The sequence below is a fragment of the Silene latifolia genome, chromosome 1 (genome assembly GCF_048544455.1).
Source record: "Silene latifolia isolate original U9 population chromosome 1, ASM4854445v1, whole genome shotgun sequence".
Taxonomy (NCBI): domain Eukaryota; kingdom Viridiplantae; phylum Streptophyta; class Magnoliopsida; order Caryophyllales; family Caryophyllaceae; genus Silene; species Silene latifolia.
In genome coordinates this window covers 88763086-88835174 of record NC_133526.1, presented here as the reverse complement: position 1 = coordinate 88835174, position 72089 = coordinate 88763086, and positions in this window count along the sequence as shown.

Here is a 72089-nt window from a genome sequence, read left to right as displayed (position 1 = left end):
TGTGACCCAGCCACAGACTACTACTTTGAACAAACCAGAGGGGGAGATGCCATTCACTCCTTTGTTTGGAGGGGTAACCTTTCACAACTCTGATCACCTTCCTGTGGTAACAAGTCCTATTATTCAAAGAGTGAGGCAAGAACATGCTCCTGTGTCTCATCTTAGACCTGGTACTTCCTATAAAGCAGCTGTTTCTCCTACTAAGGACACTACTAGTACTGATGAGACAAGGGTAGTACAAGAGGAAGGGGAGAGTAGTACTCATATTACTTGTGATAATGGATAGACTGGGATTTTGGAATGTTAGGGGTATGAAATACCCAAATAAACAATTAGATATTAAGCATTTTCTTTTTCAAAATAAAATTGGTTTATTTGGATTAGTGGAGACGGAAATAAAGGAGCAGGATTTTGTAGTTGTGCTCAATAATTTAGGAGTTCAGTGGAAAGGTATCAACAATAATGTACATCATCCTGGTGGCAGAGTATGGATTATTTGGCTTCCTCAAGTTTTTAATGTTCAGCTCCTTAATGACAGTGATCATCACATCACTGTTGAAATGTCTGATCTTACTTCAGGTGATAGTTTCTGGTACACTATAGTGTATGGGTCTAATTCTGATAGTGAGAGACTCAATCTCTGGGAGAAGCTTAACCAGACTAAGGATCAATGTGCCAAACCTTGGTGCATTTGTGGGGATTTCAACTCAGTTTTGGATTACAATGAAAGGCTGGGTAGAGAAGTTACTTGAAATGAAATAAGAGATTTCAGGCAGTGTGTTGAGTATTGTGAGGTTACTGACATTGTAGCTCATGGATCTTTCTTCACTTGGAACAACAAACAGGACCCTTCTACTCGTGTTTTTTCAAGGATTGACAGGTGTTTAATTAATATTGATTGGCTTCAGTGCTTCCCTGATAGCTCAGCTTTCGTCATGAATGAAGGAACCTTTGACCATTGTCCTTGCATTTGCTATAGAAGGAATGAGGCAACTACCAGAAAGAATTCATTTAAATACTTCAATATGTGGAGCTTAGATTCCAATTTTAAAGAAGTGGTGGCTACTGAATGGAATAAGACTATTTTAGGGGTAAAGATGTACCAAGTTGTTACTAAACTTAAGAATCTGAAGAAGCCTTTGAAGGAGCTAAATAAGAACAAATTCTCTGAGATTGAGAAGAGTGCTGAGGTTGCTAGAGTATTATTGGATAATTTGCAAACTACAATGCATCTACACCCCCAAGATCAGCAGTTGCTAGCTGCTGAACAGGCAGCTGCAGAGGAGTTCAAAATCTTAAATAAGGCTAGAACTACATTCTTACAACAGAGAGCCAAGGTGGAGTTGATTCTGGAAGGAGATGAGAATACTAGGTTTTATCACAGTAGGATCAAAGCCAGACAAATTCATAACAAGGTAACTCAAATTGTTGATAAGGAGGGGGTCACTCATCAGGATCCCGTGGGAATTGAGAATGCTTTCCTTTCTTATTACACTGATTTGCTGGGATCAAGTAATCATACAATTCCTGTGCATAAACCTACTGTGAGAACGGGCAAGCTTATTACTGATCATCATGTCCATCAGTTACTTAGACCAGTCTCTGACAGTGAAATCAGACAGTGTATATTTTCTATTCCAGCTGATAAAAGCCTTGGACCAGATGGATACACTAGTCAGTTTTACAAAGATTCTTGGGATATTGTGGGTCAGGAAGTGTGTGCTGCTGTGAAGGACTTTTTTCACTCTGGTCAGCTGTTGAAACAACTCAACACAACCAATATTACCCTAATTCCTAAAGGGAGTAATCCAAAAACTGTCCTTGAATTTCGGCCCATTGCCTGTTGCAACACTTTGTACAAGTGTATTGCAAAACTTCTTTGTAACAGGTTGGGAGATATTCTTCCTGATATTGTTAGTATTAATCAAGGGGGGTTCATCAAAGGGAGAAACATTGTAGAGAATGTTCTCATATGCCAAGATATTGTTAGACTCTATAACAGACAGACAGCCTCTCCTAGATGCCTGGTTAAGATTGACCTTAAGAAAGCATATGACAGTGTGGAGTGGAAATTTTTGGAGCAGATGTTGGGAGCCTTAAACTTTTCTGAACAGTTTACCAATTGGATAATGAAGTGTGTTACTACTCCTTCGTTTTCTTTATCTCTAAATGGAAGGTCTTTTGGGTTTTTCAAAGGCAAGAGAGGACTTAGACAAGGGGATCCTTTGTCCCCTCTCTTGTTTACTCTTTGTATGGATTACTTGTCTCGAATTTTGGCAGTTGTGGGACAACAGGATGGTTTTAGGTTCCATCCTCTCTGTGGTCATTTGAAACTTAACCATCTGTTGTTTGCAGACGACCTACTCATGTTTTCCAAAGGTAATGCAGTGTCTATCATGTGGATACTTAGGGCCTTTGCCACATTCTCTTCTGCTTCTAAGCTTTGCCTTAACAAGGACGATACTGAGATCTATTTCAATGGGCTGAGAGTTGATACTGTAAATGAGATTCTGCAAATATCTGGGTTCAAGAAGGGGGCACTTCCTTTCAAATATTTAGGGGTACCTATCTCCTCTAAGAAATTATATAAGAATGAAGGAAGGAAATTGACAGACAAGATTACAGCAAGAATAAGAGCTTGGGGGGCTAAACATCTTACCTACGCTGGAAGATTAACTTTGGTCACTTCTGTATTGCACACTCTGCATTCTTATTGGGATACTATCTTCCTCATTCCCTCTGGCATCATGAATAACATTGATAGAATTTGTAGAAATTACCTCTGGAGTGTGAAAGACTCATATCTACGTGCCCCTGCTGTAGCCTGGGATCAGTGTTGTAAACCAAAGGCTGAAGGTGGGCTGGGCATTAAGAATTCCAAGATGTGGAACAAAGCTTTGTTGGGTAAGTATGCTTGGTGGGTTGCTAATAAGAAGGATCATCTATGGGTGCGTATCATGTGTATCTTAGAGGTGGTCATTGGACCAACTACTCTCCCCCCTCTGATTGTAGTTGGTCTTGTAAAAAAATAGCCCACATAATGTTGTTGTTTAGGTCTGCTTATATAGATGATCAGTGGTTTGGTAACAGTACTGCATTCTCTTAATGTTCCCAAGTCTTCTTTTATTTACTGGGCGGTTATGTTAGGCAGACTGCTTACTCGAGATAGGTTGGCAAAGATGGGTGGTCCTACATCTATGGAGTGTTACCTTTGTCAGGGTGCTGATGAATCCCATGGGCACCTGTTTTTTGAGTGTGACTTTAGCAGAAAATGCTCTGATCTCCTGCAGCAAAAGCTTACTATCAGACTGAATCCACGAGCTATGGTTGAGTGGAACAAAAGAGGGAGAAGACTTAGTATTCTGAGAAGAAGGATGGTATGTGCGTGTTATGTGATGTTGGTGTATTTGATATGGCAGGCTAGAAACAAAGCTCGTACTATGTTTACTGTCATTCATCCTAAAGTTATTGTTCAGCAAGCTATTCAAGCTGTCTCTATCAGATTCTGGGCTCGAAACAAAGCACCTATCAAAGAGGAGGATATTACTTGGCTCAACAGTTTGCGTTCTAGTTAATTTGATTTATTTGCTGTTATTGTTGAAGCTATTTTTAGAGTGTTTTTTTGTAGTACTTTTGATCTTGTAAATCTCTACACGGATGATGTATTCTTTTGTTGATATTAATATACTTAACCTTTCCCAAAAAAAAAAAAAAAAAAACCTTCGGTCCTTGCAAAAACAGCCTAAGAACAATATCAAAGTTGATATTCGCCTATTAGTTGCACCCAAGACGATATGAGAAATGCCCTTAACTTGTTGCTAGAATCGATCCCCAAATTTTAGTAAATTTAATTAGGGTTTTGTCGTTTTTGTGTTTTTAGATGAGAGGCAAGAATGGGAAAATGAATTAGGTTAGAAAAATTCCCCTTCCTTCACCCTTTAACCGTGTAAAAATTAGTGAATAGGGTAGATTTTTCTACTTAATTCTCGGCCCATAATACCGAAATAATAAGGAGTATAATTTCCTTATTTTCGGTTATTCCAAAAATGTATAAAATGTGTTAAATATAAATTGTCATCTAGTGAGGATCGATCCCATAACCTCTTGGTTTTAGTACCCTCATTATTACCACTATGACACATTCATCTTGTTGATTAAATATAACCGATTACATTTAAGTACGAATTAACATATTAATTCGTCCAAGCTAACATTATATACATTAATTAAATATAACTTATTATATTCAATTTTACGAATTGACAGTTAATTCGTCTCAACTAATATTATTTAATCTTCATTAAATAATTGTCTCATCAACACATTAACTAACTGTTTAGTCATATAAGGCATCAATGTGATTACATTTCCATAACCACATCTCTCAAACACATCCTATAGGTGTGACCTTTAGGGACCAGTTGATCACCGCCATCTGTATGATAATAACGTCAAACTTTCTAGCAAGCCAACCGTTATTAGGTAATCGTTAATCAACTGATTAAATACGAAGTATACCCTTGTGAACCTGAAAGAGATTTATAAATGTTATCACACTAATTTGTGGAGGACACAAGCTCCAACAAATAAATATCCAGAGAATTCTAGAATAATCCGGAATATTCCGACTCGGCATTTAAACTGTTTTTAGAAAATGAAGCGGTTTTTGACCCAGACTCCAAATGAACTCAAATTACTGCCAAAACGACCGTATCAATGCGTAGATGACGACCAAGGGGTTGACTCGAGTGTTTGAGCTATCACTTGTCGATGAAATTATAAACTGTCATAAAATCATTACGCGTATCAAACATGCGGCCCAATCATCAATGGATGGTTGGCGGGAGGTGTAGAAATGAGGTATCTAAAGAGCCCCCACTTTGACTGAAGCTTGGATAAGGTGAAAGTCAAAGTATAGCCATCAGGTCAATCGAAGATTACAACCTGACGACTATGGCGACGCGAGGCGGCTCAAGGGGTCTGAACCAAGGACCTGTCATCGGGAACATTTTAGAGTCTGTCGACTATCGGGGAAGGTCGTTTAAAGTCCATTAGACTACGTAAGGAAGCTCGCCAGCCATAAGAAGAAACCATACCTGAGACAGTGAAACGAGACTGAAGGCGCTTCGGCAAAACTCTTTGGTTTGAAGATAACTTGTGTGAAAGCATTAGGGATTATATCTGAAGGTTACTGAAAGGATTATCCGAAGATTATCTGAACGTTTGGAACACATGAAGGTCAGCAGAATATTGGAAGAAACTGCTAGGGAATCTGCTTGCATTGGTCTCAAGCGAACTCTGTTTCTCAGAAGTACGTGGGCTATAAGCGACAACGAACTCTCGCTATGGAAGAATCATATGTTGAGTCGACAACGCACGCCCTTGTCACCGCTGAGGAGAAAAATATAAGACGGACAATGACGCGCCCTTAGCGTCATTGAAAAAAGGTGAGTAATCGATAACGGCACGCCCTTGGCACCGCTGAGGAGAAAATATAAGACCGACAATGACGCGCCCGTGGCATCATTGAGGAAAAGTGAGTAATCGACAACGGCGCGCCCTTAACACTGCTGAGGAGAAAATACGCTCGGGTCGTCACAAGCGAAATACCGATAAAAAGGGAGGAGCCAATGAACTATATTTGATGATCATGAACTCTCACGGGAGACAAAATGGCATGGTTGTCTGTAGTCTGCCGATTCGGACGAAGAGAACGCCAAAAAAGAGGGAGCCATATGTTGATGAAGAGGCGCATGAAGCTCGGGCCCACAAGTAAGGAACTCGTAACGAACTTTAGAGGAAACCTGCTGGGGAAGAGGCACAGCAAAAGCTGCAACCTTTGGAAGAGGCGCAACAAGTGTTACGTCCTTTCCCGAGCTCGTCCCTGTCTGGGTAAAAACCCGACTAAAGTGTTTTGTTTTTCATTTCAAAAACACAAACATTTCATTTCTTTACAAAAACTCAACCAAATTATGTCTAAACTTGATCAAATCTCGCCATAAATCATGACAAATCAAGTTATGTGTCTTGTACTTGCTTTATTTTGCATTTGAGCTTCGATTTTGGCTCGAAAATTAGGGTTTATATACCCTTTTATGTCGAAAATTTGGGGCTTTCGTCCTAAATGGATTTGTCTTATGAAATTGACATTAGAAATGAATAATTGACCATGTTAGGAACATAACCATGTATTTCTTTCGAATTTTCGTCGAGTATTAAGGATTTGAGGGCGAAATATGACGGTCTCTCTGCTAAATCGTAAAACCCTTCGAAAATGGCCCTATACTTGCAAACTTTTGATGAAACATAATGTTTTGGAACCCTTAAGTAATGGGTAAACTTTCTATCATTTCGGATTTTCAATTTGTGACAGCTTCTCCGGGACACTTTTATATGGCATATTGCCATTGTAGCGAAATGTTGCCGAATTTTCAACTCAAACCCGCAACTAGGCTTGAACTTAGACTTGCCTCGTCTTATACTACCACGTGTGTGGTTAGACTTTGGGAAACATGGCCAAAGATGGCTAGAAATGCCGCTTTTATTGCTTGAAAATGCTTAAAAATCCTTGAAAATGCGCTTAGCATCGCCTCCTTTACTTCAATTTTGCAGAGGACGTACCTTCTACGTCGGGGAGAGACCCCATGGAGACTGACGTCGAGCCTTCTACTGTCCGGGAGATGGAGGAGGACGTAGAGAGGGAGGCCGCGCCGAGGGCTAATCTAGGACGAGGCGGCCGTAAGCTCGCCCTTCACTTGTCATTTCCTTTATTTATTTCTTATCATTATTCATTTCTTATCATTTCTATGCTTAAGAAAGCTTTCTTTTGAATTAATGCAGGAGGCTGGGAATATGAGATCCTTCTCCGGTTACACGACGATGATAGATTCCTTTGAGAAGCTGACGGAGGAGGAGAAGGCTATCATCGAACAGGGAGATCAAGGAGAGGAAGATTCGGGCTAATCTCTGCCTGATTCGGGCCTTTCTTGATCGGTTCTGGGATACGACCTCGACTTTCCATATGCCTTTTGGAGAGATCGAGGTCACCTTGGAGGACTACGACATGATCTCGGGTCTACCATGCGGAGAGGAGTCATTAATGTGGCCGTCGGTGGCCATGAGGATAGACTCGGCCGAGGCGAGGAGTCTGGTTGGCTGGAACCTGGCTGCGGGTGCGGCCCAGATTTCTGGTTTGGTGTCGAGTACCTACATCAGAGACTACTTCGACGGTAGGATTTCGGCGAGAGTGAGGATGGATAGAGGCATGGTGCCTCCACCACCCAGTACTGCTAAGCAGCGGGCTCGTCTGTGGTTGTGGTTGTAATACCCCAAATATTTTTATGTTTATAACCTTTTATTTTGATTATTAGTTAAAATAGGATATTTAAAAAGAGAAAAAAAGGAAAATTATAAACCCTTATGCTTTCCTAGTCCGTTTTCACTTCCGTATAAGTCGCCCCTTATATTAATTCCCTTAATTATTTAACTTGCCCATCAGCCGCTTTCTTGTGTTCTTAATTCTCATGAAACTAGTCCTTTCCAATCATCATCATCATCATCATCATCATCATTATTTACATTATAATACATCTCCAATTTTGTCCTATACTCCAACTATCTTCTGTTCTCTTTTTTGCAAATTGTACCATTGGTCTTTGCTCAATTTTACCTATCCTACCTCCGATTTTCTAATTACGTGTGTGGACCGATTTCCAAACAACGCTAAAGTAAATATTGGATGAATCTCACATGTCGAGGTAACACGATTCTACCGATCCTATTATTATTACTATTGTTCGAGGTTGTGTGGTATATTTACTAATTGTTATTGGCTTAATTGATTTATGTGCTTAAATTTTAATAGAGATATATTATTGTTGTTTTTATTACTTACATATATTCTTATTTATATATTTTGTACTTTGTGAATTTGTCCTTCGGTGAGAATGGGTGTTTTTGGTCAATTTAAAGATAGTACGGTATAGTTGGTTAGTTTAGAGGTGTTGTATACACTGTGGAATAAGGGAACCTGAGGTATTTGGAAACTATGACAAAAGTGGGATTTGATTGTAGTGGTAGGTGACAACAATTGTTAAAGCTCTTGACGTATGTTATATGGTGCATAAGAGAAATTTGTTAGACTTAAATAGTTTGAGTTTAGTGTTTTTGTTTCGAGATTGTGTATGAGGAATTGGATTTTCGGAATTTGATTGTGGTTTTGTATTGTATTAAAAAGTCTTTACTTTGACCGAGATTCGTGGGTGAGTAGCTTTGAGTTTATACTCTAAGTGTTGAGCACGGTTCTTTGCACCTTGACAATATCGATATTGAAATTGAGATGGAAATTGATTACTGGTTTTGAGTGATGAGTTATGGGGCCTTTGAGCCGAGTTATCTTTACGGTCCAGCGTGACCATGGTTATTGAGTTATTTGAGTTTGAAATCGATAATGAGATGGAAATATTATTTTGCGGTTTTACCCGCCAGTTCACTCACCCCTTGTCCTTGGCTTAGGAGCGACGATAAAAATATTATACGTGGTTAATTGGGAGTATTATATTACGAGACAGAGTAATGAGTGAGACGGAGTAATGAGATGAAACTTGGTTAATTATTGGGACGAGAGAGTGTATTATATTATGGAGTAGGTTTGAGTATGAGATGAGTTAACAGGGAGTGTTTTTAATATTCTCTCTGTTTATTTTATTTTTACATGTCTGTGTTTCCACGCCATGACCAAAATTATTCTGCTTCTATTGAGGTATTATCTGTTACTCAGCTTTCCGGCTGACGTGTTTTCTTCCTTCTAGGCTACTCGTCATGGGGGTAGGTCCATTTTGTCTTCTTATTTTATTTCAGGTTACTTCCGCTGCGGTTTAAAAGAAGTTTATTTCAAGTGAAGATTTTATTAAAGACTTTGAGAAAGTTTTATTTCATCTTCTATCTTTGTATATTTTATTTTAAACATTTGTAAGAGGAGACTTTGTATATTAATTATAATATCCTATATTTTGGCCAGTTTTGTATGTAAAAGTAAGTTTTAAATTTGGCCAAAATTATGAGGTGTTACAGTGGTGGTTCTTGTCTTTGATTTACCTCGGAGACAAGGGGGAGAGGTTGTCGACAAAGCTTCTTCTGTTTCTTTCTGACTTGAGTAGCCTAGGTCGCTGGGACTGGGTTACTCCTAGTTTTGCGGTCCTCACACATTACATGAGGGCCATGGTTCATCCGGAGTTGATGGAGAAGGGGACTTCTCCTACCACTGTCGGTCCTGGACTACTCTTAGAGGTATGAACCTTTCTTGAAAATATGAATATCATTTTTTGAAAATATAAAAGATCATTTTCGTAATCATCATTATCATTTTGCCTGCAAGCGTGGGTGTACTCCTGTTGGGAAATGTGTCCTCAACAATAGTGCGATCACATGATTTAAATATCATTATTAAATCTCATTTTAAAGAATACAATTGGGAAGTATTTTTACTGTCAACTGGTCAACATATATCGGTAATGATTGGTCGACTAGAGTTTGACATTTCTTGTCGTGCGACGGTGGTGATCGATTGACCCCTAGGTCATACCTATAGGGCAACACTCTTAATTGATCATTTAATTAATCGTATAATGTTACGAGTTAATTAAATTACTTGAAAAATTGACGGACGATTTTGGATGTAATATTTACGTATCTCATTAAAATGAGATACGGTCTGAGTAATCGAACTGTATCATTACTCAGATGAAATTATTGTTTAAGGAAACAATTGAATTTGAATAAATTATTATAAATGCGATTTATAAATTGGTAAAATATTTTGGTACAAGTAATTATGAATTACTAAGTCGATTTTTGTATGTGACGTATTTTTAATAATACGTTGATTTTTAATATGTTAAAAATACATAACAATTTTATGTTACATTTGACATGTGACATATTGATAATTGACAAAAATAATATGGAATCCATGTTATCCTTTTGTGCCGAAATAAGGAGGAGAATTAGACTAAAAATTGTTTGATTATGTTAATGGAAAACATAATTATGAAAACCTATTGCTAGCCATGCACACCTACATATTCTTGTGAAGGTAACCATGGGCATGCATTGGCTCTCCTTTTCCCTCCACTCCCACCGGTTTTGGGGAAGACAAAATCCTAGTGATTTTTCATTATTTTGCCTATTATTCACTTTGACAATATTATGTGAATTATTATTCATTCATCTCAAAAAAAAAAAAATAAGAGTTTTTAGAAAGAGAAAATCCTCTATAATCCCTCTTCTCCCTCCCGGTTTTAGGAGCCAAGAACCAACCATTTTTGGTTCAATTTTTCACAAGATTAACATTATACTAGTTCATATAATATTAATCTTATTAAGAGTTAGCTTTGGGTATAATTCCTAAGGAGAGATCCTACACTTGGATCTTGTTTCTTCCATTAAAGGAAAACTTAAGAACAAAAGAAAAGGAGATTTCTTTTGTGCCCATAAAACCGAAATACCCATTGTAAGAATAATGTTTCTTCCTTATTTTATTTTAATGTTTGCATGCATAAAATCCACATTTAATTTTATGACAAATTAATTTTAACATATATGAGTATGTTAGTATGTATATAGATCTACATTTCTTTCAATCGGTATCAAGAGCCACGGTTGTTTGCATGCAAATCGGTTAAAAGTTTTTCCGAGTTATAAGAATAACAAATAAAACTTGTAAAATTTGTGTTATTATGAGATATCACGAAATTAATCCATGCATGTTAATATTTATGGTCCTAAAATGTTTTAGGATATTTTGGTTAATTTTACGGATTTTTATTGTTCATATTTTACAATAATGGCATTTAAATATGATTTTATGAGTAAAAATGTCATTTTTGGTCTAAAATTAGCTATACTTCGGATTTTCAGTTGATTTTTGGATATGTTGTCACATATATTATTTTGAGAAAACCTGTATATTTTCATAATTTTTGGACTTGTTATGCTCGAAAAATGAATTTTTCATTATTAAATTCGGATTTAGGTGAAAAATAGGTTAATATGAGTTAAATTTCGAATCTGGTCATAGAAAATTAATATGTTGTCACATGCAATTTTACAAGATGTGTGTAAAATAATTGGCTATAAAGAAGTCTTTTTGCATGATTTATGGATTTTTGAAGAAAAATAGCATAAATAGTGACATTATTAGTGAAAAATTAATAAAACATAATCTATGACTTAGGAAAAACGTCTAATGTTGCATTTTATTATCTTTTTCAGATCTAAAATTTAAAAGTTAATGAAAATAATTTTTCCATGTTTTTATGATTATTTTATTAAAAATCGATAAACCGCAACATTGTTTTTCCGGAAAAATTTCGAAATTTTTAACCTAAGATTTTGAACATTATGAGTGTCATGGTATTTTTCCAGAATGTTCATGAGTTAATAGCTTATTTTTGTAATTTTTGGTCCATTTATGAACAATTTTGTAAATATGGGTTAATTATGGTCAAATTATTAGTGAAGACTAAATTTTGAGTCCTAAGAGGTTAGGGTAATTAACTTATGCATAAATATGAGTTTATGTATTTTTGTGATTATAAAATGTTGAAATCACGCAAATCCGTAAAAACCGAGTAATATACGATATTGGCTAATTAAAGGCGATTTAGCATAAAATTGAGCATGTTCATACATATTATAATGCTGCATTTTCTTTATGATTGTCATAATTTTAATTTATGTAATTTTTGAAATGTAATTTTACTTAGTATGGCCTTAGATTTAATTGGTATTTCCCGAAATGTATGGGAATATCGATTCGGTTGTAATTTTTATTGTGATCTCGTATCACCGTTTTGTAATTTAATAGATTTATTTTATTTTAGTTACAAATGTATAATAGGAAATTATGTAATTTATTATGTAATTTAAATTCATCTCGGAGTTCCCAAAGACGGACTTCTTCAAGATGGCGATACATAAAGACGGTGTTACCTCGAGATGCGTGCCACAACCGAAGTTCAAGGGACCAATGGAGTTGGTTTCCGAATATGTAATAGTTAAATAGTTTTTCTATTTTAGGAAAGGCCATACTAGGATTTATTTATTTTTATGCTTGCATTTTATTTTATGTCACCTGCATCGCTAAATCGCCATAACTAAAACATGCATCCTTATTTTATCGAGTTTATCGACCGTGTCAATTAGAATTATCATAGTTCACCGCTTTAGTTCACTTAAAACGTGATAGATAATACATTGACATGACCTCTCGCTAAAACAATTAATTGAGACATAGCCTTACCAAATAGTAGAAACCATGAAAACCTATTTCGCGAGGGAGTGCGCTCGGCCCCACCGGGGTACAAACCTTGTTACGTAGGGGAAGTGGGTGATAAATGTCTATCCACCGAATTCATGTTGATAAGGGATGTATCGGCCACACCGTGCCCAAGTTAATGTGGGTTTGGATCATGGACACATTTATTCGAAATTTGGATTGAACTCAACAAAAGTTTTTGATAAGGGATGTATCGGCCCCACCGTGCCCTTGTCGAATGTGTTTTGGGCTAAAGATAAATGTTAATGTAATATTATCGACCAAGAGTTCTAAAAGTAAAATCGATTAAACGTTAATCCACCGAGTTATATTGATAAAGGATGTATCGGCCCCACCGTGCCTAAGTCAATAGGAATTTGGGTCTTGGAATCATTTATCATAGTTGGGTAGAGGTCACTATGTAAATGCTATACTTGTTTTTTCAAGTATTAATAAAACGATAAATATTAAGTTTTCCACTATTCCGTTTTTATATTGTTCTATTTCTTTACCACAATTCATATTCGATATCATTTCGATTTTGATACAAATCTCCATTAAAACATCGTAACTAAAGACAAAATTTGAATTTGCTTCAAAAACCTCAAACGAACCATTGCTAAGGATCTCTTGTAAAGAGTATAGATTAAAGTTATTCATGATCAAACAGGTTTTTGATTCTTGACTAACACATCTACTTACAATGGATTGTTTTTCATGTACTTAAATGAATTAAGTACCTTGAAGCGATAAATTGTTTTGGTAATTAGTTTTGTCAAGAATTCGTAATTGACCAAAATAACGCAACCACTTCAATGAATGTTTTAAGGCTAAAACGAACAAATGAAGAGTAATCTTCATGAATTCAATTTTGCTTCTCAAAGCAAAGACTCATTGAAATGAGTGGGAGCATTCTCTTAAACCGTTAAGATGAGGACGAGGTTAAAGAAGTAAAATTAGAATGGAATTGATACAAGGTTATGTTAAAGGTAAAGTTGTTTAGAATGACGATACTAAACCTATCAATCCCGACCGATAAAGTTTCCATTGTCTTAAATGTTAGACACGAGAAAGGAAACACACCCAAATTATTGAAGAATCAACAAGTTAGTTGTGGGACATCTAATGGGACCTTCTTCGTTAAATGTTTATTTGATTAAACATAAATTTTGCTAGTATTACTTCGTCAATATTAGAAACCGGTGGTGGTTTTCATCATTATGTTTGATACATAGGATGATTAGAATATGACGACTAGCAACAATAAAGTCGAGAGATAGAGTAATTGTGTACTCAATCTAGTTTTTGGATTTAAAGTGGTACTTAATTGTGACTATTAAGTGCATAAACTCTAAATAAGAATATAAACTTGTTAAGAGACAAAAGAGGTTTCACTTTTGTGACCCTTTACACCACGATTTGATGTATGGCTAGCCCATCATCAAGGTGATTATATTCTAAACCAAACTAGAATAATATATCATGAAGATGATGCAAGACTCAAATTGGTAACCCAAGATTAAACCTTAAAATTTTGGAATGATGAACGCAAAGAGTTAACGAGTACTCTTGAAACCATTAGATTGTTAATGGTATATGCGTATCTTGTATTCAAAGCAAAATGTCTCGTGCCTTTTGGTTGAAAAGGAGATCGAGGTTATAAATCATCAATCCAAAATAGGTTGATCATCATCTTTTACCAACGATTTAAGTTGACACTAGTGTGTTCACTTAATAAGGTAAATAGAGAAATCTTTGAAGAAGTTCAAGAGTTCAAGGAATCACGATTTAGTCGTGATGGGATTATCAAAGTGAAGACTTTGATATAAGCCAAATAAATTGTGACATAGTATCACAAATTAATCTCTCTTAACACGCATTATGGGATAATGAATGATTAGATAAGAATTCAAACGCTATTTGATAAGGTTTGGACTTCGATCAAGTTACTTTGAGTTACTTGATCCTTTTGGGGATTTTATCTTTTTGTCTAGATTATTTTTCCACTAAATAGAATCATATGAGATATGAAATGGTAAGGGTACCATGGTTGTAAGTTTTCACAAGAAACAAATGCTCATTTTTCCCTTTTCAATTATCATGAGTACGACGGGTTTGTGGCTCGTGAAGCTGCCTTTCTAAAATACAAGTTTATTTCTAGAAGACAGAGTGGGAGAAATTATTCAAAAGCCACAAAGAATGTTATGTCGCAAGAAACTGGTCTTTCTTGGCTACATGAGTTTTGTGTAAGACATTGTTTCTTCAAAACCTAGGAGGTTAAAATTCGTCACTTGTTAAAAAAATGATGAATTCATGATACTTTTAAGAAAGTAAAGAGCTTATAACTTACAAAAGAAATTGTTTGATTCAAGTTGATTACTTCTAGAAAGTAATGAACATATGACTTACATAAGAGTGTTTAAGTCACAACTCAATACAAGGCTTAGAGCCATGAAAATCCGAAACATAAGGGCTTGATTAGTGACAAAGGGTTTTGCACTAATAAAGAGATATTTCAAAGCAAGATTGGTTGCAAAGGGTTTTGCACTAATTAAAATGATTAAGTCTATTTGGATCTTCTTAGGGATTGTGTTTCATTATGAGGATATGCATACAGCAAGTGAATCTAAAACCCACTTCTTCAATAGAAGGAATGTATTCAATACATGTCATGAGTTTCATAGATTCTTGCAATCCTAAGATAATGTGAAACTTAAGAGAGGATCTTAAGTAGGACATCAATGAGTTGGAATCAACATTTTGATCATGTGATAAAACAATTCTCGATAAGTCGAGAAGTTGTGTTTATACATGGATTTTAGTGGGAGTTACGGAATTTTTAATTAGTCTTATATGTGGATGACATATTGATCATTGCGAATGATATAAGACTTTTGGAGTATTATAATACATCTTTATTATCCGGATTTATGAAGATAAATCCACATGATATTAGCGTCAATAAGAAGTCTTATGTTGATAAGATTCATGACTAGTTCAATTAATTTGAACATATTTGATTGATTCCATTTGCTTCCGCTGCCGGATCAATTAAATGAGTAATGATGTATAACACTTCATATGCTTTGAGTATGATGAATTGTTTTCAAAATCGAATTTAAGTAATCTTTACCAAGTAAGCTATAAAGATTACCCTTAAGTGCTTGCAGAAGCATTAAGGCTATGATGCAAAGTGTTTATGATGCAATATTGTGTAAAGGGTGTTACACAAGTGACAATTGACAATTGAGATTGCGCATGGTTTCCGACAAAACCATAATCAAAACACATTAGGATGGTTAAGATACCATTGTGGCAATGTTAATTAAGAAGTAGATTTTCTAGAATCGTTCTAGACAATAAAGAACAATGAGAGATATTTATAACGGAAATTGAGTACACTTGCGATCATGAGATGTGCAAGAAAGATGAGTCCTGCACACTGTGAAAACAGTGGGAGCTATTCTTAGGCTAAGAGGGCCTATATCTTGATTGGATCTCGACACGTACTCAGAAAGTTTTGTAATACAAATGTATACATTACAAAGGAAAACAAGTATGTAGTGAGGTTGAGTAAGGTACAAGAAATTGATAAAACCTACTAACCAAAGCCTTCTCAAAGGCTAAACATGATGAGTCATGTCATTTCAATTGAATTGAAATGAACAACTACGTACAAGATCAAATTAGATTATAGAACATGAAATAGTAATCAGGCATTGACTATTCATATGTGATAATCGCATTTGTCGTTTGAGTTTTTACTCTTAAAACTCTTTTATTATACTTTGTTACATCCAAACGGGTTGTAGAGACAATTGAACCCCGTTAAAGTGAACACGGATTAGCATAGTATTCGCCCATAGTCACTTGTATGAGGTGACGTCTTGAAGTGACTAGAGTGTGATGCGATTGATGGCAAGTTCAAGTGCCATACAGTCATGTGAGATGACTAGTCGATCACATAGGCAGATTGTTAGGAACACTTTGTCGGGCCTAATGACCGCTTATAGAGTTCTGGAAAATTTATATAGCCTGGTCGTGGCGAGAGCTGCTATAGTATTCTAATGAGTCGATTCTTTTGACTAAAGACTATTCACCTAAGATGGCACAGTTTCAGATTAACTTTGATTTGTGTTACTACGACCTTCGTAAATGGGGTCAAATGGGCATATTTTGGGTTATGATGGCTGTGGCTAGTCGAAGGGAATGAGTGCGATAGGAATTGTCCATCCCCTTGTCAGGGTTAAAACAATATCTCAGGGCCACTCGAGGAGTAATGAACTGGAAATGCGTGGCCACGCTCGGAAGGTATCCAGAGTGGATAAATCCGGTCAATCAGTTACTCCCGATCGAGGAAACCACTCTCGATATGATCACTTGCAAGTACGACCTGAAAGACATCTTGCATTGAGTGGGAGATAGTAATAGGACAAGAGAATTGGTGATGCACACTTGTCGAGAACAAGTGGGAGATTGTTGGGAAATGTGTCCTCAACAATAGTGCGATCACATGATTTAAATATCATTATTAAATCTCATTTTAAAGAATACAATTGGGAAGTATTTTTATGTCAATCGGTCAACATATATCGGTAATGATTGGTCGACTATAGTTTGACATTACGTCGATGCGACGGTGGTGATCGATTGACCCCTAGGTCATACCTATAGGGCAACACTCTTAATTGATCATTTAATTAATCGTATAATGTTACGAGTTAATTAAATTACTTGAAAAATTGACGGACGATTTTGGATGTAATATTTACGTATCTCATTAAAATGAGATACGGTCTGAGTAATCGAATTGTATCATTACTCAGATGAAATTATTGTTTAAGGAAACAATTGAATTTGAATAAATTATTATAAATGCGATTTATAAATTGGTAAAATATTTTGGTACAAGTAATTATGAATTACTAAGTCGATTTTTTTGTATGTACGTATTTTTAATAATACGTTGATTTTTAATATGTTAAAAATACATAACAATTTTATGTTACATTTGACATGTGACATATTGATAATTGACAAAAATAATATGGAATCCATGTTATCCTTTTGTGCCGAAATAAGGAGGAGAATTAGACTAAAAATTGTTTGATTATGTTAATGGAAAACATAATTATGAAAACCTATTGCTAGCCATGCACACCTACATATTCTTGTGAAGGTAACCATGGGCATGCATTGGCTCTCCTTTTCCCTCCACTCCCACCGGTTTTGGGGAAGACAAAATCCTAGTGATTTTTCATTATTTTGCCTATTATTCACTTTGACAATATTATGTGAATTATTATTCATTCATCTCAAAAAAAAAAAATAAGAGTTTTTAGAAAGAGAAAATCCTCTATAATCCCTCTTCTCCTACCCGGTTTTAGGAGCGAAGAACCAACCATTTTTGGTTCAATTTTTCACAAGATTAACATTATACTAGTTCATATAATATTAATCTTATTAAGAGTTAGCTTTGGGTATAATTCCTAAGGAGAGATCCTACACTTGGATCTTGTTTCTTCCATTAAAGGAAAGCTCAAGAACAAAAGAAAAGGAGATTTCTTTTGTGCCCATAAAACCGAAATACCCATTGTAAGAATAATGTTTCTTCCTTATTTTATTTAATGTTTGCATGCATAAAATCCACATTTAATTTTATGACAAATTAATTTTAACATATATGAGTATGTTAGTATGTATATAGATCTACATTTCTTTCAACTCCTTCTTTCCTAGCGTTGCGCCACGAGGGCGGCAGATGTACCTAGGGAGTACCTCGTCGTTAGGGACTGGATCGTGTGTCGTCGGAAGAGCCAGCGGTCTTCCTTCGATGTTTTTCGGAGGGGCGTGAATGCCCTGAGCTTAAACAGTGTGAGTGTCTTTTGATCTTCATTTTATCTTTCCTTATTTAGAGATGATCATAGGAATAACCCCTCGCCTTCTTGCTTTAGTGGGTGCCCCGGCCTTGGGAGAGCTACTCTTGGGCTCCAGCTTTCGTTGCTTAGGTCTTCCGTCCCCGAAGTTCGAATTGGTTGCTGTTGACGACGCCCATGAGGCCTGTCTGGCACCTGGGTGAGCGTTTGACTCGGCAGTGCTCTCGTGACGCTATTATGGTTCCCATCAATCCTCCACGGACGATGTTTAAGGAGCCTTTAGAGGCTGAGAGGACAGCTGACCTGGCCGGCGCGAGTGGTGACGCCCTCCTACTCCCTGGTGAGGAGTACGCTGTGTTTGTTCGCCGGAGGCTGGCGTACTGGCCGATCGTGGTAAGCATATTTATCGTTTACTTGCCTTTGATAAATTTGATAAATAATAAATGATTAGAAAATAATGAACCACTTGAGTTTGCAGGAGATCGAGGTGGCGAGCGTCGAGTCCCCAGTTTTTCCAGATACGTTGGAGTACTCTGACTCGACGGGCATGACGGTGATCTCGGAGATCCGGGATTTCAGCGAGGCGGTGACTGATGCTAACTTGGACAAGTGGCAGCAGATCGTGAGGAGGGTAAGCCCCGGCTTTGGCTGTCTTTTGTATTTTATGCCTTGTTACATGCATTTGCTTGAACCTTCTCTATTTTTGAATGAAGGTGGCACCGTTTAGGCATGTGGAGCTGTGGAGAATGGTCAACCGACTGCGAGCTACAGCCATCGAGGCCCTTAGAGGTGGCTCGGGACGGCAGGTATGAACCTTTCGTACCCGTCTTTTATTTTAATCATCTCCAAGAGGAGACGACCCATTTGTTAAGAGAACTGAGACGAGAGACGCTGAGGTCGCCGCCCTTGAGACGACAGTAGCTGAGCTGAGGGGTCGTCAGGACTAGTTTGCTGACTGTTTGTTTGTACATTTGTACATTTTGGACTTCCTTTTGGGTACGAGCCCGTTTTTGATGTATATTTCTTTTGTTGTTGCATTTTTTGTTGTATATATGACGGCCAACGTGCCTTTGTTGTTTGGATGTTTGTTGTACCTGCAAGTTAGCTTTGAAAAACAGGTTTGGCATATGACGGTTTACACCGTCATGCTACCGAAATTCACGTAGGAAAACACGACAGAAGCATAAAAAGAATAAAATCAAATAAATGGCCTAAATTAGCGCGAAAAAGAAAAGAAGATAAAAAAAAGTGCCCGAAAATGGACAAAACGACAAAATGAAAAAATGAAAAAAAAAGTGCCCGAAAATGGACAAAATGACAAAATGACGCGACCGGACGGTAGGGCGGGTTACCCCCTAAAAAAATCTAAAAGAAATGTCTAAGTGTATTAGAAACATTTTGAAAAGAGTAAGTGAAATGATTCCCCGAAAAAAAAGAAAATAAAAAAAATGAGTAAGTGTGTGTATTTGGCAAAAATGTCAATTTTGCCTCGAAAAGCGAAACCGTAAAAGATTAGGGAACATAAAAATGGCAATTACTCGGAATTACAGAATTAAGTCCCTATATGAATAGGAAACTTTTACCAAAAACAGATTAGGAAAGATCACGGATGTTAAACGAGGAAAAGGGCTTGGGGAAGAGGCGCAGCAGAAGCTGCGATCCTTGGAAGAGGTGCAGCAACTGTTGCGTCTTTTCTCCAGTTAGTCCGTCCTCAGCTGAAATTAGGAAAAAGCGAATAGTATAAATAGAGACCTCGGTTGAGCTTTTATTCTCACAATTCTCTCTTCCTTGAGTTCGTCTATTACATAAAATCTCCTATATCTTCTCAATATTCTCCGAAATATGGATGCCTTTGAAAATCGCATTAAGGAGTGGACGAATGAATTTACAAATGTGGAGAAACACGACATGTGTGCTTTCAATTTAGGATCCATTATAAGCTTGAAGCTGGTGAAGATAATTATATTAGGCCCTTTTTGGATGCTTGTCTTGAATATTGGGATCCTAATTTTCATGTATTTGCCTTTCCGGGAGGCGAAATTTGTCCTTTTCCTAAAGAAATTGCTGCGGTTGGAGGATGAGATGCAGAAAGTGTTCCGGCTATACCTCCTAGCTCTCAAGGATAAAAAAACAAATTCAGGGATTTGCTTGGATTGACCAAAGCTGAGGTAGACCGTCTTGTGACCTCAAAAGGTGTCCGTATGTTTGAATTTGTCGATCAATTTATAAATAGGGAGGACCCTACTATCTTCTATGCGGCGAGGCGTAGAGTTTATGGGTTTTGCCTTCTTCATTGCTATGTCCTACGAGGGCATGTGGACAAAGAAATGAGGAGTGACCCTCGATTTCTAGGTATAGTGGAGCAAATGGAACTGCGCAGGAGTCCAGCATGCTTTATTCTAGGGGAGACCATTCTTGGATTGGATAATAGAAAGGCGAACAACGAGCATCCGTATCTTGGGAGTTATATTATCTTACAGGTAAGAACCCGTCTCTTGTCTTATTCGGCCGTTTTTATTATTTCCGTCCGTTTTTTTTTTTTGGCCGATTATGCGACATTGACTCCCATCTCCTTTCTTCGCAGATCTGGCTGATGGAAAGACTGCAGTTGATCGAGCCCCCAGTTGACGTGACAGGATATCGCTTCTGATCAATTGCGATGAGAACGAGGCTATACATGGTGGACTTCACTCGAATATGCAACTATTGGGGAAAAAAATTGAAGAGTGAAGATGGACCCTTTATTAAGTGGATAGTGCCATGGTGGCATCTTAGATCAGTGAGTGGAGTATCGTCTCTGGATCCGACACAGTCAATTCGCGTTCCCGGCTTGGATTTCATGGTCCATACCTTTCCGGAGAGACTGATGAGGCAAGTGGGCCTAAGACGGAAAATTCTGAAGCTAGACACCGTCCCTCAAACTGCCTTGGCTCACACTTCGGAGTCTTGTCGAGAGTGGGCAATCCGTTGGACCCAAAGAAACATATGGTTCATACCAGTTCCGGTTGGCTCGCTATGGGTATTTGACTTACATCTGCAGTAGAGGAAAGCTGGTAATCCCGTGGAGCGTGAAAAGGTAAGGAAGCACGAGCCCGTAGACTATAAGATCCGCGAAGTGGCGAAGAAGAATCAAATGTACTTAACTGAGGAGGAAGAAGAGGCCGGATATCGGGTCATTCGTCCGTCGAAGAAACCAAGGAATGCTCCTGCCGAGATGATGGTGGTGGATCGGAATGGGAAATCTAGACCCCGAGAACGACCGTTGGTGATTAGGTCGGAAATAACGCAAGAGCGTCCCGCTCGTGGTCGAGACAAGAAATTTGACAAAGGCGACAAAGGCAAGGGGAAGATGGAAGAGTAGCCTTAGTCATTCTTATATAGTATTTATTATTATTTGAGTTGTAATAAATGGCAGAGTTTTTAGAATCCTAGCCTAGCATTTAATTTTCAGCATTTTAAATTATATGTATTTGGCGTATTACTTATTATTTAAGGAATAATGAATAAACGATTTATTAGTTAAGAAACTTTATAAATTTTTCTTTATTTATTCTTGTCGAATTTCAAATGCAACATGCAAATGTCCTTCTATTTACATTTTGAAATGACGGGTTGTATCCTGTAAAGGATTGCCTACTTATTCATTAGAAAAAAGGAAATCAAACCATGTACGTAGTTCGGAAAAAATGTAAAAGAATAAATGTTCGAAGCAAGAGCTTATAATGAACTTAGAAAAATAAACGTGTGCTTTAATTACTCCTAAGAAAATGCAATTCAATTTATTTGATGATATGAGGATGTCAAAATGTCAAAACGCAAGAGCAAAATGTCATAAGCTTTTTTAGCGGGCCAGGGGCCATTTTTATTTCGTGTCGCAAGAGCGGCATGCGGGTCACGCGAGGCGCGTTTTATCCTATTATAAGGATATTACCTTTTCAATTGGTCCAGGTTAGTTGGATTAGAAAACTCATTCCCATCTAGGTCTATAATCTTAACCGCACCCCCTGAAAATATGGACTTGACCAAAAACGGTCCTGCCCAATTAGGTTTAAATTTTCCTCGTGGATCGACATGTAGGAGTGCTTTGACTGACTTGAGTACCAAATCCCCTTCCTTGATGTTTCTGAGCTTGAGTCATTTATTAAAGGCTCGTTTGATACGTGCCTGATATGTCTGCACATTATTCAATGCGCGTAACCTCCGTTCGTTCAAGAGGATGAGTTCATCATACCGATCCATATTCCATTCAGCTTCTGGGATTTGACTTTCGAGTAAAATGCGTAGAGATGGGATCTCTAGCTCTACTGGTTTTACAACCTCCATGTCGTAAGTAAAATAGAAAGGAGTAGCCGCAGTGGGCGTCCTAACTGACGTGCGATATCCCCATAACGCAAAGGGTATTTTGCTAAGACAATCACGATAATTGTCGATCATTTTCTTGAGGATTGTGACGACATTTGTGTTAGCTGCCTATACCATGTCATTAGTTTAAGGTCTGTATGGCGAGGAATGGCAATGCTTGATCTTATATTTGGCTAGCAACTGTGCAGCTTCGACCTGAAAATGTGACCCGTTGTCACTGATGATTTCATGTGGGCAACCGTATCGACAAATGATATTGGTTTGTATGAACTTTGCCACATGTTTGGCTGTAAGGCTAGTGTAGGATGTTGCCCCGGCCCATTTAGTAAAATATTCGATAGCTACTAAAATGTAACAATGGCCTCCTGTCCCAGCTGGAGTGATTTTCCCGATGATGTCTATTCCCCAAGCAGAAAATGGGCAAGAAGATGTCATGGTATATAGCATCGAGGGAGGAACATGTTGCACATTCCCAAAGACTTGGCAATTATGACAATACCTGACATATTTGATGCAATGTGACTCCATCATCGTCTAATAATACCCTAGACGCGTGTTTTTCTTTGCCATCATAGGTCTACTCATGTGAGGACCACATTCTCCACCGTGAACTTCTTCCATTACTTTTTGTGCCTGTGAATGATCAAGGCAACGCAAGATAACACCGGGTGGTGTTCTTATGTACAATTCTCTCTGCATAAGGAGGTATTGAGAGGCAAGTAGGCATATGGCACGTTGTCCCCTCTTATTGATGTCTGGTGGATATGTACCATTGAGGTTAAAATTTAGAATCGCCTGGAACCAAGGTTCCTCTGGTTTTTCCTCTTCATCTGTAAGGAAGTGCAAATAGGCTGGTTCTGACCGCCATTCGATGCACAAAGGCATTTCAACCATGTTGTCTAGCATATTAATCAAGGATGCGAGTTTTGCAAGAGCGTCCGCAAACTAATTTTCTTCGTGAGGTAGGTGTAAATAGGTAAACTGATCGAAGAATTGAGCAATCTGATCTATCCTAGTCTGATAGGGTGCTAGGCTTTCACTTCGGATTTTCCAGGATCCAGTGATTTGGTTAATGATCAAAGACGAGTCCCCGTGAACTTGAAGATGCTTGATTCCTAAACTTACTGCTGCTTGTAAACCAATGAGGCAAGCTTCATACTCTGCTGCATTATTTGTCACCTCGAAGTCGAGTTTGACAGAAAGTGGTGTATGCTCGCCTTCAGGAGAAATGAGCAACACTCCTATTCCAAATCCTCTCAAATTGGATGCCCCATCAACGTAAAGATCCCAAAAATCCATACTAGTTTGTAAAATATCCTCATTTGGAAACGACCACGTGTCTATTGCTTGAGAATCGTTGATAGGATTATCCGTGAAGAATTCGGCCACGGCACGCCCCTTTATGACTTTCAAAGGTACGTATTTGAGATCGAAATCTGAGAGCATTAAGGTCCATCTTGCCAAGTGTCCATTAAGAACGGGTTTCTCGAAGAGGTATTTGACGGGATCCATTTTAGAATACACTTTGATTGAGTAGCTAAGCATGTAAAGGCGTAGCTTCTTTGTTGCCCACACAAGAGCAAGGCATGTCTTCTCGAGAGGTGTATACTTACTCTCGTACTCCAAGAACTTATTACTAAGGTAGAAGATAGCTCTTTCTTCTTTTCCAACAGTTTGTGCGAGTATAGCCCCCATGGCTATTTCGGTAACTGATGCCCGTCGTTGTGTGCACAAAAGATAAATTTATAATTCCAACTACAACTATAGCTAGCGGCAGTCGGGTCGAACCACAAAGAGGCAGATGTAATTTCTAGCTGTCTTAATTTCGGTCTTAAGGTAACAATGATGTGGGGGTTTTGATTTGAATTGGTCTATAGCTAATGGCAAATAAAAGAGCTAATAAAAGAAATAGATTAAATCAAATAATAAAGAGGGGTACTAAGATGGTCGGTTCATTGTAGTTTCGGCGGCAGCAGCTGGGTAGGTCTAAAACAAATCACGTGAGACGGGAAAATAAGGGGTCCTCTCGGTCCACTCTTAACAAGTAGCATCTTTCGATCTTGCTACGGGTCCCTAATATCACTAGTACTGACTCTCGTCCTGAAAAGTGACTAAAAACCTAAACTTTACCTATCTTTCGATCTTAGCATAGTTTAGTCATTTTAATTGGCAGTCCAACAACTTTCCTTATCTATCGATCTAATGGGCCGGTCGTATACTAAGCATTCAACTGTTCGCATGCATTCGATTCGTCAAATATAACAATTAAAAACAATTAAAACGAAACACAACTCACGTGGCCAGTCGATCGACCAGGGAACCCAGTCGATCGACCGGCATGCGATTTAGGTCGTACCAATTTTTATGCCGCCTAACCTACATATTCCCTACATCCTAGCACGATGAAATTAGCTACTCATACTAGGAGTGATAACAACAATAAAATTAACTAATAGAACTACTGAATTCATGATTAAATTGATTAAACGAACGATTAACATAAAACAATAAATTGGCTTCGGGAGATCTATCTTAGCAATTCTATACTACGAATGAAAGCAATAAAATGAAATATCAGAACAGAAGAATACCGCGTGTAGGAATTGTAGAGGAAAAATCAAACCGAATGCGAAAGAACTTTATTAATGGAAATAACCTAAACTAATATATGCGTAGCACTAATGATAAAACTGAATTAACTTGATAAAAAACTGGATCCTGTTCTCAAAACCTAGCCAACGTTATATAGAATACAACGTAGTTCTTATTTCCAAAACCTAACTACTATGGGCTTGCTATTCCTCGTTCTACTAATTCACGTCAAAGTAGCGGTGTGGTCGATCGACCACTGAAGCCGGTCGATCGACCGGTCTATGCTGAACAGTAGTTCCTGGAAGTCGTGGTATGGTCGATCGACCATAGGTAGCGGTTGATCGACTGCTTTAGCTGATACTTGACTTCTAAATTCTCGTGGATTTGTCTTTTGGACCTCGAAATGCGCACCAAGTTCATCTCTTGAGTAAGTACTTCATGTCAAATGCTATGCAAGGTACTCGGGGACGGATTCGGCTCGATTTCTACTCATTTCCGCATAAATCTGCAATATTACATAAAAATACGAAAGTAGACGAAATGGGGAAAATAGTAGCATAAAACTACACAATTGAGCTCTGAAATGCGTGTAAAATGGGGTGTAAAACATCATATTTAGGACACGCATCAAACTTCCCCAAACCAAACCCTTGCTTGTCCCCAAGCAAGAACTAGACTCGATCTTAAAACACCTAATTGGAACGAGTTCAAACTCAGAGCGAAATGCAATTGAATAGCCTAAACCAATTTAATGCATTAACTAACAATCAATTAGCAATGTGAATCATGCAAACGAGTTATGAAGTCGTTAAAAAACTGTTGAACCGTCAACTGTAGAGACTTATCAAATTGGACTATCACGGGTCGCTCAAATCACTCAAATAAGCACAAGGTGAATAATGTATAAGATAGAAAGAATTCATTTTGTAGTGACTCTCACCTAACTACGACCTATAAGAACATGCCTGCAATCTAATATGAAAGTAATCTCTACAACCGTACATATGCATTCCAACCAATCAAATGACCATGACACATGCCGAGGTATATATATATATGGATATGTAAGGTGATGGGTAAGAAGAAGGTAAAACATTTATGGGAATGTGGAGGTATAGGTGATTAAGCTAGTACCCAACAAAGCCATATGACAACATCCAACTTCTTGCTCAAAATCAACAATAGAACCCGGTGCTAATTAGAAGCACAAATCTCGCAATCTCCATAATAATTAATCAATCAACTCCCCATAAGATATTAATACAGCATGGGAGAAAAAATCGCCATTTAATAAGGACTTTGAATTATGCGAATTGATTTTTTTCTTCCCCTCTCGGGCTGCAGTCGATCGACCAATGATGCCAGTCGATCGACCGTCCTCTACAGTACAGCACGCATTTTTTTCTCTTTTTTCGAATCATTTTTCTTCTTTTTCAATTCCATTTCTTTTTCTTTGTTTCTTTCTTTCCTTCCTTTTTCATCTTCCCAATCATCATCTCAAAATGAGCAAATGCCACCAAAAACGTAGTAACAATCCCAAGAACATAAACTACTAGCTTGACAAGGGCAGGCTAAATGTAGGATGTAGTAATGGGACAAAAAGGCTGTTTTTGGCAGCGTGGAGCTTATGGGCAAAAAGAACAAAGGGGTGACCTCTTCCACATGTGTCAACAAACCACAAACCGAATGCATACAGGTATTAAGCGGATCAAGTTCATATTTATGCAAATTTATGTAACATGTCTCATAAGGAGTACTACTCACAATCCTAGATAAACTGGTCATGAATGACACCAGTTATAAGCTCTAAACATCAGAAAATATAAGTAGTTTGCCAAAAATCTAAGTCAAATCTCAAGTTCAACAAGTATTTAATGAAAAACTCGTAGACTATGCATATATGATTTTACTAATAACATGTCAATTAGCAAGGCTTAGGCAAAACAGATGCAAATGCAATGCCATCATTGAAATACTACCGTTCCGACTCGACCTATGCTAAAATAAACGTGATTTTTTTTTTTTTTTGAATTTTTGAAATTTTTCAATTTTTTTGAATTTTGATATATATATATGAAATGAAATAACAAATGCAAACCGAAATGCAATAAACGTGAAACAGAAATGCAATGGGACATGTGAATGCAACGCAAAACCCTTCCCCAAACCAAATCACACAATGTCCCCATTGTGCAAAATCATATAAGAAAATAAGCAAAGGAAATGGGAGTTGCGGAATTATAACTAAAATTGACATAAAAGAAGGACTCGGAAACTCATAAGACTTTAAGCGCAGCAAAAAGGAAACCTCCCCAAACCAGCGTGAGCTAGGAGGTTTCAGTAGCTAGCAGTGCTACCAATAAGTACCTGAAAAGACAACAAATACCACGCGTAATCTCGAGAAAGCAAAATTGGGACGGTAACATTATGTGCGGGAATGATAAAACAGAAGAAAACAGAAATTAAGCGGAGAATAAAGTGGAGAAAAAAAAACTACCTGAACTCCGCAAATCGATCAAACACAGCAGGGGAATGATCGAAAACAGGTACAACAGCGAGCAACGGTCGATCGACCACATCACCCAGTCGATCGACCAGGATGTCAGGAACAGAAGCTCCTGGAACTGTGCAGCCAGTCGATCGACCATACAGACCAGTCGATCGACTGGAATAGCTGCTGCAACTTTCTGATTTCTTCGAATTAACTCACTAACTTGAGCTAATATGGTCTATATACGTGTAAAAGCACATAATAACGCGCCCAAAATTGCGCAAAACCCAAAGTAACAGTCTAAAGTTTATAAAAATCCTAAGCAAACCAAACTAAGCGAAGTTTCGCGCATACGAAAAACGGTAAATAGTCTAAGAGCAATAAAATAGTCTTTAAAAGGTCTAAGAACCGAATAAATCAACGAAAACTGCGGAAAATCTCCGACCAAGGCTTCTGTCTACATGAAGTAGCTTCCGCAGTGCTCATCTCCGAAGCTGGACTCCACTCTACTCTGACTGGGATACTCAATGGATCATCTCTAGCATCTTCCCAAGCATGGCCATCATCTTCTAGCTCCTCACACTCAAGATCCGACTCCGAAATTTTGACTGGCTCCTTCTTCTTGGGCTCCTCATCTGGCTCCTCGTCAGTTGCATAGCTCAGACATCCCAAACCGCCTCTCTGAACAATGGGCTCCTTCACCCAAGCGATCGGCGGTTCTTTCTTCCCCAAACCGGTTCTGCAATAGCCAAAAAGAAGAATCTTCCTCCAATTTGCTCCCAATCGGGGCGGAGGTGTCATAACAGAATAGGCACAGGTAATGAAGGAGGAGTGTCGGTAATTACAACATAAGACTTACGAGTAGAAATCGCATTACAAGTCACAGGACACATAGCATCTTTCTTCCTATAAGTCTGGGCAAAACTAATGGATTGCTTCCCCACCTTAAAGGTCGGTGTCCCCGAACCAACATCAATAATCGCACCAAAGTGTGCAGAAAGGGTCTACCCAAAAGGATAGGGATATGGGCATCCTCGGGCATGTCTAATACAATAAAGTCAACTGAGAAGAAGAATTTTCCTATTTGCGCAGGAATATCTTCTAGGACTCCTACGGGCTGGACCGCAGAACGATCAGCCATTTGCACTGTCATATTAGTGACCGCAAATCTAGTCAATCCTAATCTCCTAGCAAGACTCAAAGGCATGACACTAATACTAGCCCCTAAATCACATAATGCTTTCTCAATTGAGAAGGTACCAATATTACAAGGGACTGAAAAGCTACCCGGTCGCCTAACTTGTGTGGAGCGTGTGAGTCAAATAAGAGCTAGATTCTTGATTAAATTAACAGACTCGACCCTATCAAGTTTCCGCTTCTTATTTAAAAGCTGCTTCATGAATTTCATATAAGCGGGAACTTGATTAACCAACTCAAGAAAAGGTACTTGCACATTGAGACTATGAATGACATTTTTAAATTTTTCAAAGTATACCTCATCCTTCGTTGGTACCAGCCTCTCTGGATATGGGGTCGTCGAAGTAGCTTAGCCCTCTTCTCTAGGTCTCTCATACCAAGCATCGGTGGACTTAGGTGAAAATCCACTACTTTATCCTTGTTATAGCTCGAACCTTCTTCAGTCCGTCTCAGGAATGAACCATTGACCGTCGTAGGGTCATACTTTGGAATCGGAACGGACCCATCAACATCTGGATCTTGCCTCGATAGTTTTGGAGCTGTCGTACCAAGAAACAAGAAGTCCCTCAAGTTGTCTGGCATTGGAGGATGGAATGTTTCGTCATCAGCTGCTTCCTCAGTCGATCGACCATGTTGGTCGGATCGATCGATCGTTGGTTTCAACAGTACCAGAAGCTATGTCATTTCGCGGACTGGTCGATCGACTGGGTGATGTGGTCGATCGACCGTGATTACTGCTGATCGTCTTTTTCTTGCCCTTTTTCTTCTTCCCTTTTTCAGCAGTTTTCTTGGGTCCATCGAGAGCAGACCCACTCCTCAGCGTCATTGCATGTACGGTCTCAATACGCTGATTCAGAGAGTGAAATTAACTCGGTATCTCAGCTGCATTCTTGTCTAATGTAGCAATTTGAGATTTCAGCTCCATGATTGAGACCTCATTTGCCGCATTACTTTTCTGTACCTCTACCATAAGCAGTTGCACTAGACTTATCAACTCTGCAACTTCGTTATTTGACTCTTGCTGTGACGGAGTGGATGGTGGTGGGGCTTCATAAGGAGGTACATATGGTTGACGCGGTGGAGTAGGAGCGTAATTATACGAATTGTCGAGCTGAAGTTGATGAAAATCAAACATCTTCTCCTTAGGGTGCCTGCATGCCTCAGATGTGTGTCCCGCTCCGCCGCATCTCCCACAAAACGGCACCTGCTGCTCCTGAGAATGGAACATGGGTGCATCCTTCTGAAGTACTGTAGATAGGACCTATAGGACCTAACAAAACAACACTAGAGGAAATGGTAAGAACTGCCTCAAGGTACTCAGTCTTCCCTTGAGGCGAAACACAGACTAAAATAAAAAAAAACAACTAAAACTAGCGCTGCCTCCCCGGCAACGGCGCCAAAATTTGATGCCCGTCGTTGTGTGCACCAAAGATAAATTTATAAGTCCAACTACAACTATAGCTAGCGGCAGTCGGGTCGAACCACAGAGAGGCAAATGTAATTTCTAGCTGTCTTAATTTCGGTCTTAAGGTAACAATGATGTGGGGGTTTTGATTTGAATTGGTCTATAGCTAATGGAAAATAAACGAGCTTATAAAAGAAATAGTGATGGGGCATATTCTGCACCCGCTGACCAGTCAGCATATTGAGCAAGGTCAAAGATATCCACAGCAAGTCAACGGCTTAGACAGCCTAACCGACGTTGCCCGACGGCCTGTCACTTGGGTCCCGGCCGGGGCAACTAGCCAGCCGGGGCACACATCCGCGAACTCATATCCAAGACCCCTCGGCGGTGAGTCAACAGGGCCCGCCGGCCTGCCATGGGTCCCTCGGCCGAGGGGTAGATCAGTCTTTCCACCTGCTAGCCACTTGGCCACTACGTGACAAAAGGTGAAAGTCTATAAATACTCCTCAACTCTCATTGAGGAGGAGATCCACAATTTAACCTAAGAATCACTATTCATCTGGTAATATCTTCCTTATCTCTCTACAATATATAATTCTCCAAGTAACAACAACTTATCTCTCTAAGTTTACTGACTTGAGCGTCGGAGTGAGTTCGCTCGGCCCAAAGCCGAGCCCTCAGTTTGTTCATCGTTTCAGGAGACCGCAAGGAGGATTCAACCAAAGACGTCATTCTACAAGCACGGGTGGTAACAAATAACTGCTCTGGAATTACACCCGGAACAATTGGCGCCTTCTGTGGGGAACGATACTAGAAGCTAGTCACATTCACTCCCAAACAAAAAAAAAAACAAAACAAAAACCCACCCAAAAAGCTAAGAAGATGTCAAAACAACAAGAGGTATTCGTAACTGACGAAACCGAGTTCTTCCAAGATAATACCGTCCACAGTTCTGGCGTTGCGCAGCCCTCCACCGGCCGGGTAATTCAACCGGAGTACGGGATGCCAATAATACCAGATACGCCACTGCCCGCCAACCAGGTCACCATCATGGGACATGTGGTCGATGCAGCGAAACTAAAGCTACTCCTGGACCTAATTGGTAGTACGTCGGCTCACACTGTCACACCGACAAGAGCGGAACCCGTCCGGAGACCCGGGCCGAGAATGTGACTCCAAGAGACCGAATGGAGCACCGGAAGAAGCTGGCCCCGTCAAGACGCCGGAGGAGCCCAAAGTGCTAGTGGTGGACCTAAGTCCTTTCGGACCGCGGGAGGACGGCGGCGCGCCGCCGCAAAGACCGACGAGGCCCGCCTCGAGAAGTGAGAGAAGTCCGACTCGCCGCAGTCGGAGAAGAAGCCCGACTCACCGTAGTCGAAGAAGAAGCCCGACTCACCAGAGTCGGAGAAGAAGCCCTTCCCGCCACGGGGAGAGGAGCCGGACTAGGAATGCGAGGAGCCGATCGCCGCGTGTCGTTCGACACGTGTTCAGACAGCCCCTCAATGCCTACGTCCTTGAAACCGCCGTGCCAACCAAGCTAAAGTTGCCGGCGTTCACATACAAAGGGGATAGCGACCCCACCGATCATGCCGAGGCCTTTGATTCGTACATGTCGGTGTGGGAGCAACCCGACGAAGTCTGGTGCCGAGTCTTCCCAACAACCTTGCATGGGATGGCTCAGAGTTGGTATAAGGGGCTGCCCGACGGCTCAGATATCGTTACGCCGACCTAAGGGACGCCTTCTTAGCCCAGTACTCTTGCAATAAAAGGAGGGCCGTGGAGACATCGGACCTCCTGACTATCAAGCAGGAGGTAGGCGAGTCTCTCCGAAGCTATGTAAAGAGGTTCGACGCCAAGGTTCAGCAGATTCGTGAGTGAGCAAGAGCTGGCGACCTTCGCGGCGATGAAAGGCCTCCCAAGGGGAGACTTAAAAACGAGCTCATCAAGTGCGGCGGCTTGGGCTTAGACGCCGCAAGGAAGATGGCCGACCAGGCCATCAAGGTGGAAGACTATCACAAGACCTGGGTAGGCCACAGCGAGGCTGGGCACTCAGAGAAGAAGAGCCACCGGGAGGACAACCCGGATGAAAGACGCCGTGACAATAATAGGTCACGGTCTGATAGGTCTGCCAGGAAGCATAACTCGGCGGGCGCCGGGGGGAGTTCAGGATCGTACTACCAGAAACGGTTCAATGGCCACACCCCCCTGGTCGCATCTGCCGCCGAGGTCTTCGCCCTAAGCAAGAACGAGGGCCAGAAGTGGGAAAGGCCCCTCAAGCCGAAGGGGGACGGTGACACGAGCCAGTACTGTGAATATCACGGCCACACCGGTCACCTTATCGACAACCGCCGCATCGAAGAATGCCATTGAAGAGCTAATCTGGAAGGGGAGCCTCGGCAAGTATGTTGCCAAAGGCCAAAAGACTGAGGCCGGCGGTTCAAATAAGAAATCCGTCTTTGAACGGATAGGAGTAATCCATGTTGTCATCGGGGGCAACGAGAACGGTGGGTCCGCTCATGGGCACAAACGGCACCTTAACGAGCTGTATCAGGCCATTAACTTTGTGCCCAAAATAGCGGTCCCCGCTTCCAACATCCCCGACATGACTATTGGAAAGAAGGACTACGAGGGAGTCATCGCCCCTCACAGCGACCCACTTGTAGTCCACTTGGACATATCCAACCACCTGGTCAAGAGGTGCACGATTGACACAGCGCCTACACGAACATCATGTTCGGGAGCGCTTTCTCAACCTCGGTCGAAGGTTGAAGACTTGAGCCCCCGCACCAATCCGTTAGATGACTTTTTCCGGCCGGCCCGGTACCCCTGGGGTTGATCAGACTGCCGGTGATGTTCGGCGAGGGGAATGCGGCGAAGAATGTCCTATCTGAGTTCGTAGTCATTGACGGCTCATTCGCCTACAACGTCCTCATAGGCCGCGTCACTCTGAGCGAGGTTGATGCAGTAATGTCAATCCGGGCCCTGACACTGATGTATGTCTCGGACCGGGGGGAAGCGCATTAGCTCGTCTCCAAGGACGAGAAGGACGAGGTGGTCAACACCCAAATATCCGCCAGAGGGTGCAACATGCAATCCCTCAAAGTGGCGAAGAAGGCAGGGAAGGGGAAGAGCCCATCCTCGCAGCAGGAGGGCGATCCGATGACTACCGACGTCGGCATGGTTGAAGGAACCCCGACCGACCAAGAAGAGCCGCATCCCGGTGTATGGGAAATAACTACTGACGGGTCCCCCACGGCGAACAGCTCAAGAGCTGCCATTCTTATCACCAGCCCAAACGGGGACGTGTTTGAGCACGCCTTGAAACTTACCCTCTCGACCTCGAACAATGAATCCGAATACGAGGCGGTGATAAATGGAGTCAAGTTAGCTAGGGCTGCCGGGGCGGAGCACGTCGTGGTGAAAACATGCTCACTATTGGTGGCCAACCAAATCAGTGGAGAGTACGAGGCTCGAGATGACGGGAGAGTAAGATACCTGGAAAGGGTGAAAGCCGACACCGCCAAATTGAAGTCCTTCCAGATACAGTACATTCCCAGGTCCGACGATCCCTCGAAACACACCGGCTGACAGACATGGAGGGTGCACCTTTGATGAGCCATTAGGGCACTGACAATCTCGGGAAAATTTTGTATAAGCGGCGGAGGTGCCCAAGACAACTGTGGGCACCCCGACCCACGTTTTTATCTAATGAAGAATCGTCCAAGTTTTCCGTCAAAGTGTTCATTTTCCCCCATAGTCACTATCAAGAAGCAGACGCCGTCGCAGTCACCCCAAGAAGTAGACGCTACGGCAGTCACTCCAAGAGGTAGACGCCGCAGCAGTCACTCCAAGAGGTAGACGCCACGGCAATCACCATCAAGAAATAGGCGCCGTCGCAGTCACCCCAAGAAGTAGACGCTACGGCAGTCACCCCAAGAGGTAGACGCCGCAGCAGTCACTCCAAGAGGTAGACGCCACGGCAGTCACCATCAAGAAATAGGCGCCATCGCAGTCACCCCAAGAAGTAGACGCTACGGCAGTCACCCCAAGAGGTAGACGCCGCAGCAGTCACTCCAAGAGGTAGACGCCACGGCAGTCACCATCAAGAAATAAGCACCGTCGCAGTCACCCCAAGAAGTAGACGCTACGGCAGTCACCCCAAGAGGTAGACGCCGCAGCAGTCACTCCAAGAGGTAGACGCCACGGCAATCACTATAAGGAAGCAGATTTCGGGACGATCCATTGCCGGTAGCAGGTGATACTCGCGAAAGCGATCAAAGACGCCCTAGGAACGTTAAACACAGTTGAGATACGCATTCTAACTGCCTCGGTCAGGCCGAGGTAGAAACAAAAGAAGCGCTCAATTAATGACGTAAGAAGACAACTCAGACGAAGACAAGAAAAAACCTCGGCCAAGCCGGAGGCAGAATAAGCAAACTCTTATTAAAAATGATCAGGTTACAAAGTGAGGAAAATACAGACGACGGCCGTCCCCATAAGGATAAGCCAAAACACAACCTACCAAAGTTGTACAAAATACAAGGAAAAGAAAGGCAAAAGGTTACAGACATCATTTAAGCGCCAAAAGATGGCAGGGAGGAAAGGCTTAATAATTGGCCCCCGAACGCTAAAGCTATCCGAGACGCCGGTGAGCTCGGTGACGACCGCCCGTCTCCCTATGCTCGTTCGCTTGCCATCGCAGCGTTAGCAAAGATCGTCCTTAATGGGCGACCCGAAAAGTGTCTCGGCTTTCTCGGCGACCACGACCTCGGCGGCCTCGTTGCCTTCATCCTCTCGGCTTCCTCCTTGGCTGCCTTAGCCTCCTCAGCAAGGGCCGCCTTCTCCGCGGCCGCCTCTTCCTTCTTCTTCACCCTTACCTCCTCCTTGGCCTTTTCTTTCGCGGCTTCCTCCTTAGCTTCGAGCTTGTCATCAAACAGCTCGTCAAATCTGTCCCACGGAAAGGAGCCATCAAGAGGGAAGAGCTCCTCAATCACTTCCCTGGCAACTTCTTTGGCCAGGTCCCGGTATTGGGCGCACATGTTAGGGAGAAGAATGGTTTGGAGTCTCTCAATGTCCTCCTCCCTTTGGGCGATGATAGCATCCTTGTTCCGGACCACCTTCCCCTGGGCCTGGAACAAGCTCCTAAATTCGTTCCTCTGCGTAAGGTAAAGGTCGGCGTGCTTCTGAACGAGGTCACGCATCTCCCGCAGCTTAGCAGCTTCAGCCGCCGCAACCTCGGCCCTGGCTCTCTCAGCAAGGACTTCCTTTTCAGCGTCCTCCCTGAGTTTTCTCTCAGCACGGACTGCCTCTTCAGCCTCAGCCTTGTCCCTCTTAGCCTCCTTGTTCGCCGCGTCAAGTTCCAGCCTTAGCCGCTCGAGCTGTGGGGAAGCCTCAGCCATGGTCTTCTCTTGCTCCATAATGTGGGAGCCGGCTAGCTGAGTCCATTTCGCCAGCCTCTTGCCTATTCTCATCCCCTCTGCCACAAGCTCGGTGGGGGAAACCTTCTGAAGTAGGGGATCGACGGTGACATTTCTATCACCCGCCTTCTCAGTCGCTTCTCCAATTGCCGCACAAAGTGAGAACGGCGGGCGCGGCACGGTTGATCTACAAAAAGTCAATTAAAACATCCGTGTCAGTATACATGGACGTATCGGAGACCCCGTCATCGGGAATGCCTAATGAATCGGCTAAGTCGAGCCACAGGATATATCGTACCATGCTTGGCCTTCTTGCTCGGAGGACGCATCTCCTCGCCGCAGCAGATTGCGATAGGCAGTAGCATGAAATATCGCAGCGGGGGTGGGCTCTTTCCTTTTTACGGACAAGGGGAGATCCTCCGCATCGGAGTCCCCCCATCGGTAATGTCAACAATCTCCACCGTCTCCTTCTCGGATCGAAGGGATGGAAGGTGGAACGGATGTCGACGCCGTCGCCGCCGAAGACTTTGTTTTCCGCGTTCGGCGCGGCATGTTACTAGCAACCCTCGCCTGGGCCGCCTCCACATTCAGCCTTTCACCGCCGATCCATCGATCATTCGGCGACGTTCTGCGATCACGGGCGAGCCTTAGGGTGCAAATCAAGCAACGGTCTTATCCTTGTGCAGCCCCATCCTCCGAAGGATATCCTCGACAGTCCACCCAAAGTGGTCTCGCAAAGGAAGCAAAGCAAGAGTTAAGTAGAAGTAAATCAAAATTCAAGAAACAGAAACGTTGAGAGCAGAGATGGGCCCCACACCGACCCCACTCACCCTGCGCTAGGGCCGGTATGAGGCCGACATGGCAGAGCGGTTCATCCGAAGAATGATCGCGTCGGGGAATCCATTTTTTCGACACCCCACTCTTGTCCGTCTCAAAGAGCCTCATCGCTGACTTCTCATCCTCATTGAGAGGGACCTTGTTGGCGTCCATCTTAAGCTTTTTCGGGTGACCCATCCGTCATGCTCCGCCTCGTCTCGCACCGCAAATTAACTTAGTGCTTTGGAAGGACCGGGGGCGGATAGTCATCCGGCACCTCAACGTACACCCACCGATCTTTCCAGTCCTTGCAGGAGGAAAGCTTATCAACGGAGATGTAACCCGGCTCCACTTGCACGCTGTACCATCCGACACGACCGGGAAACGACGGCCGAAGGTGGTGAAGCCGACGGAATAAATTAACCGTTGGGACCTCCCCCTTGAAGAGACAGAGCCAGACAAAGCCGACTATGGTCCTAATAGCCAACGGGTGCAGTTGGGCCACGGCGACATTCATGGCTCTAATGATAGCCATGACGTAATCATTCAGCAGAAATCGGAGCCCGTACTCCAAGTGCCGGATGTATACGTCGGTGCAATTGCAACCGGTGGAGGACAAGATGGCCTGGCCCTCCTCGGGATAACAATTTTGTACCCCGGCCAAAGTAGAAATGGCCCTCAAAAAATGTCTCGCCGGAACAACTGGCGAACTTATGGGTCCAGACACGGTCCAGGCGGACCTTACAGGCCTCGCCGTGATCCATAACGTACTGCCTCCCCTCATCAGGATGAGCCCTTTCAGCATCATCACCAGCATCATCACCGTCGTCATCATCATCATCATCATCATCCCAATCCTCCAAAGCTTTTGGATCGACTTCGGGAGACGGAGACCTAGGGCCCCCAGACCTTATCGGGATGGCATCTAGCATCTCCTCCTCATCAAGACGCGGCGGGGAACCCCCCGGCGCACGGTTACTAGGACCGGCATCAGCGGAAGACATGATTCACAACGAAAACTGAATGAGAAAAATTAAAATTTGATTGTTTACCTTGAAGAAAAATGCTACGCCGGAGTAACAAGTCTGAAAGCTAGAGAGAAGTTTCGTCAAAGAAGGCTAGAAAGAAGAAAATTTTATAGAAAATGAAATTGGTGGCCAATTTCAGGGACTAACTGCCCTATTTATAGGGAAAAGCCCGTGAAGAAGGACCAATCAGGGCACAGCCCATGAAACGTCAGCCAATTAGCAAACAGACACGTGTCAGGCATGCAGCCACGGAATGTCAATCGTTGCAACAGTTGAACGTCAATCAATGTAACAGTGACCAAGCGTCTTCAACACGCCCCTTCATATCACTCTTCCTGTTCATCTTCCTCAACAAATTCCTAAGTATCCGTTTATCCGCCGGCCACATGATCAACCAAGCCAGAAAGCACCGGCCAGGGGGCAATCAGAAACAACCGGCACTCTCCACCCTGGTCTCAGCCAGCGTCATTGCCTCTTTCCACATCGGATGTCCATAACACATCCATGTGGAGGGGGGATATGGTACGGCCTAAGCAGAGCCATGCCGAGGAAGAAGAAGTCGGGGTAAAAATTTTCACTTGCGCAGAATATACGCTCAGCATACATCGGAGCCCATACCACGGCATAGACTACGCTGGGGGCAAATTGATGGGGCATATTCTGCACCCGCTGACCAGTCAGCATATTGAGCAAGGTCAAAGATATCCACAGCAAGTCAACGGCTTAGACAGCCTAACCGACGTTGCCCGACGGCCTGTCACTTGGATCCCGGCCGGGGCAACTAGCCAGCCGGGGCACACATCCGCGAACTCATATCCAAGACCCCTCGGCGGTGAGTCAACAGGGCCCGCCGGCCTGCCATGGGTCCCCTCGGCCGAGGGGTAGATCAGTTTTTCCACCTGCTAGCCACTTGGCCACTTGGCCACTACGTGACAAAAGGTAAAAGTCTATAAATACTCCTCAACTCTCATTGAGGAGGAGATCCACAATTTAACCTAAGAATCACTATTCATCTGGTAATATCTTCCTTATCTCTCTACAATATATACTTCTCCAAGTAACAACAACTTATCTCTCTAAGTTTACTGACTTGAGCGTCGGAGTGAGTTCGCTCGGCCCAAAGCCGAGCCCTCAGTTTGTTCATCGTTTCAGGAGACCGCAAGGAGGATTCAACCAAAGACGTCATTCTACAAGCACGGGTGGTAACAAATAACTGCTCTGGAATTACACCCGGAACAAATAGATTAAATCAAATAATAAAGAGGGGTACTAAGATGGTCGGTTCACTGTAATTTCGGCGGCAGCAGCTGGGTAGGTCTAAAACAAATCACGTGAGACGGGAAAATAAGGGGTCCTCTCGGTCCACTCTTAACAAGTAGCATCTTTCGATCTTGCTACGGGTCCCTAATATCACTAGTACTGACTCTCGTCCTGAAAAGTGACTAAAAACCTAAACTTTACCTATCTTTCGATCTTAGCATAGTTTAGTCATTTTAATTGGCAGTCCAACAACTTTCCCTATCTTTCAATCTAATGGGTCGGTCGTATACTAAGCATTCAACTAGTCGCATGCATTCGATTCGTCAAATATAACAATTAAAAACAATTAAAACGAAACACAACTCAGTGGCCAGTCGATCGACCGGCATGCGATTTAGGTCGTACCAATTTTTATGCCGCCTAACCTACATATTCCCTACATCCTAGCACGATGAAATTAGCTACTCATACTAGGAGTGATAACAACAATAAAATTAACTAATAAAACTATTGAATTCATGATTAAATTGATTAAACGAATGATTAACATAAAACAATAAATTGGCTTCGGGAGATCTATCTTAGCAATTCTATACTACGAATGAAAGCAATAAAATGAAATATCAGAACAGAAGAATACCGCGTGTAGGAATTGTAGAGGAAAAATCAAACCGAATGCGAAAGAACTTTATTAATGGAAATAACCTAAACTAATATATGCGTAGCACTAATGATAAAACTGAATTAACTTGATAAAAAACTGGATCTTGTTCTCAAAACCTAGCCTACGTTATATAGAATACAACGTAGTTCTTATTTCCAAAACCTAACTACTATGGGCTTGCTATTCCTCGTTCTACTAATTCACGTCAAATTAGCGGTGTGGTCGATCGACCACTGTGTAGACACCTCGTTTCTGCACCTCCCGCAAACCACCCGGTGATGATTGGGCCGCATGTTTGATACGCGGAACGATTTGTGACAGTTCGTAAGATTATCGTCAAGTGATTGCTCAAATATTAAATGTCGACCTCTTAGTTGTCATCTACGTCCCGATACGGTCGTTTTGGCAGTAATTAGAGTACATTCGGAGTCCGGGTCAAAAACCGTCTCCATTTTCTGATAACTGTTAAATCCCGAGTCAGAATGTTCTGGAATGTTCCGGGTATTTCTATTCCATATTTCATAAGTTCTATCTTTTGGCAAATAATATCCCGTAATATTCATAAGATAATCGAATTATTTCCGTCCTACCATAACTCAAACGCGGAAATCTTTCTTCAAACAGAGGAAACCTCCTGGGAATAGACGCAGCAGGTGCTGCGCCTCTTCCAAGAGACGCAGTGGCTGCTGCGCCTTTTCCAAGGCCCTTCTCTGCATGTTCCACGTATCTTTTTCATATCTTTCCGAGATTCACTTCCAAAGAGTCTCTGAAACCCTATTCCTCCGTGTGATTAGTATAAATAGGAGCTTTCGCTCCTCATATTTCTCACGCGAGTGTCCGCCCTTCTCTTCTCCCTTTGCATTCTAGACTTCGTTCTTACTAATTGGCGCCTACGTGCTTGGACTTCCGACCACGTAAGCTCGGATCCTTCCGGGTACCAGCCTCTCCGTTGCATGACCGACCAGTTTGACCAACTACTTAATTAATCAATCGTTTTCCTCTTACGAGGGCACTCTCTTTGCATTCGCGTCGAGCATTCACTAGTCGATATCTTAGTTCATCTCGTTTCGTCAACATGTAAGTCTGAGGGTGTATAATCCTTATTTATTTATTGTATTTTATTTATTGAATCATCGTTGTAAGATTTATGTCGAAAACACCGTTAAAACTGATTTCCAAAACCGTGCTTTAAAACTCTGTTTTTACGGATTTCCAGTAGACAGACGTCTAGAAAAGACGCAAAGAATCGCTGCGCCTCTTGAAGGAGCGCAGATTCTCGCTGCGCCTCTTCGTGAGGCCGCCGCAGATTCCTCGCTTCTTTTCTTCTTCCTCGTCCTCTGTAATTCGTTTCTTTTTACTTGTTATTTGTTCGTCCGTTAATTCTTTGATATAATCGTCACTGATAATTCACATGTATATTATTATTCATCATCATTAACATGTTTAATTCATCAAATCCGACTTAAATCCCTTGTAATCCAATATTTGCGGGTTTTCGTCATTAAATTCAATCCGGGTTGTAGAGATTCAATTTGTTCATATTGGGTTTCTGGAATTCGTCTTTGATATAGTTTTCATCCGTTTATTCGCATGTTCGTCGCATATTCGTTGTATATCCGTCGTATTTAGTCTAATTGACTTATTTCAATAGAGGACTCATTCATGTCATTCATTAACAATCATTCGTTCATGTAAATTAATTCGTTTGCATCCGTCTCATTCATGTTTTATTGCTTTTATGACCCCATCACATGTTAATAAATCCCTTAATCACTTTCATCCAAGTCAAATAATCTAATCAATCCCTAAAATTAACAATTAACATTAACGATTTGCAGTTCCGGCTTCACAGCCAGAACTCACCCTTGGAACAGACGCAGAATCTGCGCCTCTTCAGGGCGCACTCTGCGCGCTGTTCTCCAGATGATTTCGCCCCTCGAACTCCGTTTCTGCCTTGACCTAGTTTAATTAGTTTACGCATTAATTAACTATTATCCGTATTATCACGCTAATTCCTGTTCGTTAATTTATTTATTTATTTCTTTCATTCTTTTATTTCTTTTTCTCAAATTATCCGTTTTAAAGGTATTTTCGATATAAATCGCCTATCCCAATGTAATTAATGTAATTTCCATTATTGTAATTTATAGTTATTGTATTTCTTTCATTGCTTGTATGCTTTCACATGTAAATCAACATTAAATCCAACTTCGACCCAATTGTATGCTAAATTATGTGTCAACCGACTTAGTATTAATCTCACATGCTAGGATTAAAACTTGGATGTTGCATTGCATGCATGTAGCCGACGATATATCGAGTACGAATAACTTCCCTAATCATTAGTAGAGGCCGCTATCGAGGCGGGCGGGATTAGGTGTTCGATCAAAAGAGCTTCCTAATACGTACCCTCACCCCTTACTCCAGATCTCCGTGAGCACCCGTGTTCATTGGCATCCACGAGAGTCATTCTAGACATAGAATGCTAAGGGTAACGATTGCTTAGTGTTCATGTCACTACTTTGTGTCTTGACATGACACGAGGTATTCGAACGGTTCCAATTTCCCATAAAAATTGGTGGCGACTCCATACAAAATGCAAACGCTTGTTTTTCGACCTTCACCAAGCGCCCCGTGGCGGCCCGCTGTCCACGTTTGGCGACTCGCTTGGGATAATACACTTACGTGTAGCTAGGGTGAAACTCGAACAAGGTTAGGGAATAGTTTGTACAAGACAATTGTCGGTTTTCATAACTCGGTCTTCCTAGATCGTTTAATTCGGCCTTCCTAGGCCCAACCCAACCCATTCGACCAATCGTCCCGTCTAAACGGTCCTAATTCTTATTTGGGCCTAAGGATGGATAGCGATTGACGTCATCCATACCATGATGCTTACTCTTGTTTGTATCAAGGGCCTTCACTACTTGAGGAAATGGACTAGGAATCGGCCTTACTCTTGTTTGGCACGAGCCTCTCCACAGACTTCGGGTTTGATGATTCGGTATGGCAACCCACCCTTTAAACCAAAACCCTTTTAAATGCACTCAGCATCCCGTTATAATGCTTGTATAAATGTGTAAACCTTACGTGATCACCATTTCTAAACAAAACCATGACGAATTTTCAAAAATCAAAATCCTTTTTCAAACAAGAATTTCGAAAGAGGCCTTCAATTAGCGCAAAATCCGGTCAAAACTCCGTCCGTTTGTCGTGTCAAAATTCGGGCCACAAGCCCATTTCAAACCTCACTTCGAGTCCACTCCTACAACTACACTACAGTTGACTAGGACACACATTTTCAAAGACCTTGTCTTTCTTCAAAATTCACTCAACACAAGTGGCACACACCCACTTCACGAGTCAAAACTTTTCCTCTTTTAGCAAGTGTGATAGAATGGTCGATCGTGTTTTGATTCGTCGCCGATCTCTTATCCAGTTTCCAAGATGCCCGGATCAAGTGAAGAAACAAATCTCCAGCAAATTCAAGATAGTAATGATCGAATCCTAGCCGCGCTAGCCCAAATGCAAGTTACCCAAAACCAAACCTATGACCGCCTTGAGCTCATCGAAGGCCGTATCTTTGATGTAGAGGGAAGGTTGCCTCCCCTTAAAGGTGAAGTACTACGTTTCTCCGATGACGAGTCTGGGGATGAGAATCCTATCATAGGGACAACTGCAGCCGAGAAAAGACTCCAATACCTAGAGGAGCAATTGATGTACCTTAAGGGGGATGACATTTATAGGGAAAACAATCGCAAGTATGAAGCCGTCAATTCCAAATTGCCAACTAACTTTAGCATGACGGACATCCCTAAGTTTAAAGGGCATGAGAACCCTTTGAACCACATCAGTGCCTTCAAGGATTACATGTCTATCAAAGGCATCGAACCCGAGATGTTCTTAAGGATCTTTCCTTCATCTCTTGACACCATCCCGAAGCAATGGTTCTACACTTTAGATCACAAGAAGGTCGCTACTTGGGAAGATGCCGCAATCGAGTTCTCGAAACAATACGCGGATAATGCCGAGATCCAAGTCAACATGCGTACTCTAGAGGTTCTTACCCAAAATGACAAAGAAGGATTCACCGACTTCCTAAGAAGGTGGAGGAAGACTAGTACTCAACTAGTTGAACGCCCGGATGAGGCTACTCTCGTGGAAAAGTTTGTAGATAATCTCAAGCCCATATATGCCAACCATTTGAGATATCAAAACATCAAGATTTTCAAGGACTTAACCGTATTAGGGACACGAATTGAAGATGACATCCGCAAAGGACTCTTGTCCAAAACGGTAGGTCGAGGATATCAAGGGTCCACAAGTCGTTCATACGGCTCTACTAGCAAGACCGACGAAGTTAACCTTCTCGAGCCGTCCAAGAAAACTACTCCACCAAGGAAATTCACAAACCTTGGGGATACGTACTCCAACGCTCTACAAAGGTTAATGAAGCAAGGTAAACTCCAACCCATTGGACCTACTCCCGAACCCGAAAGGAAGTCCAAGTTTTGGGATGAAAATTCGTACTGTGAATACCATAGGGGCAAAGGGCACGACACAGAAAAATGCTACAAGTTGAAACACGTGCTTCAAGATATGATTGAAGACGGTCGACTTCCAATTCCACCAGGAGGTAAGCCCAACAACACTCAGAATCCTCTTGGAGTTCTAGTGATTACAAGTGACGAATCTACCTTAGATTGCTCGCACCTCATTTTTCCCACCGAAAATGAAATTCATGCAATTGAGAAAGAAAGGCTCTACTCCACTATCTCCCCTACCATTTCTGACTTCATCACATGGGCAAGGAGTGTAGATAGACAAGTGTGGGAACTAGAAAACATGGTAACGGCCTTGCGCAATCCCAACGCAATACCTAAAGAACGCGTACCATTGATCTTCTCTCAAAATGCCACTATGCAAGAAGTAGTCACCGTGGTCGATAAACTAGTCGATCAAATCATACGACTAGAAAGTGATATCATGAGAATGAAGGAACTAGCCGCAGTCAATGGGGTTTGGGCCGATGATGATGAAGACGAATATCTCATTGAAAACTCCCTAGTCAAGGAAATAGTCCAAAATGGTGAAGACCAAGATGTGGATCACCTAACTCGTTCGGGTCGTCCATATCAAAGCACTACTCAAAACGGTCCAACCAACGTCATCACACCAAATGACAACGAAGACGACCCCACTGATCATTTGCTCAAGCAATTACAGAAAACCAAGGCCGATCTTTCACCGGCAACTAGTGGCAAGCTCATTTCCACATCGCCAAGCTTTACTGCAAGCTTTGGCCAAATTGAATGTGGCACATAACTCCACTCCTGAAGATGTAGTCAACTTGGTCTTCCAAGAATCACCTAAGCTAAGTAATCCTATTACTTTCTCGGATGAAGACTTGCCACCTTTTGGCGCTAGTCACAACCTCGCTCTATACATCACTGTCATTTGTCTAAAGAAAAATGTGCCAATGACCTTGGTAGACGATGGCTCCGCGGTCAACGTCATACCCCTCAAAACGGCATACAAACTAGGCATGAAAGAGTCGGATTGGACTCCTACAAATCAAGGTGTTCGTGCATATGACGGTACGCGACGAAAAGTGGTAGGACTTGCTAACCTAACCATAGCCACGGGGCCGATTGAACGGAAGGTAAACTTCCAAATAGTGGACATCGAAGCTTCATTCAACATACTTCTGGGAAGGCCTTGGATTCATGCTTCCAAAGCGGTAACATCCACCCTTCATCAAAAGATCAAGATTCCACTAAATGGCAAAGTAGTGACGATCACTTCGTCACCCATCAAGGCAATAATCGAGAAGCAATCAAACAATCAAGTCCTTGCGGATCCCATATACGAACTTGGAGGCTTCCAAAGTGTAAATGTCATAGAAAGTGAGTTGGCACCCTTATACTATAATCCCTACTCTAAATTGGTGGTCAACCACATACTCAAATCCCAGGGATACTTCCCTGGAATGCCTTTAAACCCAATTCGGAAGAACACCTTCGCACCATACAAGGAAGGCAACTCGACAAGGATACCACTTGGACTAGGGTACAAACCCACAAAAGAGGAAGTTCTCGAAATGCTCGCCCAAGTCAAAAATCGCAAGCACGTGGGAGTCCAAATGAGGCCATATCTCCCCACTCTAAATGGGTACTTCGTTCAAGAAGGAAGTTCAGAACTCTTTCACGGATTTCCCGAACCTTGGCATTATCTGGAGAGGAAGTTAGCCGGAATCGAGATCTTTCACGATTGCTACTTCATTCCTCCCGAAACGGTTCCTACCGTCAAAACCCGTCAAGCACCTTGCTTCGACGAACAAGCTGTTAGCCTATTGTTTGGAGAAGATCGATTCATTAGGGCCGCGCAGGATGAGATCATTACTATGATACTTCAAGACGATCGCTTCAACCCCACCGCGTTGATCACGGAAATCGACACAAAGCAAAGCGAAAGGATGGAGAAAATCTATCAAATGGACCAACAACCAAGGAAGACTCTTCAAGCTCACTACTGGAGAAGGAGAAATGTTCAAAGGAGAACCAGAAGACGACGAGTTCGAGTCGGAGTCGGAGTCGGAATCAGAGTCAGAGTCTAGAGGAGTCATTAGAGAATCTACTCCTGTTGTCATCCCCACTCCTTTTGTTTCTCCTAGCTTAGCCTCGAGTAGTCACGGTAGTTCGGGAAATGCCCCATTATCGTCCCTTTGCCGCCACCGACCATGGATCGGTTGGCTTCTTTGTTTCAACTTTACTCAAATCTTAATATGAATAAATCAGTTCGCTTACTCTGTGTTCTTTCGAGTGCAATTCTGTTTACGATGATACTGAGGATGACCAAGACCCAGACTTGACCGAAATACCTCCCTACGTAGCCAAAGAAATACTACAGGAAGGGGAAGGGGGACCTGTAATAGAGGACACCGAACCCATCAATGTTGGAACCGAGCTAGAACCCAAAGAACTTAGGATAGGGACTACCTTGAGCTCAACCGAAAGGGCCGATTTCATAGACCTCCTAAATGAATTCAAAGACGTGTTCGCTTGGTCCTACAAAGACATGCCAGGGATCGACAGGGATATTGCCGAACATAGGATTCCGATTAAGCCAGGCTTCAAACCTGTAAAACAGAAGCTTTGACGAATGAGAACAGAATGGGCTCTAAAGATTAAGGAAGAAGTGGACAAGCAATTCAAAGCCGGATTCATCAAACTTTCCGAGTATTCTGACTGGGTAGCTAACATAGTACCCGTGCCCAAAAAGGATGGGAGAATCCGTGTTTGTGTTGATTTCAGGGACTTGAACAAAGCAAGTCCGAAAGACGACTTCCCTCTACCTCACATTGACATATTGGTAGACAACACTGCAGACCACGCATTACTATCCTTCATGGATGGATATGCGGGTTATAACCAAATCAAGATGGCCATGGAAGATATGCACAAGACCGCATTCGTCACCCAATGGGGAACATATTGCTACACGGTAATGCCGTTCGGATTGATCAACGCTGGAGCTACATACCAACGCACCGCAACTACACTCCTACATGACATGATGCACAAAGAAGTTGAGGTATATGTAGATGACATGATCGTCAAGTCCAAGGAAAGAGAGGGACATATTGCGAACCTTCGCAAGTTCTTCGCGAGACTACGAAAGTACAACATGAGACTCAACCCCCAGAAATGCACATTTGGGGTAACATCTGGCAAACTCCTGGGATACGTCGTTAGCCAAAGAGGAATAGAAATAGATCCTTCCAAAATCAAAGCTCTGATCGAAATGCCACAACCTCAAACAGAAAAAGAAGTCAGAGGATTCCTAGGAAAAGTACAATACATAAGTCGATTCATATCGAAACTCACGATGATTTGCGAGCCTATCTTCAATAAACTCAAGAAAATAGACCACACCATGTGGGATGATGATTGTCAAAAGGCGTTTGACCGAATTAAGGAGATATTGGCTAAACCACCAGTGCTCATGCCGCCACAACGAGATCAACCTCTTGGTTTGTATCTCACAGTAACCGAAACTGCTATGGGTGCCATGTTGGCTCAAACTGTAGGAAGCGAAGAAAGAGCTATTTACTATCTAAGTAAGAAGTTCCTGGAGTACGAGTGCAAATACTCACAACTCGAAAGGACATGCCTCGCTCTTGTGTGGGCAACGAAGAAGCTACGTCACTACATGCTTAGCTACTCCGTCAAGATATACTCCAAAATGGATCCAGTCAAATACCTCTTCGAGAAACCCGTCCTCAACGGACGCCGGCAAGATGGACTCGATGCTCTTTAATTCGACCTTAAATATGTGCCACTGAAAGTCATAAAAGGTCGCGCCGTCGCCGAATTCTTCGCAGAAAATCCTATCAACGACACACAAACCATAGATACTTGGTCATTTCCCGACGAGGATATACTTCAAACAGATGTAGACTCCTGGGATCTGTACTTTGACGGAGCATCAAACTTAAGAGGATTCGGAATAGGAGTGTTGCTCATTTCTCCTGAAGGTGAGCATACACCGATTGCTGTCAAACTCGACTTCGAGGTGACAAACAACACCGCAGAATACGAAGCTTGTCTCATTGGGCTACAAGCGGCAGTAAGCTTAGGCATTAAAAACCTCCGCGTACATGGGGACTCGTCGCTGATCATCAACCAAGTTATGGGATCTTGGAAAATCTGAAGTGAAAGCCTCGCACCCTATCAGGCTAGGATAGACCAAGTCGCTCAATTCTTTGATCATGTAACATACCTACACCTACCTCGGGAAGAAAATCAATTTGCAGACGCTCTTGCGAAAGTTGCATCTTTGATTAATATGCCAGATCACATGATAGACATGCCTTTATGTATCGAACGACGGTCAGAGCCGGCTTATGTCCATCAAATCACCGACGAAGAGGAAATCGCACAGGAACCCTGGTTCCAAGCAATCCTGAATTTCAAGCTTAATGGTACCTATCCACCGGATATGGACAAGAGGGGACAACGTGCTATACGCCTATTAGCTTCCCAATACATTCTGATGCAAGGAGAATTATACAAAAGAACACCTCTTGGTGTAGTCCTACGTTGCCTCGATCATTCACAGGCACGAAAGGTGATGGAAGAAATCCATGACGGAGAATGCGGTCCTCACATGAGTGGGCCCATGATGGCAAAGAAAATCACACGTTTAGGGTATAATTGGACCACAATGGAATCCGATTGCATCAAATACGTGAGACATTGCCACAATTGCCAAATCTTCGGGAATGTACAACATGTCCCTCCTTCGTTGCTATACACGATGACATCTCCTTGGCCATTTTCCGCATGGGGAATTGACATAATCGGAAAGATAACCCCAGCCGGAACAGGAGGTCACTGTTTCATCCTAGTAGCGATTGACTATTTCACCAAATGGGTAGAAGCGGCTTCCTACACTAGTCTTACGGCTAAAAATGTGGCCAAATTCATACAAAGCAACATCATATGTCGATATGGTTGCCCACATGAGATCATTAGTGATAACGGGTCACACTTCCAAGCTGAAACCGAGCAATTGCTAGCCAAATATAAGATTAAGCATCACCACTCTTCGTCCTATAGACCACAGACTAACGGCACGGTAGAGGCAGCAAACAAGAATGTTGTCACAATTCTCAAGAAAATGACTGACAACTATAGAGATTGGCCAAGCAAGATACCTTTCGCTTTGTGGGGATATCGTACATCAGTTAGGACGCCCACTGGGGCCACTCCTTTCTATTTGACCTACGGCATGGAAGCTGTACAACCAGTCGAGCTAGAAATACCATCCTTGCGTATTCTACTCGAAAGCCAAATCCCTGAAGCCGATTGGAAGAGGGATAGATATGAAGAACTCATCCTCCTGGATGAACGTCGGCTACGCGCCTTGCATAACGTCCAAACGTATCAAGCACGTATCAAACGAGCTTTCAACAAAAGGGTTAGGCCAAGAAACATCAAAGAAGGAGACTTAGTACTCAAATCGGTTAGAGCTCTTTTACCTGTCGACCCAAGGGGAAAGTTCAAACCTAATTGGGCCGGACCATATCTAGTCAAATCCATACTCCCAGGGGGTGCGGTTAGAATCACAGACCTAGATGGGAATGAGTTTTCAAACCCCACAAACCTTGACCAATTGAAACGATACTATGCCTAGAATAGGACCACACACGCGCCTCGCGTAAGCCCATGTGTCGCTCTTGTGGCACTAAACAAACGGCCCCCGGCCAAGCCGAAATAAGCTAAATGTCATGTGCTCTTGCATTTTGACAAATTTGTCATCCTCATATCATCAAATAAACTAAATTCGCACCTTGAGAACAAGCAAAAGCTCATGCTTATTTTCTATGTTCATTACAAGCTCTTGCTTCGAACAATTATTCTTTTACATTTACTTGAACTACGCGCAAGGGTTTGATTTCGCTTTTTTTAAAGTGAATACGTAGGCAATCCTTCACGGGATTCAACCCATTATATCCAAAAATGTAAATAGAAGGACATCTGCATTGCATTTGGAATTCAACAAGAATAATAAGTGGAAAATCTCAACGGTTTCATAACCATTTAACCTTTTTATTTTCATTCAATTTCTAAATAATAATAGTACGTTACATAATAAAAATAGAATAGGATAGGATTCTAAAAATCCCTCCTTTTTATTACAACAACAATAATAATAATAATCAAATAATAAATAAAGACTCGGGCTATTCTTCAATCTTCCCTTTGCCCTTGTCACTCTTGTCATATTTCTTGTCACGACCTCGAGCCGGGCGCTCTTACACCACTTCAGACCTAATCACCAGCGGTCTTTCTCGAGGCCTGACTCTTCCGTTCTTGCTGACCACCATTTCCGCAACAGAGTAGTCTTTGATTTCTTGAAGGATGAATGACCGAAATCCAGCTTCTTCTTCTCCCTCTGTCAGATGCTTCTCCTTCTCTTTCTCTCCCTCGCGCACCTTATAGTCGACAGGTTCGCGTTTCCTCAGTCTCTCGCGTTCTTCCGAAGTTGCAGCCTTTCTCCACCTCAGATAAGAGTCCGACACCCACAAAGCATTGGCGGAGAAACTCAAGAACCACATGTTTCTTTGGGCCCATTTGATAGCCCACTCTCTTCGGCTCTCTGTAGTAAGCGCCATAGCAGTCTGCGGGACGGTATCAAGCCTAGGGATCGTCTGCTTCAACCCAACTTGCCTCATCAATCTTTCCGAAAAGATGCATACCATGAACTCCAATCCCGGAATGCGCACGGACCTAGTGGGATCCAAAGAAGACACTCCAGTGACAGACTTGAGGTGCCACCACGGTACGATCCACCTAATCAACGGGCCATCATCACTTTTAAGCTTGTTCTTCCAATAATCGCAGACCCGGGTGAAGTCCACCATATACAACCGCGTCCTCATCGCAATCATACGGGAATGATAGGAAAGTGCATGAACTGGGGGCTCGATCAATCGGAGCCGTTCCATAAGCCAAACCTACCAAAAGTAGGTATTAGACACCAAACGAAAAAAAAAAAAAACAAAAAATAAAAACAAAAAAACAAAAAGAAAAGAAAAAAAAAAAAAAAAAAAAAAAAAAAAACAAAGAAAGAAAAGACAAAAAAAAAACGAAAGAAAAAAAAAAGAGACAAAAAGGTGTCTTTTACCTGTAGGATGACGGGACTCCCCAAAAACGGTAGATCGCGGTTGGATTTCCTACTATCCAAACCCAAAATGATCTCTCCTAAGCATAAGCAAGCTGGGCTCCTGCGGAGCTTCATTTGCTCGATAAAGCACAAAAGACGGGGATCACCTCTCAAATCTTCATCGACATGTCCCTGGAAGACATACACGTGCAGCAAACAAAAGCCAAATGCCCTCCTACTGGCAACATGGGAAACAGTAGGGTTGGCCCTGTTAATGAATCGATCAATAAAGTCCAACATTCTCACGCCTTTCGGGGTAACTAAGCGATCCACCTCAAGTCTGGTCAGTCCAAGCAAGTCTCTGAATTTGCTCTTATACCCTTGTGAAGTAGAAGGAATGGCGGGTAAATGTTCGGATCCCATCCACCAATAGCACTATTTCTTCAGAAATGGGCATATGTCACCTCCTGGGAACGCGAAGACATGATAATTCGGGTCCCAATAGTCAAGGCAAGCATCCAAGAATAGTTTTACAATCTTAATGAGTTTCAAACTCAACAAAGACCCAAGGTTATAAGCACCCATGTCATGCTTCTCCATATTCGTAAATTCATTAGTCCATTCCTTCAAGCGGATCTCCAAAGTAGTCATGATGATAATTTTTCTTTTGAAAATTTATTTTGGGAATTTTATGTGAATAGACGAAGAAAAGACGGAAGATTTATGTGAATTAAAACTCCATCGACGCTTCTATTTATACTAATTGCTGTTTCCAAAAATCCGCCAGAACGGACCAGCTTGGGAACAGGCGCAGCGCCTGCTGCGCCTCTTCCCCAGTCTCACTTCTGTGACTTCCGCGTTGGATCTTTCCTAATTCTATAACGAATAATTTCCTATTCCTACGGGATTTTATTTTGGTAAATACGGGAAGGTTACCATGTTTCGAGTTTCCTAAATTCGCGGGCATGCATTTCGAGACGACATCGGAACCTCCGCCATTCCATCACACTAAATTTCATTTTTTTCATTCTTTTTAGGAAATAAATTTCATCTTCCTTTTAGGAAATAATTTTCAACATTTCATTTCTACACTTATAGATTTTTCTTTTCTTCTTTTTTTAGGGGGTAACCCTCCCTACCGTCCGGTCATTTCCGGCAAAATTTTTGCATTTTTTTGTTCTTTTGAGTCTTTTTTGCGCTAATTAAGGCCATATGTATAAAATGTGCGTTTTGCGTGATTTCCATGTAAATTTCGGCAGCATGACGGCGCAAACCGTTGTCTACCAAACCTGTTCAAGAACTAACCTGCAGGTACAAGCAACACAACCCAGCAGCAAAGGCACTCAGGCCGTCGTATATACAAATGTACAAGCAAACTGGGGGCTTGCGCCCCGAACAAAGTCCAAAGTCCAAGCAAACTGGGGGCTTGCGCCCCAAACAGAGTCCAAAAAAATGTTCAAAAATCAAATGTCCAAAATGTACAAGTCTACAAAACTACACAAGGCTACTGCTGGGCGCCCTCCAACTCGGCAACTCTCGCCACCAGAACGGCGATCTCGGCGTCCCGAACCTCGAGCTCCCTCAGCAAGCGAGCGGTCTCCTCCCGAGACTGGGTCAACTCTCGCTCCAGCTCGCGGTCACCCTGTAAACAGCAACAAATTGGCTCATGCCAATCGGTTCAAGCAAATCAAAATCAAAAAAATCAAAACCAAAAGTCAAATAAGGTTCATACCTGACGACCTCGACCACCGACGAGTGCCTCGATGGCGGTAGCTCGTAGCCGGTTGGCCACCCTCCATAGTGCCACGAACCGAGATGGCGCGACCTGCATTTCAAAAGAAATTCTCAGTAAGTTAAACAAGTTCAATCAAATGTGTTCTTACACGAAAGGTACATAAAGCCGGAGGCTTACCCTCCGAATCGATGATCGCCAAATCATCTAGGCCAAGATCCGTCACCACGTCAAAGTCACGCAGCTCGGAGATCGTCGTCCTCCCAGTCGCGTCGGTGTACTCAAGAGTCTCGGGGTACACTGGGGGCTCGATGCCCGCCGCCTCGACCTCCTGCAAGGACAAATAGCTCTCATTAATCGATGATCCTTCGCATTAATCCTCAAAACCAAATCAAGGAAAAGTAAAAGATACTCACCACTACCGGCCAGTACGCCAACCTCCCGTAAAGGAACGCCGAGTAGTCCTCACCAGGGAGAAGAAGGTCGTCGCCACTGGCACCAGCCCAAGTCCGCCTCCTCTCGGCCTCGAAGGCTCCCTAAACATCGTCCCGGGAGGATCGACGGAACCGTCAATGCGTCCCGAGAGCACCGACGAGCCAAACGCTCGCCCGAGATACCACACGGGACCCATCGACGTCCACAACAAAGAGCCGACTCGAGCTCCTAGGTCGAAGGACCTCAAAGAACAAAAGGAGGCGCTCCAGCGTACTCCGCCCAAGGTCCGGGCACCCACTGCGACAAGATAAGGCAAAGATCATTCCTATGATCAAGTGAAGGCAAAGGATAAGAAATATAAATGAATACGAGTGGGATACTCACGCTGCGCTTTCACCAAGGGCGTTCACGTCCCGCCGATAGACATTGTGCGAAGAACGCTTGCTCTTCGTCCGGCACATCACCCAATCCCTCACCACGGGATAGGCCTTCTCCAGCGGCTCCGTCCTCTTCGGCGCGAGACTCGGGAAGTAGGAGTATACCCACGCCCGTAAAACAGAATAATCAATGACGATCTTTCGTGATTTAATAAAGAAAGGAATTTGCTTTGATCTAAAAGGAAGGTTCATACCTCCAACAAGAGCCTGTGTCCGACAAAGCCGGAGAAGTCCCCTTCTCCATCAACTCGGACGAACCATGGCCCTCATGAAGCGGATGAGGACCGCAAAACCCAAAGTGACCCAGTCCAGCGCCCTAGGGAACTCGGGTCGAAAGAAAGGGAAGGAGCTTCGTCGATAGCCTCTCGCCCTTGTCTCCGAGGTAAATCGAAGACTGGAACCACCAAAGCCACGTGACGAGCTCTCTCGCTTTGTGCAAGGAGGAGGAGCCGTCTCCCTCCCATCGATCGTCACCGGCCGGGTCTTCCTCGCAAAGTAGTCTCGGACGTAGGTACCGGGTACCAAACCCAAGATCGCAACAGCCTTCGGCGACGAGGTTCCAGCCGATCGTCTCCTCGCCTCGGCCGAGTCCGCCCTCATGGCGAGTCTCCGCCACACCATCTCCTCGGTCCCACACTGCGGACTGTAAATCATGCCGTAATCCTCCAAAGTGACTCCCACCTCACCAAAAGGTAGGTGAAACGTGGAAGTCGTATCCCAGAATCGATCCAAGAAAGCGCGGACCAGGCTAAGGTTAGCCCGCAACTTCCCCTTCACGATATCCCTCCGGACCGAACCAGAGGACCAAACGCTCCACGCTCGATCATGGCCCTCTCCTCCGCCGACAGCTGCTCGTAGTGCTCCATCGCTGTCGTGTAACCCGAGAACGACCTGATGTTCCCGGCCTCCTATTATGATTTGAAACAAAGCTATCTTTAGTTTTGAATGAAATTCGAAAGGAATTTGGACAAAAAGAATGAAAGAGAATAGATAATGAGTAGTGAATTCTTATTTACCAAGCTCTTCACCGTCCTGTAGGACAGGTGACCCTCTGCAGCCCACACAAGGTGCCTACTCTCCCAAGTCTCAGCCCACGCAGGAGCTCCTCTCAGCCGACGACCTCCTCGCCCAACGTTGGCTCGTCTCGGGGCCTCCTCCTCCTCGACGGCCTCCTCCTCGTGAGCCTCGTCTCCAGCAGCCATCACCGCAGCGGTAAAGGCCTGCTCTAAAGCCTCCTCAACAGTAACAGCGTCGATCTCCATGGGAGTCCTCCCGGAAGTAGAAGCCTCATCACCTGCAACATTAAAGTAAATTCAGGCCGCGTCACACGACGACAAGCCTTTGTTAAGGGGTTTTCAAGCCTTCAAAGCCCCGGAAACATCCTTTCCGTTCCATCCTTGGCCACGTCCCCGCCAACCCGATCACTCATGTGATAAATTGGGTCAAGTCAAGTCCAATTCGAAGCCTAGTTCCAGTTTCGAGTCGGAAATTCAAGCAAAGATTTCGCTATAACGGCGATTATGCCCTAGAAAAGTGCCCTGAAAAAGTTGTCACAAACCAAAATTCCGAGATGGTAGAAAGTTTACCCATCATCCAAGGATCCCAAATATCAAATTTCATCACAAATGGGCAATCCTAAGGCTATTTTCGAAGCAATTTATGGTTCAGCTGTAAAACCGTCTCAAAATTCATTCAAAGGCTCAAAACTTGATGAAAATTCGAAACAAATACATGGTTATGTTCCTAACATCACCTACTGTCCATTTCTAACATCAATTTGGCAAGGCAAATCCATTTGGGGGAAAAGCCCCAAATTTTCGATCAAAAGGGTCGAAAACTCTAATTTTCGCAGCTCAAAATTCAACAAATGCAGAAGATTAATGCAAGATTAAGACACATACCTCGATTAGTCATATTTAAAGCAAGATTTTGGATCAAACCTTGGCGGAAATGGTGAAGATTTGAGAGAGAAATGAGTGAATTGTGTTTCGAAATAATGAACACAAAATCCCTCTGATTTCGCGTTTTTACGCAGGAAAGCCAAATTGGGGAAAAGACGCAGCAGGTGCTGCGCCTCTTCCAAGAGACGCAGCTCTTGCTGCACCTCTTCATTCTGTTCCCTCCACATGGATTTTCAAAAATTCGTTATAAGTTCGTTATTTGTGGGCCCATCTTTGGTGCGCCTCTTCCTCGACGCTAATATATTCTTTTGGTCCGTTTCGATGATTTTCTTTCGTTCCGGCCCACGTTTCGTCAGCGCGGCAGTATTTTGCAGTATTGTCCAAATCCATCTTATCCAGCGCAGCAGTATTTTGCAGTATTGCTCAAATCCTTATATCCAGTAGCTAAAGATTTTGCAAAGATTGCTCAAGATCCTTTTATCCGGTAGCAGTAGTATTTTGCGATCGCTCACTCAAGATTTCTCCCATGACGATCTAGATGTTCCTGGTCGTCAATATATTGCCCCAGCAAGAGTTCGCTTGAGACTGACGCAAGCGGATTCCCCAGCCAGATTTCCGACGTCCCCGCTTTCGATATTTATTCTCACGGAGTTCGGCCAGGGTGTCGTTCTCAAGAAGAAATCTCAGGTATGGTCTCTTCTTATGGCTGGCGAGCCTCCTTACGTAGTCTAATGGACTTTAAACGACCCTCTCCGATAGTCGACAGACTCTAAAATGTTCCCGACGACAGGTCCTTGGTTCAGACCCCTTGAGCCGCCTCGCGTCGCCATAGTCGTCAGGTTGTAATCTTCGATTGACCTGATGGCTATACTTTGACTTTCGCCTTGTCCAAGCCTCGGTCAAAGTGGGGGCTCAGAGACACCTCATTTTCGCACCTCCCGCAAACCACCCGGTGATGATTGGGCCGCATGTTTGATACGCGGAACGATTTGTGACAGTTCGTAAGATTATCGTCAAGTGATTGCTCAAATATTAAATGTCGACCTCTTAGTTGTCATCTACGTCCCGATACGGTCGTTTTGGCAATAATTAGAGTACATTCGGAGTCCGGGTCAAAAACCGTCTCCATTTTCTGATAACTGTTAAATCCCGAGTCAGAATGTTCTGGAATGTTCCGGGTATTTCTATTCCATATTTCATAAGTTCTATCTTTTGGCAAATAATATCCCGTAATATTCATAAGATAATCGAATTATTTCCGTCCTACCATAACTCAAACGCGGAAATCTTTCTTCACGGCCAGAGGAAACCTCACGGGAATAGACGCAGCAGTGCTTTGCGCCTCTTCCAAGAGACGATGGCTCGCCGCGCCTTTTCCAAGGCCCTTCTCTGCATGTTCCACGTATCTTTTTCATATCTTTCCGAGATTCACTTCCAAAGAGTCTCTGAAACCCTATTCCTCCGTGTGATTAGTATAAATAGGAGCTTTCGCTCCTCATATTTCTCACGCGAGTGTCCGCCCTTCTCTTCTCCCTTTGCATTCTAGACTTCGTTCTTACTAATTGGCGCCTACGTGCTTGGACTTCCGACCACGTAAGCTCGGATCCTTCCGGGTACCAGCCTCTCCGTTGCATGACCGACCAATTTGACCAACTACTTAATTAATCAATCGTTTTCCTCTTACGAGGGCACTCTCTTTGCATTCGCGTCGAGCATTCACTAGTCGATATCTTAGTTCATCTCGTTTCGTCAACATGTAAGTCAGAGGGTGTATAATCCTTATTTATTTATTGTATTTTATTTATTGAATCATCGTTGTAAGATTTTGTCGAAAAACACCGTTAAAACCGATTTCCAAAACCGTGCTTTAAAACTCGCTTTTACGGATTTCCGAGAGATGACGTCTAGAAAAGACGCAAAGAATCGCCGCGCCTCTTGAAGGAGCGCATTCTGCTGCGCCTCTTCGTGAGGCCGCGCAGATTCTCTGCTTTTTTCTTCTTCCTCGTCCTCTCGTAATTCGTTTCTTTTTACTTGTTATTTGTTCGTCCGTTAATTCTTTGATATAATCGTCACTGATAATTCACATGTATATTATTATTCATCATCATTAACATGTTTAATTCATCAAATCCGACTTAAATCCCTTGTAATCCAATATTTGCGGGTTTTCGTCATTAAATTCAATCCGGGTTGTAGAGATTCAATTTGTTCATATTGGGTTTCTGGAATTCGTCTTTGATATAGTTTTCATCCGTTTATTCGCATGTTCGTCGCATATTCGTTGTATATCCGTCGTATTTAGTCTAATTGACTTATTTCAATAGAGGACTCATTCATGTCATTCATTAACAATCATTCGTTCATGTAAATTAATTCGTTTGCATCCGTCTCATTCATGTTTTATTGCTTTTATGACCCCATCACATGTTAATAAATCCCTTAATCACTTTCATCCGAGTCAAATAATCTAATCAATCCCTAAAATTAACAATTAACATTAACGATTTGCGATTAAAGCTACGGCCAGAACTCACCCTTGAAACAGACGCAAAGAATCGCCGCGCTCTTCCAGAGGGCGCAGCTCTGCTGCGCCTGTTCCAGGATGATTTCTGTCCCTGAACTCCGTTTCTGCCTTGACCTAGTTTAATTAGTTTACGCATTAATTAACTATTATCCGTATTATCACGCTAATTCCTGTTCGTTAATTTATTTATTTATTTCTTTCATTCTTTTATTTCTTTTTCTCAAATTATCCGTTTTAAAGGTATTTTCGACATAAATCGCCTATCCCAATGTAATTAATGTAATTTCCATTATTGTAATTTATAGTTATTGTATTTCTTTCATTGCTTGTATGCTTTCACATGTAAATCAACATTAAATCCAACTTCGACCCAATTGTATGCTAAATTATGTGTCAACCGACTTAGTATTAATCTCACATGCTAGGATTAAAACTTGGATGTTGCATTGCATGCATGTAGCCGACGATATATCGAGTACGAATAACTTCCCTAATCATTAGTAGAGGCCGCTATCGAGGCGGGCGGGATTAGGTGTTCGATCAAAAGAGCTTCCTAATACGTACCCTCACCCCTTACTCCAGATCTCCGTGAGCACCCGTGTTCATTGGCATCCACGAGAGTCATTCTAGACATAGAATGCTAAGGGTAACGATTGCTTAGTGTTCATGTCACTACTTTGTGTCTTGACATGACACGAGGTATTCGAACGGTTCCAATTTCCCATAAAAATTGGTGGCGACTCCATACAAAATGCAAACGCTTGTTTTTCGACCTTCACCAAGCGCCCCCGTGGGCGGCCCGCTGTCCACACACTGAAGCCGGTCGATCGACCGGTCTATGCTGAACAGTAGTTCCTGGAAGTCGTGGTATGGTCGATCGACCATAGGTAGCGGTCGATCGACTGCTTTAGCTGATACTTGACTTCTAAATTCTCGTGGATTTGTCTTTTGGACCTCGAAATGCGCACCAAGTTCATCTCTTGAGTAAGTACTTCATGTCAAATGCTATGCAAGGTACTCGGGGACGGATTCGGCTCGATTTCTACTCATTTCCGCATAAATCTGCAATATTACATAAAAATACGAAAGTAGACGAAATGGGGAAAATAGTAGCATAAAACTACACAATTGAGCTCTGAAATGCGTGTAAAATGGGGTGTAAAACATCATATTTAGGACACGCATCAAACTTCCCCAAACCAAACCCTTGCTTGTCCCCAAGCAAGAACTAGACTCGATCTTAAAACACCTAATTGGAACGAGTTCAAACTCAGAGCGAAATGCAATTGAATAGCCTAAACCAATTTAATGCATTAACTAACAATCAATTAGCAATATGAATCATGCAAACGAGTTATGAAGTCGTTAAAAAACTGTTGAACCGTCAACTGTAGAGACTTATCAAATTGGACTCTCACGGGTCGCTCAAATCACTCAAATAAGCACAAGGTGAATAATGTATAAGATAGAAACAATTCATTTTGTAGTGACTTTCACCTAACTACGACCTATAAGAACATGCCTGCAATCTAATATGAAAGTAATCTCTACAACCGTACATATGCATTCCAACCAATCAAATGACCATGACACATGCCGAGGTATATATATATGGATATGTAAGGTGATGGGTAAGAAGAAGGCAAAACATTTATGGGAATGTGGAGGTATAGGTGATTAAGCTAGTACCCAACAAAGCCATATGACAACATCCAACTTCTTGCCCAAAATCAACAATAGAACCCGGTGCTAATTAGAAGCACAAATCTCGCAATCTCCATAATAATTAATCAATCAACTCCCCATAAGATATTAATACAGCATGGGAGCAAAAATCGCCATTTAATAAGGACTTTGAATTATGCGAATTGATTTTTTTCTTCCCTTCTCGGGCTGCAGTCGATCGACCAATGATGCCAGTCGATCGACCGTCCTCTACAGTACAGCACGCATTTTTTTCTCTTTTTTCGAATCATTTTTCTTCTTTTTCAATTCCATTTCTTTTTCTTTGTTTCTTTCTTTCCTTCCTTTTTCATCTTCCCAATCATCATCTCAAAATGAGCAAATGCCACCAAAAACGTAGTAACAATCCCAAGAACATAAACTACTAGCTTGACAAGGGCAGGCTAAATGTAGGATGTAGTAATGGGAGAAAAAGGCTGTTTTTGGCAGTGTGGAGCTTATGGGCAAAAAGAACAAAGGGGTGACCTCTTCCACATGTGTCAACAAACCACAAACCGAATGCATACAGGTATTAAGCGGATCAAGTTCATATTTATGCAAATTTAGGTAACATATCTCATAAGGAGTACTACTCACAATCCTAGATAAACGGGTCATGAATGACACTAGTTATAAGCTCTAAACCTCAGAAAATATAAGTAGTTTGCCAAAAATCTAAGTCAAATCTCAAGTTCAGCAAGTATTTAATGAAAAACTCGTAGACTATGCATATATGATTCTACTAATAACATGTCAATTAGCAAGGCTTAGGCAAAACAGATGCAAATGCAATGCCATCATTGAAATACTATCGTTCCGACTCGACCTATGCTAAAATAAACGTGATTTTTTTTTTTTTTTGAATTTTTGAAATTTTTCAATTTTTTTGAATTTTGATATATATATATATGAAATGAAATAACAAATGCAAACCGAAATGCAATAAACGTGAAACAGAAATGCAATGGGACATGTGAATGCAACGCAAAACCCTTCCCCAAACCAAATCACACAATGTCCCCATTGTGCAAAATCATATAAGAAAATAAGCAAAGGAAATGGGAGTTGAGGAATTATAACTAAAATTGACATAAAAGAAGGACTCGGAAACTCACAAGACTTTAAGCGCAGCAAAAAGGAAACCTCCCCAAACCAGCGTGAGCTAGGAGGTTTCAGTAGCTAGCAGTGCTACCAATAAGTACCTGAAAAGACAACAAATACCACGCGTAATCTCGAGAAAGCAAAATTGGGACGGTAAAATTATGTGCGGGAATGATAAAACAGAAGAAAACAGAAATTAAGCGGAGAATAAAGTGGAGAAAAAAAACTCCCTGAACTCCGCAAATCGATCAAACACAGCAGGGGAATGATCGAAAACAGGTACAGCAGCGAGCAACGGTCGATCGACCACATCACCCAGTCGATCGACCAGGATGTCAGGAACAGAAGCTCCTGGAACTGTGCAGCCAGTCGATCGACCATACAGACCAGTCGATCGACTGGAATAGCTGCTGCAACTTTCTGATTTCTTCGAATTAACTCACTAACTTGAGCTAATATGGTCTATATACCTGTAAAAGCACATAATAACGCGCCCAAAATTGCGCAAAACCCAAAGTAACAGTCTAAAGTTTATAAAAATCCTAAGCAAACCAAACTAAGCGAAGTTTCGCGCACACGAAAAACGATAAATAGTCTAAGAGCAATAAAATAGTCTTTAAAAGGTCTAAGAACCGAATAAATCAACGAAAACTGCGGAAAATCTCCGACCAAGGCTTCTGTCTACATGAAGTAGCTTCCGCAGTGCTCATCTCCGAAGCTGGACTCCACTCTACTCCGACTGGGATACTCAATGGATCATCTCTAGCATCTTCCCAAGCATGGCCATCATCTTCTAGCTCCTCACACTCAAGATCCGACTCCGAAATTTTGACTGGCTCCTTCTTCTTGGGCTCCTCATCTGGCTCCTCGTCAGTTGCATAGCTCAGACATCCCAAACCGCCTCTCTGAACAATGGGCTCCTTCACAGCTGGAGCGATCAACGGTTCTTTCTTCCCCAAACCGGTTCCTGCAATAGCCAAAACAGAAGAATCTTCCTCCAATTTGCTCCCAATCTGGGGCGGAGGTGTCATAACAGGAATAGGCACAGGTAATGAAGGAGGAGTGTCAGTAATTACAACATAAGACTTACGAGTAGAAATCGCATTACAAGTCACAGGACACATAGCATCTTTCTTCCTATAAGTCTGGGCAAAACTAATGGACTGCTTCCCCACCTTAAAGGTCAGTGTCCCTGAACCAACATCAATAATCGCACCAAAGCAGTGTGCGAGTAAAGGGTCTACCCAAAATGATAGGGATATGGGCATCCTCGGGCATGTCTAATACAATAAAGTCAATCGGGAAGAAGAATTTTCCTATTTGCAGGAATATCTTCTAGGACTCCTACGGCCGGACCGCAGAACGATCAGCCATTTGCACTGTCATATTAGTGACCGCAAATCTAGTCAATCCTAATCTCCTAGCAAGACTCAAAGGCATGACACTAATACTAGCCCCTAAATCACATAATGCCTTCTCAATTGAGAAGGTACCAATATTACAAGGGACCGAAAAGCTACCCGGTCGCCTAACTTGTGTGGAGCAAAGTGTGAGTCGAATAAGAGCTAGATTCTTGATTAAATTAACAGACTCGACCCTATCAAGTTTTCGCTTCTTATTTAAAAGCTGCTTCATGAATTTCATATAAGCGGGAACTTGATTAACCAACTCAAGAAAAGGTACTTGCACATTGAGACTATGAATGACATTTTTAAATTTTTCAAAGTATACCTCATCCTTCGTTGGTACCAGCCTCTCTCCGGATATGAGGTGTCGAAGTAGCTTAGCCCTCTTCTCTAGCTCTCTCATACCAAGCATCGGTGGACTTAGGCTGAAAATCCACTACTTTATCCTTGTTATAGCTCGAACCTTCTTGATCCGTCTCAGAATGAACCATTGACCGTCGTAGGGTCATACTTTGGAATCGAAACGGACCCATCAACATCTGGATCTTGCCTCGATAGTTTTGGAGTGCATTACCCCAAACAAGAAGTCCCTCAAGTTGTCCGGCATTGGAGGATGGAATGTTTCGTCATCACCGCTTCCTCGGTCGATCGACCATGTTGGTCGATCGATCGATGGTTTCAACAGTACCAGAAGCTATGTCATTTTGCGGACTGGTCGATCGACTGGGTGATGTGGTCGATCGACCGTGATTACTGCTGATCGTCTTTTTCTCGCCCTTTTTCTTCTTCCCTTTTTCAGCAGTTTTCTCGGGTCCATCGAGAGCAGACCCACTCCTCAGCGCCATTGCATGTACGGTGTCAATACGCTGATTCAGAGAATGAAATTAACTCGGTATCTCAGTTGCATTCTTGTCTAATGTAGCAATTTGAGATTTCAGCTCCATGATTGAGACCTCATTTGCCGCATTACTTTTCTGTACCTCTACCATAAGCAGCTGCACTAGACTTATCAACTCTGCAACTTCGTTATTTGACTCTTGCTGTGACGGAGTGGATGGTGGTGGGGCTTCATAAGGAGGTACATATGGTTGACGCGGTGAAGTAGGAGCGTAATTATACGAATTGTCGAGCTGAAGTTGATGAAAATCAAACATCTTCTCCTTAGGGTGCCTGCATGCCTCAGATGTGTGTCCCGCTCTGCCGCATCTCCCATAAAATGGCACCTGCTGCTCCTGAGAATGGAACATGGGTGCACCCTTCTGAAGTACTGTAGATAGGACCTATAGGACCTAACAAAACAACACTAGAGGAAATGGTAAGAACTGCCTCAAGGTACTCAGTCTTCCCTTGAGGCGAAACACGGACTAAAATAAAAAAACAACTAAAACTAGCGCTGCCTCCCCGGCAACGGCGCCAAAATTTGATGCCCGTCGTTGTGTGCACCAAAGATAAATTTATAATTCCAACTACAACTATAGCTAGCGGCAGTCGGGTCGAACCACAGAGAGGCAGATGTAATTTCTAGCTGTCTTAATTTCGGTCTTAAGGTAACAATGATGTGGGGGTTTTGATTTGAATTGGTCTATAGCTAATGGCAAATAAACGAGCTAATAAAAGAAATAGATTAAATCAAATAATAAAGAGGGGTACTAAGATGGTCGGTTCACTGTAGTTTCGGCGGCAGCAGCTGGGTAGGTCTAAAACAAATCACGTGAGACGGGAAAATAAGGGGTCCTCTCGGTCCACTCTTAACAAGTAGCATCTTTCGATCGTGCTACGGGTCCCTAATATCACTAGTACTGACTCTCGTCCTGAAAAGTGACTAAAAACCTAAACTTTACCTATCTTTCGATCTTAGCATATTTTAGTCATTTTAATTGGCAGTCCAACAACTTTCCCTATCTTTCGATCTAATGGGTCGGTCGTATACTAAGCATTCAACTAGTCGCATGCATTCGATTCGTCAAATATAACAATTAAAAACAATTAAAACGAAACACAACTCACGTGGCCAGTCGATCGACCAGGGAACCCAGTCGATCGACCGGCATGCGATTTAGGTCGTACCAATTTTTATGCCGCCTAACCTACATATTCCCTACATCCTAGCACGATGAAATTAGCTACTCATACTAGGAGTGATAACAACAATAAAATTAACTAATAAAACTACTGAATTCATGATTAAATTGATTAAACGAACGATTAACATAAAACAATAAATTGGCTTCGGGAGATCTATCTTAGCAATTCTATACTACGAATGAAAGCAATAAAACGAAATATCAGAACAGAAGAATACCGCGTGTAGGAATTGTAGAGGAAAAATCAAACCGAATGCGAAAGAACTTTATTAATGGAAATAACCTAAACTAATATATGCGTAGCACTAATGATAAAACTGAATTAACTTGATAAAAAACTGGATCCTGTTCTCAAAACCTAGCCTACGTTATATAGAATACAACGTAGTTCTTATTTCCAAAACCTAACTACTATGGGCTTGCTATTCCTCGTTCTACTAATTCACGTCAAAGTAGCGGTGTGGTCGATCGACCACTAAAGCCGGTCGATCGACCGGTCTATGCTGAACAGTAGTTCCTGGAAGTCGTGGTATGGTCGATCGACCATAGGTAGCGGTCGATCGACTGCTTTAGCTGATACTTAACTTCTAAATTCTCGTGGATTTATCTTTTGGACCTCGAAATGCGCACCAAGTTCATCTCTTGAGTAAGTACTTCACGTCAAATGCTATGCAAGGTACTCGGGGACGGATTCGGCTCGATTTCTACTCATTTCCGCATAAATCTGCAATATTACATAAAAATACGAAAGTAGACGAAATGGGGCAAATAGTAGCATAAAACTACACAATTGAGCTCTGAAATGCGTGTAAAATGGGGTGTAAAACATCATAGTTAGGACACGCATCAGTAACTGTGAGATATAAACCAAGAGGTTGATCTTGTTGGGGAGGCATTAACACTGGTGGCTTTACCAGTATCTCCTTTATCCTACCAAATGCCTTTTGACAGTCATCGTCTCATATGGTATGGTCCATTTTCTTGAGCTTTTTGAAGATAGGTTCGCATATCATATTGAGTTTCGATATGAATCGACTTATGTACTGCACTTTGCCCAGAAATCCTCTAACCTCCTTTTATGTTTGGGGTTGTGGCATCTCGATTAAGGCCTTGATCTTGGATGGATCAATTTCTATTCCCCTCTGGCTGACCACGTATCCCAGAAGCTTGCGTGATGTTACTCCGAATGCACATTTCAGAGGATTGAGCCTCATGTTGTATTTGCGCAATCTGAGGAAGAATTTACAAAGGTTAGCTATGTGCCCTTTTCTATCCTTAGATTTGACGATCATATCGTCCACGTACACCTCTACCTCCTTATGCATCATGTCATGTAGCAAAGTAGTCGCATTGCATTGGTACGTAGCCCCAGCATTGATTAGCCCGAATGGCATAACAGTATAGCAGTATGTGCCCCACTGAGTAACGAAGGCTGTCTTGTGCATATCTTCTCTGGCCATTTTGATTTGGTTATATCCTATATACCCGTCCATGAAGGATAACAACGCGTGATCTGCCGTATTATCTACCAATATATCGATGTGTGGTAGAGAGAAGTCATCTTTAGGACTCGCTTTGTTCAGGTCTCTGAAATCAACACAAACCCGGATTCGCCCATCCTTTTTGGGTACGGGGACTATATTAGCCACCCGGTCTGAATACTCGGAAACTTTGATGAATCTGGCTTTGAATTGCTTATCGACTTCTTCTTTAATCTTAAGAGCCCACTCAGTCCTCATCCGACGAAGCTTTTGCTTTACGGGTTTGAAACCTGGCTTAATTGGAATGCGATGTTCGGTAATATCCCTGTCGATTCCTGGCATGTCCTTGTAAGACCGAACGAAGACGTCTTTGAACTCGTGTAGGATGCCGATGAACTGGCCCTTTCAGTTGGGTTTAGGGTCATCCCTATCCTAAGTTCTTGGAGATCTAATTTCGTTCCTACTTTGATAGGTTCGGTGTTTTCTATAACTGGTTTCCCTCCCCCCTCTTCTAGTATTTCTTTAACTATATAGGGAGGTAATTCCATTAACTCTGGGTCAGTATCATCCTCATTATCATCATAAATAGAATTGCATTCAGAATAACACATGGAGTAAGCAGAATGAGATTTATTCATATTAAAATTTTAAAATATCTGAAACAAAGAAGCCATCTGCGCAGTAGTCAGCGGCGGTAAAGGGACAGTTGCTGGGACATTCCCCAAGCTACTGTTACTAGGTGATGCTATGCTAGGAGAAACAAAAGGGTGGGGAGTGATGACAGGAGGAGACTCTCTAGTGACTTTTCTAGACTTAGATTCCGACTCCGAACTCTGATTCTAACTCTAACTCGAATTCACCATCTTCGGGTTCTTCTTTGAACATCTTTCCTTCTCCAGTAGTGACCTTGAAGAGATTTCCTTGGTTGTTAGTCCACTTGATCGACTTTCTCCATACTTTCTGTTGATTTGAGTTGGTGTCAGTGATCAGTGTTGTAGGGTTGAAGTAGTCGTCTTGAAGTATCATGGTAATGATCTCATCATGTGCTGCCTTGACGAATCGATCCTCTCCAAATAGAAGGCTAACAGCCTGTTCGTCGAGACAAGGTGTCTGACGAGTTTTGACGGTAAGAACCATTTCTAGAGGAATGAAGTAGCAATCGTGGAAGACCTTGATTCCAGCTAGTTGAATTCCTCTGTACCGCCAAGGTTGTTGGGGCTGGTGTCCTTTACAGTTAGTGCAAGGACTTATAAATCTCTAAAAGGATCAAAGGGTATACTTTTGTATCATTATCAGTTGGTCCACGTTTATCAATAACGGTTGGCTTGCTAGATAAGTTTGACGTTATTGTCATACAGATGGCGGTGATCAACTGGTCCCTAAAAGTCACACCTATAGTATACGTTTGAGAGATGTGACGGTATGAAAATACAGTCATGTAGATGCCAAATTTGACTAACCAGTTAGTCTGAGTTATTTGACTAATAATTAGTCAAAATGTGATGTTGAGATATTTTATTTAATACGGATTAAATAATAATGGCTAAGGCGAATTAAGCAGTTAATTCGTAAATTGAATATAAGCGTTTTATATTTAATTAAATGTATATTGAATATAATTATACAATATCGTTTTTGTCGGACATGTATTAATATTTCAACTAATCCGTATTATTAGTTGATGCTTTAATAACCGATAACCGATGACGATTTATAACAAAACCGCGTCATATACATTTTAGCGATTTGCGAACCGGACCATGAGCTAAAACTAAAAGGAAGTGGAAGCCCACTTCCCAATAGAGCCCACGGCTGGCCGGCCAAGTGAGGACAAAAGAGAGGATTTTCTCTCTTTTGCAACCTAATTCATTTTGACAAAAAATTTTAGGGTTTTGGGAGAACATTTTCCTCTCTAAACCTAGATCTCTCATCTAAAGAAAACTCACAAAAATAATCCTCTCAATATTGCAAGGCAATTAGAGGATTCATTCTAGCACAAGGGCATTTCTCGGACGATCTTGGGTGCATCATTTAGGAGGAGATCTACTTTGATCTCTCATTGCCAATTTGCACTAGGACCGAAGGTTAATTCTTAATCTTTATCGTTTCATCGTTGTTTTTCGTTTATGACAATAAATTGCATATAAAATTTGCTTTATAATCCTATAATTAAAGGGTTTTATACGGATATTACCCTTCAAGTGGTATCAGAGCGAGGCCACGTAAATTTTTCTATGTGATTTTCATCAAACGAATTTTGAATCGATGAATTTTTGATTAAAATTTGTTGCGGCAGCCATTTTTTTTACTCGGCAATTTTTTTTTATTGCTGCGTTTTTTTTGAACCGTGACATGTTTACACGGTGTAGGTTGTCGTTTGTTTTGTTTTTCATTTTGATCTTTGCATATTGTTTTGTAATCGATATTCATTGCAATATGTTAAAGATGTATCAAAATGTTTGCATAAAATTTCGTGCGGCACAAAATTTTTTTTGTCTCGGCAATTTTTCTTTTGAAAACCGTGCGGCCTCTTGTTAATCACGGCCTGTTTTTCTTTTTTTGCCTTGATTTGCGTGCCACACGTTATTGCTAGATTAAACGATGTTATGTTTTCAATCGTTCTTTGCATATTGTAATTTTAATCGATAATTATTGCAATATGTTAAAGTTGTTTCAATTGTAATTTCAATTCTATACGGATTAGATTAAATTACAATTGGGTTTTAACAAATCGTTTTGTTTTTGACCTTTTGTTGCTCACGATTTTGAGCCGTTTAATTTTTTTTTGGGCCTTTTGATGCTCTCGGCATTTCAGTAAATATAAAAAAAAAAAAAAAAAATTTATCTTGGGTACTGTTCACGCCCAGCAGTGAAAAAAAAAAAATTTCTGTTTTGTTTTTTTTTTTTTTCGGCCAATTTTGCATAATACTGATTTATGCACTCGCTTGATAGTGAAACGGTTCACCCACGAACAATTTAGTTACTTTAAAACGATTTAAAGTAACGGATTATCACGGATTAAAATTAACTTGACTAAAGCGGTTTTGTCACATAATTTTAATCATTAAAGGTGGTTTGGATTAAATTTAACATAATTACGGAATTATGTCACGAATAAATTTAATTTAGTTAATGCATTTTATTTATCGTTATTGATTATTTTGAATGCTTTTAATTACGTATTTATTTATTTTTGCAAACGGTTGTAACTTAGTGTGGCCTTAGTAGAACGTGTTACCGTAATGATGGAACACGGTCTTGGTTGTATTTTGAGATCTCGTATCTCCCTTTTTATTTCTTTTAATTACAGTTTTTATTTAGAATGTAAATAGGTTTATATTTTGTAAATTTTAATTGTAATTTTGAGAAGACTAAAGATGGAGATCGGATGCTCACTCCCGCTGCATGGACAAAGATGGAACATCAAGACAAGCTTTTCGGGTCCAACGGTGGATTCCAAAGTTGTATTATGTTCTTTTTACTAGGATAGGCCACACTAGGAATTTTTATTTACGTATTGCATTCATTTATTTATTTTATCGTAACGATAGATTGCATCATATTCCGCCTAAAAACCAAACCACCTAATAATTGCATGAAAACTGACTCATATAGAGGTCACGCGTTAGTTTTCTATGACATTCATATGTCACACGATTTAAGCCATCATCTAAATTAATTCATTCACGCAGTTGCTAGTTATTCGTTCACTTAAAATGAATTCAAACTTAGTTGATGGGATCTTCCTCGTATAAACCAAAATTGAGAATGGTCTTTATAGGTCAAACTCCAATGAGTCCCTTCTTCGTCGGTAGGCATAATATGACCCCTTCTACGTCGGGTAAGTTGGAACCGATTGACCTATTTTATCTCAACGCTATGGTCACTCGTACGATCCTGTGATCATGGTGGACTATAGATAGGATTTACGGAAATCTATCGACCAAGAGTTCTTACGGAAGAATTAGCTAAACAGTTGGCTTATCAATTTACGGAAATTGAGTCTTGGGATCACTTGTGTCATTCTTGAGGGAGATCAATTATGCAAGTGCAATGAGTCTAAAATGAATTTTAAATAGACTTAAATCACCTCGATGAGTTGCTTATTTCGTTTTTGTTTTTCTTTCTTTTTCAGCGTAGATCACGTTTTTTTTAAACTGCTAATAACCTAATGACTGGCATCCTCGATGACCCAATGCCAAGTGCCACATTGGACCGTGAGTCCTGGCTTCGGATCTTTATGAATCAGATGAATCAGTCTACTAGACTGAAGAATGATGGATCAAACTTCGCGGAATGGGAGGCGGCATTACGGAATGCCGCCACCGCCGACGGGAAGCTCAAGTATTTGATCGAGCCCCTCCCACCAGCCCCTGTGTCCCATGGCTCGAATTAACGAGGTCTCCACGTATAGCGACTTCGTCATGGAAGCGGGTGCGATTAAAAACGTACTCATTTTTGCAATGGAATCCAATTTGCAGAAACGCTTCATAGCCCAGGGTGCAAACAAGATTTTCACCACGCTCACCAAGGAGTTCTCGAAAGCACCGAGAATCGTGACCTATGAGCATACCACTCGCTTCTTTGATGCGAGACTCCAGAAGGGCCAACCAGTTAGCCCACACATTCTCAGCATGATTGAGAATGTCGAGAGACTGGAGACGCTTGATTGTAAAATCAGCGAGAACATCGTGATTGACCGCATGCTTCATTCACTCCACGATGGTTTTGCGATCTTTAGAGCGAATTACTATATGAATGATTTGAAGAAAAGCCCCCATGAATCGCACTCCTTCTCGCATGCACCGAGAAGGACATGAAGTTCAGTGGGAGCATGAAACAGGATGTTCTCGTTGTGTCAAACAAGGGCAAGGGTAAGGGCAAAGTTCAGCCGGGCCTAGAAAGAGGCAAACCGAAGTTTAAGAAGTCGGGTTCAGGTAAGAGTGGGCCTGGTGAGTCGAGCACCTCATCAGACGCGACAAAGAGCAAGAATGAAAACATGGAATGCCATCATTGCCACAAGACCGGGTATTGGAGGCGTACATGTCCTGTTTATCATGAGGACTTAAAGGCGGTCGCGTTAAACCCGTTGGTATGTCTTCTTCTTCTACTTTTATTCATATGATTGAGATTAACCACGCAAGTTACGGAACTTGGGTACTAGATACCGGTTGTGGTTCTCATCTGTGTAATCATGTGCGGGGGCTCCGAAACATCGAACCCCTCGTAAAGGGTGAGGTGGACTGCGTGTCGGGAATGGAGCACGAGTGGGTGCCGTCTCAAGGGGAACATATGTGGTCCAGCTTCCTAGCGGATTTGAGTTATTTTTATATAACCGCTATTATGTACCCAGTCTTTCTAAAAACATTATTTCGGTTTTCGCACTTGACAAACTTGTATTTTCATTTGTAATAGAGAATAATACTTGCATTTTCTCATTACACGATATGATTTATGGCAAGGCAGTCTCCATGAACGGAATTTATGTTTTAGATCAGACCACCGAAATATTACACGTAATGAATAAAAAGTTAAAGGTTGGTGACAAAGATCAAACGTATCTATGGCAATCGCCGCCGGGACACATTAATGAGAAACGCGTTAAACAGCTCATCAAAAATGGAGCTATCTCGGCCTTTGATTTTCAATCATTTGGCACGTGTGAATCATGTCTCATCGGTAAGATGACTCGAATTTCCTTCAAAGGTGTTGGAATGCGCACTGCTGACCTATTAGGACTCATACACACGGATGTATGTGGACCTATGTCAATCACCGCACGAGAAGGCTATAGGTATTTCATCACTTTCACGGACGATTTAAGTAGATATGGCTATGTCTACTTAATGAAGCATAAAAGTGAATCCTTTGAGAAATTCAAAGAATACCGAGAATAGGGCATGTAACCTATTGGGTAGAAAGATTAAAACACTATGTTCAGATCGTGGTGGCGAGTATCTTTCTCACGAGTTTGATCAACACCTTAAAGACTGTGGGATTGCCCTACCGTTAACTCCACCTGGAACACCTCAGTTGAATGGTGTGTCCGAACGGAGAAATCGAACACTACTTGATATGGTTCGATCCATGATGAGTCACACCGTGTTGCCGGACTCATTATGGGGTTATGCTCTTCTCGTCACCGCTCTAATACTTAATCAAGTCCGTCTAAAGT